Source organism: Rhineura floridana, chromosome 3 (assembly GCF_030035675.1).
Source record: "Rhineura floridana isolate rRhiFlo1 chromosome 3, rRhiFlo1.hap2, whole genome shotgun sequence".
Classification (NCBI taxonomy): Eukaryota; Metazoa; Chordata; class Lepidosauria; order Squamata; family Rhineuridae; genus Rhineura; species Rhineura floridana.
The window spans coordinates 88,833,174-88,905,262 of NC_084482.1; the positions used below are offsets into that span (position 1 = coordinate 88,833,174).

The 72,089-nt window shown below is 44.0% G+C and overlaps 1 long non-coding RNA gene across 1 annotated transcript; it reads right to left on the reverse strand.

Annotated features, from left to right (window-relative positions):
• Positions 1–19,242: 19,242 nt before the first annotated feature.
• On the reverse strand, positions 19,243–51,905 carry LOC133380156 (uncharacterized). The gene is made up of 3 exons (XR_009761374.1): positions 51,728–51,905; positions 31,684–31,930; positions 19,243–22,133 (listed from the first exon to the last, which is right to left on the reverse strand). It is a non-coding gene; the product is annotated as an uncharacterized LOC133380156 (long non-coding RNA).
• Positions 51,906–72,089: the final 20,184 nt, after the last annotated feature.

Consider the following 72,089-nt stretch of genomic DNA (forward strand, 5'->3'; position numbering starts at 1 on the left):
ATCCTGTCGAACTGGCAAAGGGGGACTTGAATGAATGTTCCCCTTGCTGATCATGCGAGTGGCATGTTTGGGGAATGTGCAGTGTCACAGCCGCAGGGTAGAAGGAAGGACCCCGAATGGCACACTGGGAATTTGCTTTCTCATACAGGCCCTCCCTTTCCATCCTGTTTGCACGTGGGGCCTTCTGCAGCCTCAGCATGTCAGTGTACGCCAAGAGCGTCTCTGTCAAGGAACAAAGAACAGATAAAGAACGTGAAAGAGCAAGGCAGGCCCAGTGGGGTGAGAGAGGGACTCGCAGCGCCAGAGGCACTGCAGAGACGCTTTCAGATAGAAGGAATGGCTGAGAAGCCGGGCAGCGTTTCCCTCTGAACCAACCAGAGAGGGCACCTCAATGAAAGCATATTGATCCACGATAATGACAGAACTAAGGAAGCAGATCAAAAACTATAAGGATGTTAAAGGAAACGGAAAAATAGCAAATTGAAAGCCCCTGCACACAGTATTGACATAGCCCGTGAACACATCATATATAGCCTGAGGGTATATTCGAGGACCATCAAAAACTGACAAAAGGGTAAATATGCGGCACTGATCTCAAGCAGCTAGTTTAGGAGGTGGGCAAGGAAGGGCAATGAATGTAAACCATTCTATAATACAACAGATACAGCGCTTTGCTTCCCACCATTGTGTATCAAATTTGAGCCTAGAATTGGAGCATTTCCTCTCGTTGTAGCTGATATATGGTGGAAATGTTGAACAGTACAGTGTTTGGAGAATGAACAGGTATGTCAAACTCAAAGGATTACAGAAATTTGGATGATTACAGAGAGGGGGGTGCTTAGATTATACGGAAACTCTGCCAGTTGAAGTCAATGTTTTCCACAACGTCTGTCCCAGCCGGCATCCCCCAATGGAAGGAAGTTGTTCACATGCTATGCGTGGACTGCTCTCCCATAAAAGCCAAGGGTAGTTGTCTACATCTAGGAGGGTATATAAGCCCCCTTTTCCAGGGCTAGAGCCAATTTCTAGCTACTGAGGATTAGGATGAGCTATGTGTAGGTGCCAGATTATAATACGGCATTTCCCGTGCCGCCTCTATACCAGCTGATGCAAACATCAGATGCATCAACAAGGGGAGAGACTATTTCATGCCTGATTAATCCTTTGTAGGTCACATTAAAGAATAGATTTTCCAATGGCTCTACAATACTTACTGGAATGCTAGTCACTTTTACAGTAAACATATACACATGACATGGTTCCAAAGCTCCGTCCACCTTACTGAGTTCCTCGAGACCACAGCTACGCAAAGGCACTTTATTTGGTGATCCCGTGGCATGCAGCTCCCTCCAGCTCTGGCCCTGCCACTGACATGTGTTCTGGTATATGGGGAAACCTCCCTGCAAGGAGGTAAATGGACTAAAGCTTCCGCACCTCAGACAGTCTCACAAATGTGAAGGCAGGGCTGGAGAAGAGCAGTGTGCCATGGCGGCAGAGCCAAACATGCAGCCCCAAAGCCCCACTCTGTGTGAGTGATGTGCAGAGAGAGCTATTGTGTATACGTGTGAACAAACATGAGGTCTAGAGGAGGGATGGGCAGACTTCAGGCCTGTAGCATCAACTTTTAATTATAAGGATTTGATTAATAACAACAACAATTTCTGTATCACCCTTCACCATCAGTTTCCAGGGCGGTTTACAAATACTCCCCCCACCGAACCTTGAAGTTGGCCAACTGGAGGAAATTGCAAAATGGTAGCTTTGGCAGGTGGAGCCAGATGCAAAATGGTGGCACAGGAAGTGGGGCTAATGACCTGCTTTACCTCAAGTTGAACCATATTATGAGATTTCCGGGAGGGGTGCTATGCTAGTCTGTTGTTGGAAAACCAGCAAAGAGTCTTGCGACACCTTAAAGATTAACACATTCATTTTGTCATAAGCTTTCGTAACCCATGAAAGCTTGTGCAATAATAATAGATCCCAATCTACCTTCTGCTCACCCCTGGCTAGGGATGGAGAAATCTGTCAGTTCTTGTTTCTCTGATGTTCTCATTTTTCCAATCTTAAATTCAGGTTGCCCCATTTCTGTATCAGTTTGCAATTTTCTTTTTAAAAAAAATTAAAGTCCACACACAAATTTGTCAGAATTTTAGTGCACATTTCTCCTAATACACATACTTTGTATGCAATTTTGCCTAACAGACACATTTTTGCAAGCAATCTTCCTTGATGGGGTGCATTTTGTATGCTATTTTCACCGATACCTGCATTTTTATGCCCACTTCCCCTTAATATATGCATTTGAGATTAGAAAATTGCACTGCAAAATTCTTAGAAGTGCAGCTTTCAAAGGACAACTGTTTTTCGGTTTGCGTATTGTTTCAGGAAGTGTGTATTTCTCCCCTAACCCTACACACACCCTAAAGGAGAATGATACTGCATGCAGTTTCTCATCTCCCACTTGGCTGGGCTTGTGGTTATTAATATTGCTGAGGGCCATGTGACTGTGTAAGCACAGGAGGGGGGTCCACCACTTCGGCAGTCCCTGTGATTTGAACGGGAGCCCAGGATGCAAGTGATAGCAGAAATTCCCCACCCCCCGCTGGGCTGGCCTTGTGGTTACAAATATTTTTGAGTGCCATGAGACTGCGTAAGCACAAGCAGCGCTCCACTACTTCTACAGTCCCTAAGATTTGATTGCACAGCTTGAGAAACCAAATATGCCTCCTCAAAGGAAACATAAACACCGGGCATCATAAGTGGAGCTTGGCTGGAAGTGTTTGAAAGTAAAGGAAGCGTCTCGAGTTGAAATATACCACCTGCTGACACGAAAGGGCATGATTAGCCTTGGCTGTGCAATCGTTCCTCAGTGTGCTGCCGATTGTTTCGGAGGTGATTAAACCCCATTCAGTGGAGGCTGGCCTATAAGGGCAAGGGGGGCACTGCCCCACCGACCTCAGTCTGCCCTCAGCAAGCCACCACCTGCCTTCTTACTTCCAACCAGTCCAGGAGGTGGCACCTCCTGTCAGTCTCCTCCTTCTGAGTCTCAGTGTTGCCCTTGCAGAACTCAGCAGGGAGGAGGATGGGGGAAACCCAGAATGAGTTAGCTCTGCCTGGCGTTGGGGCTGGCTCCATCTACTCTTGACCGGCCTCTCTGCCTTCCACCCCACTTGTCCCAATGGGCACCAGCCGCCACTGACCCCATTCTACTTGTTAGCTAGCTATGGACTGTTCCCTGACTGCAACACAGCAATAACATGTTGCTGGTCATTCTGGGAAGATTCCAGGCCGAGAAGCAGCCTTGTTATTTCTTTGGTGCCTCAGCATTGGCAAGAGAGGAGCAAGATCCTCCAGCTGAGAGGTAGAAAGAGGTGGGAAATGAGCTCTGGGGGCTATGAGGAAAGGCTATGCTGGTTGGGAGTGGAAGTCCAAAAGCATCCAGAAGGCCCTTATGGGTTCCCCACACCTGCTTTAGAGGGACAGGCCTGATCTCTGTGTTGACAGATGGCAACCCTACACATTGGCCCTTTCTCAGTGAGACTTTAGAGCCTGTGGTCCTGCTCCATAAGCCGGGTCATCAGAGCTCCCAGCACGGCTCCGTTGATACTTCTCTTGAACCAGCCATGGTGACACCAGGATGGGGAGGAAAATTGGTCGGGGCCAGATTGGGCAAAGTGCCTTTCTGTGGGGGTAGAGGAAACACTTTCAGCAATGTACCAGATTTCAGAAAGAGAAATTTTGGTACAATTCCCATTAACACTCCTCTTTTAAGCATTTTTTTTTGAAGCCTTATGATGGAGTTAAACTTTAACTCAGCATGTTTAAGATTTCTTTTAATTTCTAATTTATGATAGTTATGTGCGGAGTGACTTTCCTTCCAGTAACCATAAAGTTTCAGAAATGGGGGAGGGGGCTGAGGGATGCCCACCCATCTCTCTCTGTACCCACGCCTGCATCAGGCTGCATTCAGTCATGGGGTTTATTACATTCATTATACTGATTATAATGGTAGCAATTCTGTCCCGATTTCTAACATACCTTTCACACTGCAGTACTTCTTGCCTTTTGGAACGGTGGCTTTTTGACCCATGTACCGTAGAGTTGCGCTAATGTTGGACTACAACCTGGGAGACCAGGGTTCGAATCCCCACATAGCCATGAAGCTCACTGGGTGACCTTGGGCCAGTCACTGCCTCTCAGCCTCATAAAAACCCTATTGATAGGGTTGCTATAAGTCGGAATCGACTTGAAGGCAGTACACCACAGCATCGCGCTAACTTTTGTCACACCAGTAGGCATGGTGTAACATAATAATGAACGTTGTTGGATATGTCACTACTCCCCCATGCTTTCTGCACATGCACATTTCTGTTCTCCCAGGATTCTCCCATGAAACAGTGGGAAAGAACTGTATGCCGGTGTAGTGCCCCAAATTTTGTCACTTTACTCCTGCAATTTTCTGGGCAAATGGATTTTTTTTCTGGAAACAATTAACACGGAAATTAGCGCTAAACTTCCACTAGATTCCCACTAGATTTGTAGAAATGGCTTTTACCTTGTGTGAATGATCAAATAAAAAGCGGAAACTATCAGGTTAGACAACATCAGGGAAAAGGAATAAGCTGCCATCTGAATGCAGCCTCCGTCAGTGTCCAGTTTTTGCCCAGATCAGCAAAAGAGATGGTTCTTTACAGCAGGGGTGGGGAACCTCAGGCCAGGGGGCCAAAGGCAGCCCTTCAGGCCTCTCTATTTGGCCCTTGGGACTCTCCTGGCTCTACCCCCCCATCTGCAGCCATGTCCTTTACCAGCCCTGCTTTCCACCTTCCTTGAGTGGTTTTGTCTGGCTGGAAATGTGTCCTCCAATTCCAGTCATGCTTCTTTCTTGCCTGAATGGAGGACAGAGTGGGTGTGCAGAAAGTAGCCTACTGTACTAACGTAAAGATCAAATTGGTTGCTTTGGCCAGTTTTACCTCAGCGCCCCCCCCCCGGCAGGTGGCCCCCGGAAAGTTGTCCCAAAAGGGAGTGAGGCCCTTTGCCCTTGGGCTGAAAACTTTTGCTCTGCAGGAACTTAAGATGATTAACTTTACAGCAGATAAAGAAAAACTGGAGTCCTTTTACTCCAGCGTATTGAGGAAAGAGGGTGGGCAAAGTGGTGATTAAAATCTGCAGAAACGGGGCATTGCATAACTTCTTGTACATGGAAATGAACATTTGCTGGGGAAGTGAAAGCAACGCTATATGACTCTTGTGTTTGTGACTCCCCCCCCCCAGCTATTTTAAACAGCACTTACGACATGAAACCAAATGTAAATCAAACTTGTAGTAAATACGGGCTCTGCTCCCACAATATTGGGGATAAGAAATTGCAGAGAGGATACATAAAATAACCCATATCTCAAATTCCGCATTTTAAAGACGCTGTGGCCAGGAAACCCACGTTAGCATGACTTGCATGCTTTAGATTGACTGACCAATACATTTGATGTTTCTCTGTGCAACGTTTGGGGGAACTGTGTTTAATGAAGCAGGAGGGGAGTTAGTGGGATAGTCCATTAGAGGGAAATGAGGGGTGCTCCAGATGTCCTTTTCATTGCACATTCATGATGATTTGTGCTCATGATGCTATCAAGGCAGTCACACGCAATCCTGCTTTTAATAGTGTTGGTGCCTGCAAAAGGTTTGGGGTGGACGCACGGCTACATGTCCAGTCAGTGCATCTCCTGTAACTTCCTGCTGAAATTCTGAAACTGTTTATAACACAAATGTATGGGCTTAATTTTGTCCCACTTTTGTTGCACTATAGCCTCTCTGGACAGCAATAATGTGATCGCATTGGGGACGCACTGCAGAACTAAGTGAAGCAGAATGAATCCTCTACTACTGCACTAAGATTGTGTCAAGAGCATGTTGCAGAATACACTGACGACATTAAAACACCCATCTGGAGGGGCCCAGGGACCATGTGACGGGGCTGGGAGAGACCAGGCTTTAATCTCTCTTTTCTAAGGATTACCTGGACTAGAGAACTAGATGGACAGCATTTTGAAAATGAGAGTTCCCATTCTCAGAGGCCCATTATGTGGCTTCTGGTCAATCTTGCTTAAAGTCATTACCATTTCTGTGATGATGTCTAGAGACCCACCCACCTGAACATCTTTTGGATGAAATAGGAGCAACCCTGCAATCACCTTATGAGGGAGAAGGGGAAGCGGATTTGGGTGAGGTCTCGTTAAGCCTGTTTTGTTTTGGAAAGGCCCTGCCCCAACGAATATACATGATCCTGGAAACTCCTGTCAGCGTTACTCATCCTTTTCCACAGTGCCTCTCCCTTTCCCCACCCTCCCACTCACTGGCATAGTTTCTGCTCTACTTGCTCCTCCCTCAGGGACTGTCTATAAAGTATGTCACACAAGGCAGGGAGGGAGGGAGGAAGAATGTCATGTGTTTCCAGATTGGGTGCTTATTGTGGGATTGCTGCTGTTCCTTCTTTTTTTTGGCAGTTCATCAGCATAAAAATGCCACCCTGTATTTCCCCTCCCCTCTTTAATTTTTCCCATTTCACTAATATGTTTTTTAATGTTACCAACAACCCATTTGCGATATCTGAATGACCCCTTTGCGATATTAAATCCATCTAGAACCACCCAAAGGGAGAATTGAGTTTTGGTTAGCCAGAAGTAATGGTTAAGAAGGACTTAGAAGGTGGTATGCACTTTACAAACAGTCCTAGAGCAAAAACAGTCACATCTATGGGGTGAAAAGCTGCATTCTACCTCTGTTTCATTCACCCAGTCAATCAAGTTGGTCTTGCTGGTTACAGTATTATGAATGAGGATGCCCACAACTCATGCACTCTAAGGGGACAACTGCTGTCTAATGACACATTAAGGCATGTGCAGTAGTTAAATATAGCCAACCACGTTGCAACTTCCAACCCCTGTCATATCAAACCATTGGGCTCTGGACAATAAGAGCCAGTGTGATGTAGTGGTGAGAATGAGGACTGAGACCTGGGAAACCAAGGTTCAAATCCCCATTCAGCCATGTGACCTTGAGTGACCTTGGACCACTTACTATCTTTCAGTCTAACCTACCTGACAGCATTGTTGTGAGGTAGGGATGGACAAGAAATGCAATTCAGTTTCCATTTTGAGCCAAATCTATCAAATTTGCACTTTCTGAAACAATACGAGAACCGACACACGGTCATGCTTTGAAATTTGCAATTATCCGAATTTTGTGATGCAGTTCGCTAACCAAGCAGCATTTACAAAAATTCATACATTAGGGGAAAGTGTGCATAAAAATGAATATATGAGTGAAAATAGCATACAAAAATGCATGATACGATGAGCAACTGCTTGCAAAAATGTGTACATTAGTCAAAATTATTATTATTATTATTATTATTATTATTATTATTATTATTTACATTTGTACACCGCCCCATAGCCAAAACATCTGGGGGGTTTACAACAATTAAAAACATTAAAAACAAATATACAAATATACAAATTTAAAAACACTTTAAAAAAACAATTTAAAAACACATGCTAAAATGCCTGAGAGAAGAGGAAAGTCTTGACCTGGCGCCGAAAGCATAACAGTGTTGGCGCCAGGTGCACCTCATCAAATAGATCATTCCATAATTTGGGGACCACCACTGAGCAGGCCCTCTCCCTTGTTGTCAGCCTCTGAGCTTCCCACGGAGGAGGCACCCGGAGGAGGGCCTTTGATGTTGAGCGTAGTGTATGGGTGGGTTCGTGTCGGGAGAGGCGTTCCATCAGGTATTGTGATCCCAAGCTGTGTTGCCTACAAGAATGTGTTTATAAGGATAAATTTGCACTAAAATGCTGGAGAATGTTCATAAAGATTTTTATTTTAAAAATCACAAATTGCTGCAGAAATGTGAAGAACTGAATTTCAGCCTAGAAAAAAGAGAAACAGAGAGAACCAAAACTGACAGATCTTCCCATCCCTATTGTGAGGATAAAATGGGGAGGGGGAGACATGTGCTTGTCGCCTTCAGCTCCTGGGAAGAAAGGTGGGGTACAAATGTAATATATCAGTGAATGAATTCATTTTAAAAAACAAGAGGATACAGCTGTGCTTGTTCTGAGAAGCAATTCCCAGAATGGTTCCTTTTTCAAAATGTTAGTAATTTATGAAACTCCCCACAGTGATGTGGGTGGATGGGGTGTATTGTGCAGTCAGACATACAGAATTGTGTATTTCTCAAAGATCCATATCTTTTAGAACTTGTCATGACTGCTTGAGAACAATGTTCAGCAAAGTCATTGGAAGACAACAAAAATGTTCTCTCTCTTCCAACTCTCACACACATCTTTACTCATGCTCTAGGGAAGGGGTAGCCAACTTGATGCCCTCCAGACATTATTGGATTCCAATTCCCATCAGTCCCAGCCACCAAAGCCAATGGTGAGGGATGATAGGAGTTGTACTCCGCAACATCTGAAAGGAACTGTCTTGAGCTATCTCTGTTTTAGGGCAGTGGTGGGAAACCTATGATTCTCTAGATGTTGCTAGGCTACATGCTCATCTTTCCTGACCATTGGCCACGTTATCTGGGGCTGATGGAGTTGAGCACCATCTGAAGGGCCATGGGCTCATCAGCACTGCTCTAGAGCAAATATTGATGCAAATATGGAGGCTGGAGGCTGCTGTATTCAGCAAGGCCTGGCCTCCCAGAGGTCTTCTGTATCTTCAATAGTAGTGCAGGGGGGAGAATTCCACCTTGTGGTTTTTCCCATTACAGTGTTGCAAGAACACCTGCACTTGGCTGCCTTTCTCTTTTCCTAAAGACACAGGATCAGTCTCAGGCCCTGAACCTGGCAACCCTACCCAACCATCAAGCTGAGCTTTTAAGAACATAAGAAAAAACCTGCTTGATCCTGATTCCTCTCCCCAATAAGAGAGATGTTTGGTCAGAGAGAGAAGATGCATTTTCATGAAAATTTAGGAGACAGAAAATACTGTGAGGCTTTTGGAGTCACAGATAGGAATGTGGGCCTATTTCAGTGGCTCTTCAGTGGATTGTTGGAGCTATGGTATGAAGCAACATCACAAGTAGGCCCAAAGATTGGTACAGGAAGTATAAGGAGTCAAAATAGGGCCACGGGCACTCTGTACTTTGTTAGGTTTTAACCTTTTGGACCAGTTCCTCTTTGTGCACAGTCCTTGGAGGGATCTCATGGGGGATTGTTAAGAGGCTAAGGACTTTGTTGCATCATTAAATGTTTTTTCTTTTCATTTAATAATGTTATTTATTTAATTTTGAGAATTGCATTATTTTATTGATGTATGTATTGCTATATTTGTGTTTTTGTAAGCCCCCTTGAGGGCCTTTTGGCCATAAGGCGGGGTATAAATGTAATAAATCATCATCATCATCATCATCATCACAGCTATAGATGCAGCAAAGACTTATGTGTCACTCGTAACTGAGAAGAGTTTATTGTGCTCATTATGCAGTCTAAAGATTGCTAGGGATTTCTTGAGAAGCCAGGGCATAATCACAGGGCCCTCCCAATAACAAACCAATCCAGATGCCAACATTCAGGATATCATGGAGTACTAGAGGGAAATGAGAACACCTTCCTCTGGTAGAGTTTTTGTTGAGAGCAATAGTCCCCACTGGTGCCAATATACATTGTAAGAACCTGGTTTGGCCTTTCATTTGAGCATCCCTGTGTGTTCATGACTACATCTTCTGGGCAGCATAACCTGCTATTGTTGATCCTTTGACTCAGTTGTAAATCTCAGAAAGGGTGGATGGGTATGTGTGCTGGCACTGCTGGGATACAGCAACTGGAAGGGGGGCATGGAAACTAGACTTTGCTGTTCCTGGCACTGCAAAGCTATTTTTGGTGCATCTTCCATTCGTGTTTTGTGTGCAGAGTCCTAGAGATCACAAACACAAAAGGGATGCATTACTTGAGTGCAGGGTGGCCAGCCTCCCCCCCCCAGCTCTGGTCAGGGGTCCTGTGCCTTTAACACTTTGTAACACAGAGATATTTAGGCGGTGCCATTTCCCCCATTACTTCATCTCCATACCACTGTAAAAAGCTCTGCTGGAAAGGCACCAGTGAAGTCATGCAGTCAGATGCAAATGCAGCCTATATCACCTTCCACAGCATTAAAGCAACTTACCTGGAAGTGTGTTAAGTCTGTTCCATTGAAACCAGTGATAACTGCTATCCTGTGAATTTTTTCGTGTCTAAGTACAAGTACAATGTCAACATCTGCTTGTGTGTGTACAAAAAGGCTGTGCATGGGAGGGTGGGACAATGACTAGGGCCGTTTCCACATGGCTGCTTACTGTGGACTCAGTGGGGCGCAGGTATGCAGGTTTTGTGGAGGGTCCACACAATGTCATCCTCATCAAAGTGCTGCCCCATCCTGTTTTCCCGTTTAATCCAGATTTACCATTTACACACAAAATCTGCTAATTAAAAACAAAACAAAGTGCGGAGACAATAAATCCAAATTAAAAGAAAGAAAAAAATATATGAGACAGTGTTTTGATGAGAGTGGTGTTGTGTGGATGCTGCACAAAACATACATGCTTGAGCAGCACCCAGCCTACAGAAAATGGCAGTGTGAAAGCATCGCTTTGCAATAGCTTCAGATCCAGTTTGAAACAAACCGAGGTGTTTTGCCATCTATTTAAAACAAAGTGGGAGGCGAATGAAGTAGAGATAGCTGGAACTGAAGCACTGGGGAAATGAAACTTACAAAGAATCATTTGCATTTTTGAAGATTGGGGGGGATCTGCTTGTCTATGCTGAATTTCCAACCAACCCTAAAGCCTTTTCCTTATGAGATGAAGAAGTGTGGGGTGAGGTGGGGTGGGGGTGACTGAGAGCAAGCCAGCACTGTAATTGACGACAGGTCTAATGCCTGACACTGCCCCAGCAGTCCTGCAGTTTGGCTCTGTCAATTGGCTCAGTTTCTTTCATGTCCAGTGCCTCTTCCAATGAAATAGTTTGGGAGGAGTTTTTACATTCCCTGTCATTAAATGGGGGCGGGGTGGGGCAGGGCAGGGAAACGCAGGCTGGCATTTTGATGACAACGGTGTTGTATAGACACGGCAAAACGCTTGCACGCATTGCATGAGGAGCACTTATCCCGCAATAAGCCCCCGTCTGGAAGCACCCACAGTCTGTCAGGGAATGATATGATAGAGAGAGGGGCTAACAGAAGCTGCTTTGACAGGGAGGGCACCACAAATGGGATGAGTGGAGGATCCCTGCGGCACAGTCTGAAAGATGTTGCTGCAAGATGGGATGTGTAGCGTGGCTTTGCTTCTTGATGTTAGATTGTAAGGGGGTACATCTGGGAAGTGTGTGAGAGGAAAGCAGGAATGCACTGGCTCACCTGTCCCCTCTGTGGCATCCCTGTCACTCATCTCTGCCACCGTTCAGGTATTGGAGAAGACAGGGTGCAGCGGATAGTCTTCTGTATTTGTGTAGCCTGTCTGTGCAATTCAGAACCCTGCACCATCAGTGTTCTAAATCCCATGGGGAGCCCACATGGGAACAGCAGACTCTCTGCTGCAGATCTTCACTCTTCACCACGTAGAGGACATGTGAGCGGGATGCCACAGAGGGGACAGAGCTAGCAAGCAGGTCCCTGCTCTCTCCTCATTGCATGAGCCCCCCTTTAATGCCTGAATAAGACTACTGTATCATATAAATGTCAGATAAAAGGAAGCAGTTGCTTTTTTCGTACACAAGATTTTATTTTCCATTTTGAAGGCAGTCTGAGATAAATCTTCATGTACAGAGAGCATACCGCAAACAGTATTCAGCAGCGCAGGCAAGATACCACATCAACTTAAAGTATACTACAAATACTCAGCTGATAACAACACTAACTCATTTTGGTGAAAACAGCCACGTTTTGTGGCCCTGTAAAGACGAACTTTGCTTTATTTTATTTATGGCACCATCTAGGTCAATCAGGGTTAGCCAACATGGAGCCCTCCAGATGTTATTGGACTCTAACTCCCATCCCCGGCCCAATCATCAGGGATTATGAGTGTTGTAGTCCTACAACGTCTGCAGGGCACCACGACGGCTAATCTCAATGTACATGGTGCTTTACAAACAACAGGTATGACGGGTCCCTATGATAAGGGGCTTGCAAAATTTCAATGCATCCATAATTCAATAAATGAATACATATTTAGCTATCCCTTTGTAACTCTGGTGGAGCACTGAAATGGCAAAGGAGGATTTAAATGTGCCCCTTGTTCTGTTTATGAACACTCCTATATTATATATACAAAAGTTTCTGCATAGTCTGCATAATCTAAATCCTCATAAAGTTTGGCAGCAATTCATGGAGAAGAAGGATATATAATTCCATGAAAAACAGTCCATATTAAATCCCAGCTCTGGTATAACCTGAGGCTCTAGAGGCTTTGGTTTGTGCCCAGATGCTGCTTTGGGTGACAGGGTTCCTATCCCATCCTAGCCCGTTCACCTTTAAGATCCAGCACTGGGATTCATGTTCAAGGGACATGTCTGGGCTAATGTGGTTCCTAAAGGAGGGAGAATATTCCTCTGATCTTCTCTGCACAGCTCCATGAACTGTGGTTATACAGACCACATTTCCATGAAAACACAGGAGTTTGGGGCTGGAGTCGGGGAAATGCTGGAGACTACCTGGAGGCTTGGGAGGGAGCCAGGCAAGACGGTGGTGGGGTGGGGCCAACCAGTATCCTCTTTCAGGCTTGCCTAAGTTTGTTCTTTTCACCTGCAGTGTATTGTGTTCATTCATCAGCCCTGCAGACACACACCTCACCTGGGTGTGTCTGACTTGCACTGTACAAAGTTGAGTCAGCAGCTGGTCGCTAATGGAAATTTGATCTCCATTAATTCCCTTGATGCTGATTTTCTCAGGGCTCCAGGCAAACACAGGCTTATGGCTCTGCAGCCTAAACAAAATGAATCTCTGTGCGGGTGGGGAATAGAATGGAAGTACAATGTGAAGTTCATGTTCAACCTCACAGTAACCTGTATAACAAGAGTGATTTAGTCCCAACTAACACATGAGAGTGACCCAAAGATGGGTCAGATCCAATCACATGTGAACCAAGTACCTAGGAAACGGCCTTCGCACCATTGATCCGTCTAGCTCAGGGTTGTCTACTGGCCCTCTAGATTCCTCCCAGCCCTACCCGGAGATGCCAGGGATTGAAGCTTGGACCTTTTGCATGCAGAGCAGGTACTCTGTCACTGCGGTATGGCCCTCACTGTGAATCTGATCCAATCACATTTCAAGCAGAGTAGAGGGCTGATGCAATGAGAAGTGCCAGAGGGGCTCATGGATGGGGGGGGTGTGCCCACCATTCTTACCTCTGCAGACCATCTCCTCAAGCCCTTTCCATGATGCTGGGGGAAGGGGCTTTGAGGGGAAAGATGGCGGGTGTGGGGCAGGTTCCACATCCTCTGTCCATAGTTAAACTAGGGAATTCATTCCCACAAGAGGCACTGATGGCCACAAAGATGGATGGCTTTCAAACGAGATTTGACAAATTCATGGAGGATAAAACTTTCAGTGGCAACTAGCCATGATGGTTATATGCCTCCATAGTAGGAGGCAGTGTGCTTCCGAAAACCAGTTGCTGGGAACCATAGGAGGAGAGAGTGGTCTTGCGCTCAGATCCTGCTTTCAGGCTTCCCACGGGCATCTGGTTGGCCACTGTGAGAACAGGATGCTGGACTAGATGGGCCACTGGCCTGATTCACAGCAAGCTCTCCTTGTGTTCTTATGTAGAGTAACCAGAAGACTTCTTGGGGCACCAAAGCTGCTGCCTAAAGGCAGACATACACACTATGTTCAGCAGGGGGCTGCTGCCCAAAGTAGCACCTCTGTGCCAAGTCCTCTGCCACTCCTTTGTAACGTGTACTGAAACGTACTCTGTGTCACTTTGAATTCAATGTGGCTTCCTTCTAGGCAAGTCAGCAAAGGTTCACAGCTGAAATATTGCAGCTCTGTTGTACAGGTATTGCATCAGAATACATGTAAGCCTAATGTGAATCAAAAGTAGCAGCATGTATATGTAAAAGAAAGTGTAACATGTGGAGTGAGAATCTGTTGGAGTGTGTGTATGTGTATGACAGAATTTCAGGCCCTTGCAGCTGCTGCTGGGGTGTGGAAATACCACTAGAAGGGTTGCAATGAGGCTCATTGTTTTCTTGAAGTGGGAGGCGATCGTCACCTATGCAAAAAACAGAGTGACAGCCAGACCGCCAAAAAGTAGGAAAACATCACAAAAAAGAGAACACAAATCTGCATAAAATTTGGAAATGCTAATTTACATGTATAGATGCAAATTTAGAAATAATATATATATATTTAGGTACAAAATATATCTCACCAGAGCAGGGAAGGCTGTGAGCAGGTGGCCTACGTGCCTGCTTAGGTCTGCTGCCAGGTGCTAACTGTGGATGAACAGTTCCTCTCTGTTCTTGCGGTTTACATTTAAACTAGATGTGGACCAGACAGTCCTTCAAACAGAGGACTCCTTCAGACAAAGGACTGACAGCCTCTTAAACAGAGGGTAATCCTCTGTAAAGGAAGACACATGGGCATCCTAATGTCAACTGAGGCCAGGAATTGCTAAGTGTACATGATCCCATCTTCCTGCTAAGGTGTGAGCACACACAACCTTTTTAAATCCTAGCAGAACGACACCTCCACCACTGCGCCTTTGAGTTTCTGAAGGGCAGAGAAGCACCTGGCTAGGGATGAGAAATGAAGTCCAAAATATTTGGAGGGCACCAGGTTTGGGAAGGCTGTTGAAGAGTGATAGGTAAATGAGGCAGACACATGTACAGCTGTGAAGGGCTGTGTCCCAAGGCTTGCTTGCCCTTTGCAAATGGATATAACCTGGTGCGTGTGTTTCTGCTCAGGTGACCTTGGGAACTGGTTCAACTGGTATCTAAGTCAATGTCTCAGTGTTTCCTGGGAATGAGTCACAAGAAGCCAGTCCTTAAAGCCCCACCCCTGGTGGTTTCCTATGATCAAGTGAAAGGTCCAGACAGCAGCAGTAAGCTTAATACCTTGAACAGGATCAAACTGAACATCACAAATAAAGTTGCCAGGCTCAGGGCCTGAGAATGATTCTGTATCTTTAAGAGAAGAGAAAATTCAGCCAAGTGCAGGTTTTCTTGCAACACTGTAATGGGAAAAACCACAAGGTGGAATTCTCCCTCCCCCCTGCACAACTTTTAAAGATACAGAAGACCTCTTGGCTGCTGGCAACCCTAGTCACAAAGCATTGAGCAAGCTTTTGGGCTTCACAGAATTTTTGTGCTGCCTTTGAAAGTTAATGCTACTCCAGTTCCCATGAGGTAATAAACCTGCATTCTGGGCTGTACCACATAGCAACACAAGAAGTCGCCTTATACTGGGTCAGGCAATTGATCCATGTAGCTCACTACTGCCTAAACTGACTGTCAGAGGCTCTTCAAGGTTTCAGACAGGGATTCTTTCTCTCAGCCCTATCTGGAGATGTCAGGCATTGAACCTGATGCCTTCTGCGTGCAAAGCAGATGCTCTACTGCTGAACTACAGTCTTATATCACTTCAGACTCTTGTCAGGGCTCATACAAAAGAACGTTCATCCCTACAAAAAATATAAATCCCTCCACAGAGAAACTTACAAGGGCATATTCTTGTAACCATGCACTTGAATACAACGGTGCATAAGCACACAGCCTGCCTAATGCGATGGAAGCAGGAGGTAGGGGCACACAGAACCTACCAACAACTGAAGAAACAGGATTTCCAAACAGTATGTTTGAATGCAGTTACGTAGAGGGGTGGAGTGGTTTTGCTTTCTGTCAGAAATTCTTTTACAAATTACATATAATAGGTGCCTACGACACTTCCTTTCACAAGTGCAATCCACTCCAGACTTGCAAAACTGTATTATCTGGGAGATGTCATACAAAAGTCTCTCAGTATTTTTGACTCCTCAGATAATGCAGTATTGTTCTTCCTAACACAAACTGGCCAAAACGTGTGGTCTGTGAACTGCACGTGGGAAAGAAAGACACAATTATTTGCTGATTTAAAACATACACACACTTTGTATGGAAAGGCCTCCAGAGATTTCCTGCCGTTTTTCTAGAGTGTAAATTGCTCTAATCCCGAATCTGCTCACAATTTTGTTCAGGGCAAGCCAGCAGCGCCACCTGGTGTTCATAAAATGCCACTGCAGGCTACTGAACACTCCTCTCGTCATCACTGGTGTGTAATTAGGCAGTGGGCATGTAACATGAGTAGTCAAGCTGCAGTTCCCTGGATTAATTATACTGTGTATTATTTCCATTATGAATACTTCTCTGTTTCATTCTCCTTTACATTTCTCCTCTTTGCCTCAGTCACTGCACTTCTATTTGGATGCTTACCCCATTCTCCCTTGCCATGATTTTCCAGAACAGTGCACTCTGTTCCCTCCACTGTTCTCTCTCCCTCTCCCCCACCCACTCTCTTCTGATTTTAATTCCTATCCTCTTTTCCTCACATTTGTTTTTTTTTCTTTTTGATCTGCATTTCTGATTGCCAGTTTTTTCCAGATAAAGCCATGGCTACAAAAGAACACTCAGGAACATTAGAATGCACTCCCAGTTGTTCCTCTGCAAGCAGGTCTTGCATTCAGCAGGGCTTGCATTTATTTCATTTTATTTAAGTTGTTTATACACTGCTTAATCATTTGCATTTCTAAGTGGTATACATGCTGTAATCAGCTCCTGATCCAAGCTCCTGATTGGAGTCAACTGTTGCTGCAAGCAGAGCTTATATTCTTTTTCCGTCCCCCCTGCATGAACTCATGCCAGGAATGAACAGGATATTCCTTTGCAGCTGCAGCTCGATTCAAGCCACACGTGCAAAGGAAGAAAGCAAAGGACTGGATGCACTATCTAAGTTTGCACTCCTGATGCTTTCCTTTGAAGTTAAGTCACCTGATGTCATGGGGATAACAAGTGAACAACAAGCCCCACCCACCTGTCACAGTGGCCCACAAAGGGTGGGGTAGCTAAGGTGACAGTCCGCCAGATCCTGTTTCCCACCCTGGTCTAGATGCTTAGATGATGATTTCCCCATTTTTGCACTATTCACACATAATGCTAGAGGTGTGTGCACCATGAGAAAATGCCTTCCATGAGGCTATGCACATGCATGTGTGTGTGTAATAGGATTCCTTTGCCATTCCTTTCACTTCCCTCCATTATCACCTCTCTCACTCCCCTCCCCTGCTGCCTTTACATAAAAACAGCACTTCAATATTAATATGACCATAACTAGCCAATATGCTGAAGTGGTTTCAGTATTGGGTTTAGATGTGGGAAACCCAGATCCAGAACCTCACACACCTCAAAAGCTTAACTGAGTGACCTTGGGCAAGTCACTCTTTCTCAGCTTAATCAACCTGTTAGGGTTAATGTGAGGTAAAATGCTGCTTGGAATTTCTCAGAGAAAAGGCTAGAAGCAGCAAATAATGCCCAGTTAATGTACTGGTTCATAGGATAAAGCTTCCCAATCTTACCAGCTGCTTGTCCCTTTCCTTTCATCATTTTCATTCGCCCAGTGTCATTTTCTAGTTCTACAGAGCCTCTATGAGCCTCTTCTCCAGTGCTAGAATACACATTGCTTTTCTAGCAAGCTCTGCAAACCTAGGCAGTCCTCCCATAGCGAAGTAATCCCTGCTCCCTCCTATTAATGTATTTTAAGATCTGTTTTTATGATGTTTTAAAGTGTTTTAGTGCTTTGTTTGCCGCCCTGGGCTCCTGCTGGGAGGAAGGGCGGGATATAAATAAATAAATAAATAAATAAATAAATAAATAAATAAATAAATAAATATGGGGATAGGGTATGGCATGGCATCATTTTATAGCAATGGGTGGTGCCTGAATTGCAAAGCGTCATGCAATCCCCTCTAAAGCCACTAAGTGCCACTGGTTTCTATTTAAAACAATCTTAACTCTTCTGCAGAAATACTGTTTTAAAATTCTCATTTAAAAAATAATATCGCTTGTAACTGTGGAAAAGGTTGAATGTGCTCTGATCGTCAAGTAATATTGTGCTGCTCTATAGACTAGTAATTCTCCTGAGTTTGTTATTCAGATCTGGAAAGGCCTGCACTTTATTTGGATCATGTGATTGTGCATCCTTCAGCAACTAGTGAGGTAGATGGAACAATCTGACCTTTAGATATTCAAGATGTAACTTCTTCTCCACCGCTAGATTTGTCCTCAGGTACAGGCAGGGATTTAGTTCCTGCTCCTTCTGATTACTGTCCCGCCCAATATTTTTATTAAGGAACTCTGGAGTACTTTACTGGGCCTTTATATTAGAAGAGAAGTCATTTGCAGCCCCTGGGTCTTCTCATCTATTTGCCAAAGGGGTTGTCAATTGCATACTTTGAGTCTGTATATTTCACTCTTCACAAAACATGCCATGTCCAAGGGGCACATGGGAGGGGGTCAAGATTGCATCCATAGCCCCTGCCTTGTGTGTGTTCAACAGAACTTGTGAACAGACACTCTGTGCTTCCAAATGGTACGCATGTAGGCTTGTCCATGCAATCAGGGACCCTACATCGCCTTTGTCCCTCCATCTCCCCCAAAACACAGTGCTTTATTGATTGAACATGCAGCTCTCTGATGTGCTGTGTATTGATTTAAGAGCCCAACCCTAGGCAGCTAAGTGTGTGTTAGCCTATTGACTTCAGTCAGCTTAGGTTTACTTAACTCTGCATCAGCTATACAAGCATTTCAATTTTGGTGAAGTGAATGAGGATTAACCACTGTCCAACCAAGATGCACAACTGCCCAGAGAATGAAGGGAAGTAGCTCCTGCTCTAGTTGAAGAATGCATGCTCTTCCTCCTAACTCAAGGTAGGTGCACATATGGCTAATGATGGCAACTCTGCCATTGGGAAGAAGGGGTTGCCTGGTCAGCAGAGAGAACAAGAGTGAGAGCGAGAGAGAGCAATATTGTCTGTCTTGTCTTTTGCAGTGGCCCACAAAATGCCTGTTTCATAACAGACTAAATCTCCTGTGTCATGTGAGTGTTGCTGCATTAGTCTCCATTGACTTCAGTCAGCTCAGTTTGCTATTTGTGGCCTGTTAATTTTGCCACTTTTCTGAAGCAAGGTTGCCTGACTCCCCATAAAACAAATAAAAAGCTCACAAAGGCCACAGAAGCTCAGTGCTTTATTGATACAGAGATGGGTGAACCTGTCAGTTTCAATTTCTGTCAATTCCTCATTTTTTCAATCTTAAATTCAGTTCTCCACATTTCCACAAGTTTTTGATTTTTTGTTTAAAAGCCCTCATGAAAATCCACCAGCACTTTAGTGCAAATTTCCCCTAACAGTCACACGTTTGTATGCAATTTCCCCTAATATACACATTTTGCATAGCAATTTCCCCTATAAAGCATTATGTATGTTATTTTCACTAATATGCATTTTAATGCACACTTTATCCTAGTATATGTGTTTTTGTATACAATACTTAGCTGGACAACTGCAGTTCAGAAAAGTGTGTTGTTCAAAGGATGGCTGTATTTTGGTTTGTAATTAGGTGGATTCACCTTTAAATGAGAACTGAATTGAATTCCTCACCCCACCCCTATGGACACAGCCGTGCCCAGGTAGCACAGAAGGGGTTAAAACCATGCCTTGTTTGCCATTGTTAGCCCATGACATACGCCAGACAAGAGCGGGAACTAGAGCACTACAGCTCAGGGCAGAGCAGTATAACTCATCCAGAAGAACATTTTAATTCATAAAATGCTTTGCAATCTATGAGGGCAGCAGCAGTTCTTCACTTGCCTGGGTTTGGAAGGCAACCTTTGGGTATGTGGAAGTTCATGATGGGCTGCCTCTTACACCCATCACATCCAAGGAGCAATTATATTCTTTCTTGACATCCCAGCCAGCACAGACTTGATTGAACTAGAAGTCCAAATGCCCTTTCCCAGATGGTGCAACACAGAAGGCTCTGGGAATCAGTGGGGCAATAATACAGGTTTCCAAACCTTTCAGGCTTGCTAGTCTGCAATACAATGGCCATGATCCCCCCTATCTGTGTAGCCCCAAACTAAGCAAAGGCTGGACAGTGCCTGGTGAACAAACTCTTTCTCTCTTTGCTATGCAGTTAATTGTCTTCAAGAGAGTCAGTGTGGTGTAGTGGTTAAGGTGTTGGACTACGACCTGAGAGACCAGGGTTCGAATTCCCAGATAGCCATGAAGCTCACTGGGTGACCTTGGGCCAGTCACTGCCTCTCAGCCTCATGAAAACCCTGTTCATAGGGACGCCATAAGTCAGAATCGACTTGAAGGCAGTACACACAATTGTCTTCACTTAGGAAGCCCAGTGTGATTTCGAAAACCCTGCCACGAGGTCATGTGCAGAGATGATTCTGGTCCCCTGGGCTTTTGGGGGCTGAATGACTGGAGCAAATTCCTTGAGGCATTTTCCTTTTCCCAAGTGCTCTCTATTTTTTTCTATGCCCTTCTCCAGAGTGATAAAAAGGGAACAAGTTGTCTCCAGTTGCTGAGCCATGACCCCAAGAACAGTATTTCCAGGAATCCCCCTCTTATCATCTAAGGGATTCCTGGGAAAACTGGACCCCGAGGACACAGTGAGAGTTGGGCTGAAGGCAAGGATACCTGCCAAGTGGCTCCTTCAAATCTTCCTGCACATCAGGCTTTTCTTACGTGACCCTGCTAAAATAGACCTCAAATGGAAGAGCTGTTTGCTTGGGCACACTGCTTGGTATGGCCACTTGGTGGTGCCACTGAAGAAGAGATTTGGTAGCCATGCAAGAATCCTCTTTTCTCTATGACAAGCCCTCGGGCTGGAGCTGTGTTTTGTTTTCCCAAGCATGAACAATCCAAGAAAAAAGGCATGCACCTCCTGTAAAGAGAGGTAGGCATTTGTTTCAATCAGCATGTTTTCTTTGTGCAGATATGTGCATATACACTATGCACTGGCACACACATGCTCCCGAAGGAGATATTTCTCTGGCCCTACCTTAGAACTGGCAAGTGTGTTACTTCCTACATTCAACTGTTGGAACGCATGGTTTGCCACACTTTGGATGTACAAAATAGCATGTACGATTTCTTCTTTCAGAGACAAGAAGGCATTTTTCATTAGGAGTCATTGCTTGAGCCATTGCTTGGTGACATGGCCTACTCTTTCAATAAATTAACTGCAGGTAGGGATGGGAGAATTTGGGTTACTCTGTTTTTCATTTTTCCAGTCATAAATTCAGTTCTCCACATTTTCACACCGATATGTGATTTTTTTTAAAGAAAGATCTCATGAAAATTCATCAGCATATTAGTGTGAATTTTTCCTGATATACAAATATTTGTATGTAATTTTGCCTAATATACATATGTTTACAAAGTGATTTTTATTCATTGTAAATAATAATCATTTTATATTATAAATAATAGCCATTTTTGTGTACTGTATTACTTTCACTAATATATGCATTCATATGCAGATTTCCACCTTGAATATGCAATTTTGTACACATTACTTGGCTGGAGAGGTGCATTGCAAAATTTGGTGTAGTGTGAATTTCAAAGGATGGTTAGGTTTCAGTTTGCAAATTGTTTTTAGAAAGTGAGAATGATATACGTCCACCTTTAAATATGAACTGAATTGCATTTCTCCCCCATCCTTAACTGCAGGCCACCACTCTCCAAGTGGGCAGTGACAAAGAAATCTCTCTCTACTTCTAATACTTCCTGTAGGCTGTTGTTTTCTCCACTATGTTCTTCATGCTTCGTCTCTGGTGCTATTTCATTCCTTGCTGCCACAATCCAGAGAAATTCCTTTGCTCCCTGGGTCTATTTAGTAGACATACTTGCCTGGACTCTCCTGCTCCATGCAGCCCAGCAAAGGAGAAGTGACGGCCGGCACCTTCTGCTGCATCGTTCCTCCCTTCCCGAGCTACAGTGCTTCATCTCAGACTCACAACTGACCAGAGATGCAGCACTGCACCTTGGGCTGGGAGACATTGAAGGGATTCTTGTTTTCATCCAGCCATCAGGTAGTCTCCTCCCACAAAAGCTGTAGCGGGGGGGGGGAAGTTGCAGAGAAGAAAAACACAGCATTTGGGTAGTTTTCAGTGTTTCTACCACCAAGGAACCTTTTCCAGCTCAAGTGCCCTTCTGAGGAACCCTGAACATCTGTTATAGAATCCTTAAGCCCTGCACAATATTCTGGGGACCTGTTCTAGGGTGCACACTCAGTTCATGCATGGCACTGGCCTGGTCACACTCTCTTTTTGAAGCAAAGCTGGCGTAGAGGGATTTTATGGGCCTTGTGTTAGATTAAGCAAGGCTGCAGAGGAATGACAAAACCTGGACATCCTTTTAAGCAGGGGTGGAGAACCTGTGGCCTTCCAGATGTTGTAGGACTCCAACTCCTATCAGCTTCAGCCAGCATGGCCAATAGGCAGAGAAATGAAGGGAGTCATCATAGTCCAGCAACATCTGGAAGCCCACAGGTGCCCCCCCCAAGCTGCAGGACTTCTTATAGGGATGCAGATGACAAGCATAGAGCTATGTGGAAAATGCTTAGTAGATCAAGGCCATATTTATTTAGATGCCCAGACACAATTCACATTTTAGAGAGCTGGTGTGGTTAAGTGAAATTAGATCAAGGAGCCCCAGGTTCACATCTTCAGTCATCCACAAAAATCCTACAAGCCCATTTGCTTTCTCTCAGCCTAACCTACCTCTGAGGGTTGTTTGGAGAATTAAAAGAAGTGACGATAATTGCCACTCTAAGTTCCTTGAGGGAAAGACATCATATAAAAAAGGTAATAAATAAAATGTCTGCATGAAACTGAACCTACTAGGGTGGGGAATGCTAGGGGTCCTTTCCTAAATCTAGTGTTGTATAGCTATCCTATCCTGGAAGTGTCACCCAAGACAATAACAACATTTGGCCAAGAGCTGTTGCTATTCAGAATAAAAACAGATTGCCACTGGCATTGTGAGTATTTCAGACTTTGAAACTGAGCTTAGTGAAGATGCTGCCAAGGCAATTACATTGATTTTCATACAACCAGCTTTGTATGCGTGTATGCATTTGCTTTCCATTGATAGTGGACAATCCACTTGTCTTTCCTTAGAACGGAGCTTTTGTTGCAGGATTCTACCTTTTTTGGAGTTATTGAAATGCTCTATTTTTTACTGAGGATAGTGCAATACATTTTCTACATAAAACATTCACAGCTGGTGTAGAAGATTATGGTTGCACCAGTTAGGTATAGTTTGAGAATTAATAAATTGGCTATATAATTTGTGTTGTCTCAGGCAGACATTTCAGCCACCTTGGGTTCCTTAGAACAGTTATGCTAAGCTTTGCCCAACAATGGAATAATAGGAAATCAGGTGTCAGATAACCAGCTGGACAGTTGTCTTCTTAGAGCTGAACTCTAATTCACCTTAGTATTGCATCTAAATAAACAAAGATGTATTTAGGTATTACCCTACTTAAACTTTCACAGTTGCACCAATGATGTATTAGTCAAGTTGTATTTAGAAGCAATGCTTGACCTAGGTCGCAGCCACACCATACATTTAAAGCACATGGCTTTCCCCAAAGAATCTTGAGATCTGTCGTTTGTTAAGGGTGCTGGGAACTGTAGCTTTGTTGAGGATTAAATTACAGTTCCTAGGAGTTTTGGGGGGAAGCCATGAGCTTTAAATATTTGGTGTGGATGTAACCCTACATCCATACAAGGATAAGTCCAGATACTGGTAAAATTCAGGATGCAGTTAGGAGCTGATGTCACCAAGCTAATGTTAAGAACTTTCTACCTTTCAGATAAGTTTATGGAGGGTCCTGCCCTATTTTGGGCAGCTGTAAGAGGGCCCAAAAACTGAGACTAAATTTGGCTTATTTTGAAATAGATTCTGTGTAAAATAATACATCTGCCTATTAAAACCAGCAATTCCACTCTGTCATACCTTTGGACAAAGTCAAAAACTTTCTTAATTTTTCATTTAAATTGGGAGCCTCTGTCTTACTCACCAAATTTAACTTCTAAACTTCTGTTTGCTAACTCCTGAGATACCTATGGTAATCACTCGATTGTTACATTAAGTTTTTGTCACTTTTAAATCATTGAACATTTATTCATTCTGAATTCATTATAGTTTCATTATACTTATTTTCTCTTTTTCTTGTAAGATTAATCCGTCTCTAATCAGCCTTTGGTTAGAAAGAGATAATTCCATCTTTCATTCTTATTTTTATCAGGATTTTTAGGATAGCTATGAGAGCCAGTGTGGTGTAGTGGTTAGAGTGTTGGACTATGACCTGGGAGACCAGGGTTTGAATCCCCACACAGCCATGAAGCTCACTGGGTGACCTTGGGCCAGTCACTGCCTCTCAGCCTCAGAGGAAGGCAATGGTAAAACCACCTCTGAATACTGTTTACCATGAAAACCCTATTCATAGGGTCACCATAAGTCGGGATCGACTTGAAGGCAGTCCATTTCCATTTTAGTATAGCTATGCTTGACTTTGCCCAAGACTGGAGTAACAGGATATCAAATGTGAGATAACCTTAGTAAAATTCTTACATTCTAAAAGTTATTAAGCTGCTCATTCTGATTTCTTACAGAATATTTGCTGGAATGCTTGAGGATGAGGAACACATCTGAAATTAGGTTGCTACTTGCTATTAAAGATCCAAACACCTGCTCAACTGTGGCCCTAATCCAGCAAAAACCAAGGGGGATGGGGTTGTACATGCTTACCAGGGATTAAAGATTAGAATTCATGATAGATTGACAGGGATGGGCGAATCTATCCATTTCAGCTTTTTATTTTTCTAATGTTAAATTCAGTTCTCCACATTTCTACCCCAGTTTGTGAATTTATTTTTTAAAACATCCTCATGATAATTGATCAGCATTTTACAGCACAACCCAAACCCAAGATCTGCCAGGATGAGTGAGTTTGGAATAGGCAGATCTTATTTTTTTATTTACCTATTAAATTTATATCCCACCCTTCTTCCCAGTAGGAACCCAGATCTTGGGTTGTCCCAGCTGAACCAGGGCTCAGCAGGGGCTTTGCCAGTGTAACTCCCTCATCCTGGCTCAGCCAGGGTTAAATCTGTGTAAGTCCCTCAACCCAGCTGAGCTGCAACTATGCTGGCTCAGCCAGGGCTTAACCAGCAGAACTTGATCTGGCAGTACTTACACCAGTGTAAGTTCTGGGAGTGCGTCAGGACCAGGGCAAGGAGAGACATCTATTCCAAACCTCTTTCAGCTCAGTCACATGACCTGACAACCCGCTAGAACTTACGCCCACAAAAAAAATGGTGTAAGTCAAGCTCTCTTTTAAAGGCTTGTTTTTCCTCTGCTGGGCTCAGGCCAGCTCAACCGGCAGAAGAACCACTCCTGAGCAGAGTTTGGAATAGGGGCAACTTAAGTTGGTGTAAATTCTGCCGGCTTCCTATACTTAGGATTGTTCTGTAAGTGCAAATTTTTTATTAAGCAATAATATAATGTAGTTTTGTATATTATTTTCTCTAATATGTGCATTTTATGCACACTTTGGCCCAGTATATGCATTTTTGGACACATTACATGTCTGGAAAACTGCACTGCAAAATTCGGAGTAGTGCAAATTTCAAAACAATGGCTGTGTTTTTCCCCATATATTGTTTTGGAAAGTGCAAATTAGATAGGTTCTCCTTTCAATGCGAGCTGAATCAAATATTTCCCACATCCCTGCAGATTGATACCTCACCTCCAGTCATTACTTGAGGTGCAATTTTGTAAAAAAAATGTTTCAGCTAACCTTTCTTTTAAAAGTTTGAGTCTCAGTCATGCTCACCCTGACCCCATAGTACAAAATCTGTGCAAGAAAAGAGGAGGAAATTCTTTGTCTGCTTTTCGTTGTGGATTGACCTGAACTGGCACTCCCAAACTTCATTGTGGATCAGAACACAACTCCCAGTCTAACTATGCACTTCACTGGATTTTGCAATGGAGAGCTGGCATGCAAAAGAGGTGCACAGAAATATGCATATTGTATAGAAAAACATACTGAAAAGAATGGAAACATTTGTATTTTATGCAAAAAGTGCATACAAGATGTGTACAATTTAAATGTGAACTTTTTGTGTGTTCTTTCACATGGGACAGAATGGCCCTATGACTGAGCACCAGTGAAACTGAAACAGGTTGAAATTAGACCGTTCAGTCTGTCCCTACTGGAGATATTCAGTTTGGGGTTTTCTAATTTGGGGAAGCAGTGGTGGCTGGTGCCCATTGGGACTGGTGGGACAGAAGGCAGGGAGCCCAACAGTAGGTGGAGCTAGACCCAATCATAGGCAGAGTTAACTAATTCTAGCTTGGTCCTTATTGTCCTTCCTGCTGAGTTCTACAAGGGCAGGAATGCTACGACTAAGGAGATGGAAGCTGAGTCAGTACTAACCACTGAATTGGTTGCAAGTAAGAAAGCAGACAAGTGAGGGGCTGGCTGAGAGCAGATTGAGGTTGGTGGGGCAGTGCCCCACTTGCCCTAATGAGCCAGCCACCATTGATGGAAGAGGTGAAGCTTGAGTGCTACCTCAACTGCCCCTCTTCTATGGATGTACAGACCTTTCACAGGTCCTTTTTAACAAAGGAAGGATAAACAGTGGCAAGACTGTTTTCCTGAAATCCACCCATTATGCAACCCACTATTGCCTGCATATGGGATAGCATGCTGCTGTTGTTAAAATGCTGCTTGCGCCATTAATGAAGAATAGCTAAATGCAGCCTATGCTTTAACGGTTACACAAATGTGAGACAACTGGTAGGTTTGAAAGGCCCTTATGCTGCAGTGATCAAGATGGCTGAAGTGTCAGCAGGAAGCAGAACACTTCAGCAGAAGGACCTGGTGATCTCCCATGGCTGAGTCAGCCATTGTAATACTTTCCTCAGCATTCCCATTGCTAAATGGAACCAAACCACATGCAATCCCATAGCAGCTGGTGGGGCGGTGGGGCTTACCTGTCTGCCCGACGCAGAGGCTGCTGTCGGTAACCAAAAGGGAGAGGGAGGTGGCGGGGAGGTCAGCACAGTGTAGGCACAGCACTGGAAGTGTCAGGTTGGCTCTGCCGTTGCTCCCACACCAACCTCCCTGGCCCCTCCCCCTCTTGATTACCAACAGCCACTTCTGCGCTGGGAAGCAACGCTGCCTCACACCCACTACGCCAGCCGCTACTGATGCAATTGGAGAAAGACTGAAGTAGATTTATTATTATTTGATTTCTATCCCGCCCTTCCTCCCAGCAGGAGCCCATGGATACTGAAAGAACGTTTAGGCGGAACCAGATAAGCAGTAGTCTGCCTTGTTGTAAAGCAGGGATGGGGACCTTGTGGCCCTCCAGATGTTGTTGGACTACAGCTCCCATCATCCCTGACTATTGGTCATGTTGCTCGGAGATGGAGTCCAACAGCATCTGGAGGGCCACAGATTGCCCATCTCTGTCGTAAGGGGAGAAATGGGTTCCCAGCTGTGTCACAACTCCGTGCAGTGCAGAGATCACAGCTGAGGGAAGTCCTCTCCTTTGGGCAAAGGACAACATATTGAGTTAGGTCTCTATACCTTCTAGGGATGGGCAGATTTATTCAAATTTTGCTATGCAGTTGCCATTGTTTACAAAAATGCGTCTGTTAGGGGGAAGTGTGCATAAAAATAAAAACGAATATATGAGAGACAATAACATGCAAAAATACATTATATGACAAGAAATTGCTTGCAAAAATATGTACAGTAGGCAAAACTGCCTACAAAAATGTGTTTGTTAGGAGAAATTTGCACTAAAATGCTGGAGAATTCTCATGAGAATTTTTTTAAAAAAATGCAAGTTGCTGCAGAAATGTGGAGAACTGAATTTAAGATTGGAAAAATGAGAAACGGAGAGAACCGAAACTGACGGATCTTTCCATCCCTTAAACCTTCCAACACAAATGACAATTTCGAGAGCACTTGCTGAGGGAAAAGGTGAGCAAGAGACCAAACAGTGACATTCCCAGGCAAAAGCAAACATCCTGTGTGATCTTGACTAGGCACCAAGTATGGTAAACAGAGCATCTGTCATAACCGCATCCTTATGCTGCAGTCCAGCAGCCTCCGTCATCAGACAGCCAGGAACAAGCACTTCACAACAACCTGACAAGAAGCAGATGGCAGCTCCAGGGGCTGGAGCTCCATCCGGCTCCTTGCCAGCCTCTCCTTCCCCTCAGCTCTATGCACAGTCCTCAGAATCCGTAGTACAACAACTCCCTCCCCACCACCCTCCTCCCCTGCCAGGTAGACACAGTGCAGGGAGAGGTGTGCACTGTGTGAGGGAGATGGGAAGGTTGGGCCATTAACTCCAGCAGAGAGAGCAGGGCCATTGTGACTCTAAGAGGAGCAAGGCACTCATTTCCTCATGTTTCCAATCATATCATTGGTTAAGCAAAATGGACAAAAATAATCCTGGTTTATAGTCAGTAGGAGAACTACTCCAGAACACGACAGAACTGGTTTCTGCCGCATTTGCCAGGTGCTGGAAGGCAGTGCTATATAACATGGAAGCAAGATGCCTTGCATGAGGGGTCCTACTAAGACCAACCAGGTTTCTAGATGCCTGAACTTCACACCAGAAAACACATTCCTGTACATGCTACTGGATCTACCTTCTCTGAAATTAATAGTGACCAAATTTTCAAAAGCTGTGCATTTTGCAAATGTGCATATCTGCATTTTTGCTCGGTTTCTGAAAAAGGATCCAAGCCTTTTCTGAAGCTCTGCTTCCATGGCTAGAGGAAAGGTAGGAGAGACTGACTTACCAAGCCTTGAGATCATTTGAAAAACTCACCAAAAGCCCAGATCTGTAAGATCTGTGTTTCACAAACCCTGCCAAACATAACATTATCTCCAGACTGAGAATAGATTTGGGTTGGGAACCAAAAGCTATAGCCAAGTTTGGGAATGAGCTGCAATGAGTCAAAGGGACAGGCAGAACTAAAGGACAAGACGTCATTGCCCAAATAGTTTCCAAAAGAGATAAATCTCTGCAAACATAAAAAAAATTAAAAGCAAGAACTCCACAGTCATTTGTGGAAGGTAGCTTCTAGAGTTTCTTTCCTTCTCCCTAACCTTTGACCCAGGCTTGGATCCTAAGTCATGCTGATTATAAATCAAAACTAGGTTCAGCACTCTTAAGATCATTGATTAGAATGAGTTTGAGCATGCTCCGTTCTGTGTTGAACTGTGGCCACGTTGCTTATTTGCACTAAACGTTGCTTATTTGCACTAAACTGTCTCAATGGCCATTCCGGCTTCCCAGAGAGCTCTAGGAACTAAAGAGAACTCCTACAGAACTATGGGCAGATCATCAGCAAGCTACAGTTCTTAGGATTGCTTAGGGCAGGGGTGGGGAACCTTTTTCAGCCTGAGGACCACATTTCCTTCTTGGCAACCTTCTGAGGGCCACATGCCAGTGGTGGGCAGGACCAGAAGCAAAAGTGAATGGAGCAACTAATTAAGCTTTTAGCTTTGCACAGTTGGCTGATTTCTGTGCACACTCACACAAACTTGGGCTCATCTACATGGTGGTTTAGTGTGTTTGGTGCTGTTCACATCTCCTTTTAATTCACATGGTTCACATGACGTTACTGGCAAACAGAAGCTATCCCCCCTATAAATCCATACTAACCCAATCTGCTGGTAATACAAAAAGTTTCAAACAATACAGCTCCACTCCGCCACCCCCCCCATGTACTTGAAGACGGTGTGCTTCAATGTTTTTTAGTGGGTGGGTGAATCATCACTTTCAGCTACTCCTCTTTCTCCACCCACTAACCCTCCAATGAATTCCATTTTGTTTCCTGAGGTTTATCCAGCAACTTCTGACTGCTCTGTCCTCCCCCCTTCACAACTTGCTGCAGCCCTTCCTTCTTTCCTCCTTTTCTCTCTGAGTAAACTTCCTTCACTCCATATAACTATTGATGGGAATTGCCATTGGATTTTATCATTCTTTCTCATATTCTCTATCTTTGCAGAGAGAATTTTGAAAAAACATCTCTCCACACCTCGTTTCCATTTCCCCCCCCCCCAGAAAATCTAAAGTGGTTTTTTTTAAAAAAAAGTCATCTCAAAAATATCAATATCAATATTTGCTCAAAATATCAATATCTGCATTGATATTTTGAGAAAATATTTTGAGAAGATATCAATACTATTGATATTTTATTTAAAATATCAGTATTATATTGATTTGTTTTTCCAGCGGGGAGGAAATAACTCAGAAAAAGCAAGCAGCACTGGAGAAAGGGGGGCAGATGACCCCACTTCTTTTCAACCACCAAACTTCAAAAAGTGGTAGGGGCAGGAGGGAGTGGAAATACTGCGCAGGTCAAAAATATTGGCACATGCCCAGTAACTGAGCAACTGGAGGGAGTAAAAATGTAAAATTACAGGGCTGGACCACAAGGAAACAGTGACACAAATCCTTCCCAGAGGAACGCCTACTTGTGTGAATGGAAAACAATGGATTTGAAGCTACGATTGGGCACGAAGTGTGGACCTTGCAAATCTATTATGACAGTAAAAGCAGCATATTTACTACAAACAAATGCTCCCATGTGGATAAGTCCCTTCTCTATCCTACGTTCACGCAAGCTGGAGGCATTATCAGAGTTCAAGGAAACATACTAGCCAGACAAAACACCCAAGGAGGGTTCAAAGCAGGACAGGTGAAAAGTGCAGCCTGGAGAAAGGGGGTGTGGCTTGCGAGGAGGTGTGGCCTAGAAGGATCCAAAGAGCCAGAAAGAGAGGCCTGAAGGGCTGCATTTGGCCCCCAGGCATGAGGTTCCCCACTCCTGGTGTTAGGGAAAGCCACTACAGTGTAACCAGTATAGAACTGATATATAGTCATACTGGAGAACCTTCATTTGCACTCTTTCTCCTCAGTGCTCTTGCCTTCCATTTCATCTGAGCTAAGCAAATGTGACTCTGACTTTTCAGGTCCCCGTAACTGTGAGGACTCGAGCTGCTCACTTCGATCTAGATGGGATGCAATCACGTGGGTAGCTGATCTACAGGTGTATCATCTGACTCAACCAGATGGTTAGCTGACCTCATGTGAGTAGAATCTGAGTGTGGATAGGAGTTAGGACTGGGTAAGGGATGCAATTCCTGTGTGAAAACTATCTTGGGCCTGGGAAAAGTTCCAGCCCTGGGTGCTGGCTGGATGTAAGCTTTTAATCAGAAGTTGTGACTGAGTCTTATGTTTAGAGGTCTCTTGCTACATAGCAGCCTATGAATGAGGTGAGGTTTGCACCCCTGGAGATATCCAGGGTAGTCATCACAACCTGGTTCCAATTTTCCTTCAGGGCTTGCACAATCAATTTTACAACATTGTACCACTTTAAAAAAATGCAGCAGGCCACGCCACTCCAGTTATTCATGTAGCTTTTGTGCTGACTGTGGGTAATATAAAAATCACCAACATGTTGTTTCAGTGTGTATATTTGTGTATGTGTTGCCATTTGTATGAGCAGCACATGCATGTCACAGCATAGGTAAAGATAATATATTGGGCTGATATCATTACCTATTGTGTCTCATTAACTTGGACATTCACAATGATATCCTGACCTCACACTCAAATTAAAAGATAAGAAGCAAAAATGGCTGAAACTAGGCTTCGATGGACCAACACCATCCTTCGTCTTGCTATGGACTAGCATACTGAGCTGCTATCTGCATCTCTTTCTTGTTCTGCTCAGGGTTGGCTGTCCATTGTCCTTTGCAAGGCTTCCAGTTCTCATCCATGTGGCTGCTTCCACCAGTAGCCAATCCTGTAAGAAACACAGAAAAGAACGGGTATCAGGAGGTGATCAGAAAAGAGCTTTGTATCTGGAAGCTGTGCCAAAAGGGACAAAGGCCTATCTAGTTCTGTTTGCTTTCCCTCCTTTGAACAGGCTGAGAGAAGGTGAGTGGCTCAAGGTCACCCAGTGAGCTTCATGACTGAGTGGGGGATTTGAACCCTGGTCTCTCGAGATCCTAGACCAACACTGCCACTACTATACCACTCTAGCCATCTATGTAGTTGGGGCCAAGTGGCTCTAACAACCCATGCCTGCCCCCAAAGGGGGAGATCAGGTCTCTGAATCACTACTAGAGCAAGACAGGATGGTACCCACCCACTCCCTGCTGTGGAGTGTGATGTACTAAACTAGCTGTGGCTCCTCTGTAGTTAACTGGTAAGAGCTGCCTATATACGATTAGATCAAGAGCCCATCTACTTTAACACTCACTTTGCCTCCAACAATGATGAACCAGATGCCCCTGGAAAGCTCAGAAGGTGAGCAAGGTATAGAACATTGTCTGTTGCTTACCCCAGTATTTTGGACACAGGCAAATATTACCTCTGAACACGGAGGATACATTTCGTTTCATGGCTGATAGACATGTTCTTCACTTATTGTACAGTTATGAAAATCTTGACTGCTTTGCAATCAATAAGCACAGAACCAACAACATCTGCTTTGACACACTATAAAGCCAAGACTGCACGGTTTTATTAATGTGTGTAGATATTATGTATGCAAAATACATTTCAGTGAGCAATTACTCTTGCTTTGCACCCTCTCCCCACCCATCCCCTAGTAACTGGTTCTTCTTACACATATAGTTAACTAATCTCTTCTGCATCAAGTACATTCTGTATACCTCAGAAAATCACACCCTATTGCACACACTTAGGGTGATTCAAGGTCAAGTAAAGCTATTGAGTGGGGGTGGAGAACCCAAAGGACTATGCAAAGAGGTATGACATTGCCCAAACTGAAATGCATGTTTGGTCAATAATGTGGACCTGAGGGCAGCAGTGGTGGCTGTTTTACCAGAATGGCTTCTTCTAATGCACAGACCCCCTCAAAGAAAGAATTGGCTTTCAAAGAAAATGCTTTAATAGCAAAGAATAATTGATCTATGTAATGTTACTCCTTTGATGCTCTTGCTAAATGATGCCAGCTCTCCCATAACACAACAGTCCCATAGCTTCTACTCAACACGAACCAAACTCTGCCTTTTAGATGTATAGTTTGTTGGACTGGACAAGGACAGCATGCATTTACTTCAGTTCTGAGTAAATGTGCACAGGTTTGGAAGTGTTAGGCCACATTCATACCATACATTTATTCCACTATTATTCCACTTTAAACACTCATAGCTTCTCCAAAAGAATCCTGGGAAATGTAGTTTGTGAAGGGTGCTGAGAGGTGTGAGGAGGCTCCTATTCTCCTTAGAGAGCTACAATTTCCTAGGTGGTTTAACAGTCAATCCCTCTTCCCAGGGAACTCTGGGAATTGTAGCTCTATGAGGGGAACATGGACTCCTAACAGCTCTCAGCATCTTTCACAAACTACAGTTCCCTGTATACTTTGGGGGAAGCCATGACTGTTGCAAGTGGAATAGTGGTGGAATAAATGTACAGTGTGAATGCAGCCTTAAGCAAGGCACTACCACTTAGGGATGGGAAGCATTTCGCCAAAATCAAACTTGGCACTGGATTTCCTGATAGTTCACACATCCACTCTCTTTGTGGGTCAATCCTGAATGCTTCAAGTTTCTATGGCTTTTCCCAACACCGGATTACCTTTTTTTAAAAAAACCTGCTTAGAATATAATTATATTGTTATAATTGTATTCCCTTAACTTTAGTCAATTAGGTATCTTTGCTTTGCTAAAGTGAAACTGGGAACTTGCATGTTTGCTTTGCTAATGAGGAGGCGGCGGCGAAGGGGGGGATTAGAAATAACGATAACTTAAACTGCATATTTGCTTTGGTAATGTGGACTGAGAGCCTGTGTATTTGCTTGGCTAATGAGGAGGAGGAAGAGAAGGAGGTGGTGGCAGCAAAGGGGAGGATTAAAAATAGTGATAACTGAGAGCCTGCATGGTTCCTGTGCTAAAGTGAAACTGACCAGGTGATCTCTTGCTCTCTCCCACAGGAGGGAAAATCAAAACAATAGATGATAGCGGGATGCAAACAAACATGGATTAGAACTGCTTGCCAGTTCAACGGAACACTTCCAAACCAGCAACAACAAGCGGATACAATCCCGACTACCCCTCCACATTCTTGATTCAGCATTTTCATGCACAGGTGGAAGTATGTGAAGAGTTCCAGGGGACCTCTTCAGCAGGCAGAAGAAGCCAGCCATGCAGATCACATAATGCTTGCTACAGTCTTCTATGAAACAGAGCACATTAAAGCAGGCTGTGCTGGTAGGGTGTCCAAGTGTCCTACTTTGCAGAGGGCAGCCCTCTGTTTAAACAGGTGTCAGAAGACAGTCTATCTGAAGACCAGTTTAAAGATAAAGAAGAAGAAGAAGGGAGAGCAGCTGGGGCCTTGAAGCACCAGGGCAGTGGACTGAGTAGACACATGAGTTACCTGCTCACAGTCTTCACTGTGGAGAGATATATAGTTTTCCATTTAAATTGTATGATTTTAACCACTGATTTCAAAACTGCACTGCTTTGTTGGTTTGCTAACATTTCCAAGCAATGCTGGGTATGAGACTTACATTATCCTCAAAAGGCTTTGTAACTGCCACCTTAGAAACAGCATAATTTCATTCAGAGCAGCTGACAAAGATGGAAGCCGAAACAAGATATCTGTTTTGTTAATCACACACACATGTACACATAATGCAAATTTTATGCACATTTGTGCCCTCTTTTGTCCACTTTTTGGTGATGCATAAGTAGCCACGCTATGTGCTTGTGGTAGGGTGATTTGCTACGCCTAACATTTTCCACAGCTGGAATACAGTATCAACTGAATGGGATTACTTGTAAAGCTGCATCCTTCACTGTGGGGGGTGGGGGGAGAGGACACCTTTTCCCTAGGCCTGGGAATCCACGGGGGCCTGGTCTGGTCTACAAATTATTATGAGGACAATATTTGGGCTAAGTGACAGATAACATGTAAAGATGTGAATATATTTCCATGTATCTATATGGAGTGTCTAGATCATGTAAGATGTTCTTGTGAGATTTGTTAGAGCCGATCAGAAACAACATTAGAATATAACAAACATTTGAACAAATGGTTGCTGCTGTAGGTTTTCTTTTCGAACAGAGAGAGAGACCCTTCTGGATGAGACTAAAGGCCTATCTAGTCCAGCATCCTCTTTCACAATGGCCAACCAGATGCCTACGGGAAACCCACAAGCAGGATAGAGCACAACAGCAAGACGCTCTAAAACCTACAGTTTGAGAAATAAAGAAGTGTGTACCTTAGTATGTGACCCCCTTTCTCAATAACTACAAGTCCCAGAGAGCCTTAGTTCCTATTGGCATTTCCTTTAATACAGGAAACTCAGAGATATGTAGTTCTATATAGGGTAGAGGTGTCAGTCCAAAGGCCGCATTCCCTCATGAGCGATCTTCTGGGAGCTGCATGCTAATAGTTGGGGGGGGCACAGTCAAAAGTGGGTAGAGTAACAGTTGTAACTCTTTATCTTTGTACAGTAAAGGTTGCTTACACCAGCATCTCATTCACATCTCTCCATCCAGGCAAGCAAGAGGCATCATCACAGTTCAAGAGCACATTACAACCAGGCAAAAGCTCTCAAGGAGAGTACACAGCAGGACCACTGAGGGGCATAGGCTGGGGATAGTGGCCTGGGAAGAAGCATAGCCTGGTATGAGTCCCAAGGGCTACATTAAGAGACACAGAGGGCTACATTCAGCCCCCGGATCTGAGGGCCCCATCTAGGGCCTATATAGAGGGAGGAGGAGCCAACAGGGAGGAAACTGGCAACAGGAGGGAGGGACAAGCATCATAAAGGTCAGGGTCATTTGATTCTAGAGGGAGTGAGAGCTGCCCCTGCTGATATGATTTACAAAAGCCCCAGAATTTATTCTAGGTAGGCAGGAAGAAGAAGCGCCATAATATTCAGGGACACCAAGCTCCCAGGAACAGAGGGAGCCACTGCTGCTGACAGTAGTTAGAGGCTGCAGAACATATATGAGTTAGGCCTCTGGTCTCCAGAATGCATAGAAAACTGACACTAGATTGCAAAGATGAGCAGCAGTATCTAAATGCCATTTGTCATGTATGTTTAATTAATATACAGGCCCTGGTGCTACATCTGGCTATAAATACAAATCAGGCCACCAAAATATAAGGAGCGAACCTAAAGGGCACCAGTCAGTCCCCCACCTTTTCAAAGCAGATGTGTGGGGTGGGAGGAGGCGGCAATCTGTGTTACAAGATTGTACCCGATGCAGAGAAATAATTCTCAGGCTCTGATCCTATCCTGTCCTGTGCCACCCTCAAACCCAGCCATGAATGTGACCCACGAGTCTCCCTGAAAAATAAGAGCTCAACATTATCTCACTCCGCTGCCCCAGGCCTAAATCAAGTTCTCCGCTGCTGCTGCTGCCCCTTGGAAGGCTGAAGCCGTGGATTGTCCTGGAACTCTCTTGCAATAGAGCATGGCTGAGTGTCCTACAGTGCTTGGGAGGGAAGCGTCCTCTGGGAAATAATTCCAGTTCCTAATGCTGGATGGGAAAGTTATTTGAGATCCCTCTAGACAAGTCAGTATGTATAACCTTTCAGCTATCCTAGGTTGCTGCGGCAAGACTGAGAGCACACAGGCTGGAAATGACTCTGCCCCCTTTTTCCCTCTGGTGGTGCCTGCACAAAGGAGCCTTTGCTCTGGGCAAAAGCATATCTATCTATCTATCTATCTATCTATCTATCTATCTATCTATCTATCTATCTATCTATCTATCTATCTATCTATCTATCTATCTATCTATCTATCTATCTATCTATCTATCTATCTAGTGAATTTGCTGAGTTTCTGCTGCAGCAACATGCCCAGTGAGAGCATTCTGAATGTAGGTGTCCGTGAGAAAGGTTCAGAAATGGGTCTATGTTTGGAGCAAGCCAAACCATGATCACTGGTTCAGATGTAACACTTAACCATGGAGTGTGGTTTGTTTCTCCCCAGCGCTGGCAGGGAGGAGTGAAGCAGATATTATCAGCTTGTGCATGGGAAGCCCTGGTTTATGGCTTACCATGCCATGTGAACATGGCCTTTGTGGGTGTACAATTGATGTCAAAGGCAGCTGTATGCACTGTTCTGTCTGGGGATTGTGCATTGTTTCATGTTTAACAATTCTCAATGACCCTCTTTCAGACCTCGGTTCTGTAGGGAACGTAGGCTTCTGCCTTATACTGAGTCAGACCCATGAGTCCATCTACTTCAGTACTGTCTACACTGACTTGCAGTAGATCTCCAGGGTTTCAGGCAGAGTCTCTTCCAGCCCTGCCTGGAGCAGCTGGAGCTTGAACCTGAGTCCTACTGCCTGCAAGGCAGATGCTCTACCACTAAGCTACCGCCCTTCCCCAAAGGCTTGTGGGTGGCTTCACATATTACAGTTTGTACTTAGGCACAGACCCATGAGCACAAAATGATAAGGCGCGCATCCCTCTAAGTGTGACAGGCATGAGAATGTGAAATTATTATTAAAAATTGAAATATACAGAAGCCAGAACCAGGAAAGGATGGGGCGCCTCACATCCAAATATTTTAAAGGGCCACATGCTTGTTTTTACATGCAGGCACCATTCACTTGACAGGGCCCACATGTATTTTGTACTAGCGTGCCCACACTCAAGTACAAAACATACCACGTGAAGCCACCCTAGGAAGCTGGGGGTTTGGGAGTAGAGAGATGTAGAGGGTGAGAGAGCACTGTTTATTAGTGCTCCGCCTTTACTCCAAGAGTTTGCTTTTCAAATCGAATGCTTCTGAGAATACAAAGCGAGATCCCAATCTGGTCCCACAGTCACAGGCTGATTAACCCTGAGTTCAAGCTCAGACCCTCACTTTGCCTATAAATAGCTGTGCCTTTTCCTTTCCCATCCTCCCTGCAGGAGCGGAGAAATGCCTGCCCTTTTATGGTCAAAATGGCAGATTCCTAGAGCTGAGCACTCCAGATCTCCCATGTTGGGGCTCAGCCAAGGGGCCCAGGGGGGCTTTCAAGCTGCTGCTGCTGCTTGTCCTTAGTGCTCTTGGCTCTGATAAATCATAATGCCAAGAACAAAGTGCAGGTTTTCAGGGCTGTAGAGAAGGGGGTGATGGAGTTAAGGCATTTTGGAAGATGTGGTTAGGAAACATTTGCTGCTGTCTGTGTTCCTTCTCTTACATGTTCTCTCTCCCCTTATTGCTATTGCTGGTGTGTGCACAACTCCAGGGACTGGACATTCTGTTCTGGCTCCATGACTGAAAACTGGAATCTCCTACTAAAGGATCAAAGGCGCCCCATCCCCTGAGTTTTTTGAAATATATGGCTAAATCAATGCCAAAGTACAGGCTTTGTGCATGATGTTCATGGGATACATGCATATGTATAAATACAGGATATGAAGGCTGCAATACAATGCATGATGAATGCTTGAGGTTTGCAACTGTACAGCTAACTTCATTGTTATTTAAAATGCATATAGTTCTATAGTGAACTATTTTTTTAAAAAAATGCTCTTTATTTTTAGATTTTTTTAATATATAGCAATGCTACAGTACAGCATCCCATAATGAACAAAAGGGACATTTACATGTGTGATTTTTAAAAGAGACTTAACACATTTGCCAATCTTTGCACACATTGTGGGTGCTTTAAAGCTTCAACAAACCCTTGAGAAAAATCCAGATTTTCAGTTTGCATGCATGGTTTTAAACCACAAATGTAAATTCTAATTGTTAAAATTTTATGTGTCTGTGATCAGTTTTGGAGGATGGAGTTCAGTGTTTAGCATTTATATGAAGGGTGAGGAAGAGATTAAATTTTGGCTTCAACCTGCCCCCTTTAATGGAGTGCTAAAACTCATCAATTTTCTAATTGTAAAATGTTAAAAATATCATTATATGCAGAATTCCAATACTATACCAGTATCAATGTACATGATGGTTACATATACAAAAATTGGTGTGTAATTATAGCATATACAGAATGGCTTTTCTGGCTGTATATATGCATATTTCTGAGAATTGCATGAGTGCAAGAGGAATAGCATGAGTAAGAATTGCTACTTAACATTTGGATGGCATCAACAGTGGGCAAGGCCTGCATGGAACACAAAACAGCCATAGTCTTTCCCAGAGGGATTAATTAATTTTAGGATGACAAATCAGGTATCGTATCCTCCCCATGAATCTGCTAAAATGATGGCTCATATAACTGGAAGGACCTGAAGATCATCTCATCCAACCACCGCTTTTCTGAACATTTGTGAACACCTCCCTTCAGGTTAACACATGTCTGGTGTTTCCTCAGCAATGAGCAGGAGTGAACAAGCTTCACCATGCCAGATGTGCATGCAAGACCAGACCGTAGCGGAACAAGAAATGGAATCCGTTTTGCTATCTGAGTTGAGCGTGTTGAAAATAGTGCTCTTTCCTCTGCCCCTTTATATCTCCTTCCAGGCTCAGGACTTCTTCCAATCTGTTCTTAGCCTGTCCACCATTGTAATGTGTGAAAGGGAGTCACCTGTCCACAAATGTGCAGTGGTGCCTGGGAACTGCAGATACCTACTCTCCAGTGCCTATGATTCCCCATGCTTATGGACACACCTCTCCCCTTCACACTTTTGGCATCCATTAGATAACCCAGACTGAATATGCTAAAACACAGCTGACTCCAAGTGTGATGTGGCCCTGAGTTGTCCAGAGGCTTGGGCCCAGACATTGTTAATTTCATTCCAGATCAAGGTTGGAATGGTTGTGCTTGGGATCGTAACAGTGCTGAGTGACAGATGTTGTTCTTCCACTTGCTTTCAGAAGCTCTGTGCAGACTAAGAGTCCTTCCAGGCAGGGACTTAATATTACAGACAGGTCATTCAGATATTGCAAATGAGAAATAGGCCACAGTTTTTAAAAAATTGTTTCATTTCCAGGGAAAGGCTAAATGTGTGTACTAAGAAAAACGTGCATGAGGAGCACTGATCCCAAAATAAGCACCTATCTGGAAGCTCTTAAAATGTCAATGGAAATGAGCATGAAGGTTGGGCTAGTTATCAGGATCATGCCTGCTGGCTATGGCTCAAACTCTGTGTTCATCCAACCTAGAGAGTTTACACACATGGGCGCTGCATGTCGGGGCATGGGCCCGAATTCATAAGTTCATTGTCCATGGTTGTCTTTGTAGAGCTAGAGCAAACTCAAAGGGTCTGTTCAAGGTAGTACAGCTCAGCTGTGTCAGGGCAACTGGGCAACTTAAGAAGGCAGCAAAGAGCTCTTGGTGCAAAGGACATGCTATGCCATGGCAAAGTCAGGAATATGTCACCATGCATTTGAGACAGCAACACACTCAAAACTCTTGCCCCATAGGGTGAAACTGAACAGTCACACACAAATGTGTGTAACAAAACCCTGACAGCCACTTTTGGAAAAATCAGGAGATGTTTTGGAGTGAAGAAGTGACAGGCAGAGGAGGTGCTTAACCCTTGCCTTATCTACCCTTTCTCTGTCGCAGCTCCTGCCCCACCAGCTGCTTATCCCCACATAGAATTCCAGACAGATGTTTGTGAGGGCATAACTACATCTGGGACCTAAGAGGGTGGGGAATGCAGCTGGCTGACTGGCAGTGACAGTGGTTGCTGCATCAGAAAAACGGCTGATGAGGCTATGATCAAGGACACACCATGTCTCTCTTGCTGCTTCTGTGCTCAAAATGACCTGAAGGTGCACTTCCCAACAAGAAGCTTCAGTCAGTTTTAAGTGCACACTTTTGTGTGTAACATGTGATTGCCCCTTAGAAAAGCCTGCTTGTGCTTTTCTAAAACTGACCTTGCATTTGATCCAGGGTTCAACCTCAATCTAGGTAAATGCTAGTTACATTCTGCAACGAAGATGGGGGCAGGACAAGAGGGGCTTAGCTCCTGGTTCTGGACAGGTCAAGGCCAAGGCAGTCCCACCTCTTGAGAGATATGCAATGGATGTTTGTTCCTGAGAGCAATATAGATTCCCAACAGATAGTGCAGCTTTGGACAAAATGTGCGCTCAGTGTGAGAGAGCTCCTCCCTGCATCATCTTCCCAGACCTTTGTCTCTCAACAACCCTATTTGACAAAGCCTCCCCTCCCCTTCTCCCCCTTTCCCAACTGGCTTTTACCACATTTTCCAGCTTCCAAGTTCACCACTCACTCTTCCCCTCCACACTTCCAGAAATACTCCAGAATGGGCTGCTCTTGTCTCTTTTCTTAACTGTGTCAATCCTCTTCTTGGCAAAAGATGCTGATAAAAGTCTGTTTTCTAGGAACTGCTGCTTTAAACAAAAATAGAGTCAGTTTTGGATTTAAAGCTGGGATGGGGAAGCTGGTGCCCTCCAGATGTTGGCCAGCTCCTGCCGGCATGGCCAACAGTCAGGGATGATGGAAGTTGGAGTCCAACAACATCTGGAGGGTTTCACAGGTCCCCCCTCCCAGTTTTAAAGCAATGAGCAGCCTGCCACATAATTTCTTATGTGCAGAGCCCATGCATCAGCCTGCAGGGTATTGAGGTAATAAAATATGTGATGCAGTTTAGAAAGAAGGTAAAGCTGTACAGTGCCATTTCCAAGGCCATCATTAAGCCATAGGGGCAGGCTAAATTTCAGGGGCAGCAACCACAACAAAGTAAAGGTGTGTCTCAGATGGCACCGTAGATGTAGGCCCATGCAAGTACTTTACTGAATAATTGCACATAATGTGCATGGGTCTACCGCAACATCTTCATCATTCCCCACATCATCACCACCAATCCACATGGAATGGAGGATGAGTGGATCAATGCATGCTCCACATAGATGAGCATTTTAACATGCAGCCAATTTGGGACCATAGTCCAAATTTGCCAGCCTAATACGTTGCTCTGCCTGAGGCAGAACAGCAAATGGCACCCTCTTCCCCTAGTGAAAACACTTCATTCCCAAGAAGACCAGCCATGTTATTTTGGGACCTGCGCCAGATAATACTATAATTGTTCACCACCACCCCTTTGCTGGCAGTAACAATATAAAAATGTCAAATAAACGATATCCTGCTCTTTCGCATGGCCACCTCACTATGCCTAATGGTAGAGCCCGCCCATAGGTCCCATAGGGTGCACCCAGTGTTTGCTGGAGGCAATTCCCATATAACTCAGTAACCAAAGTGAACACACACACACACACACCCAACCAATAGCAAACAGAGTTACAGTTCTGCAGCATGTGAACTGGTAGATCTGGGAATGACACCCCTCGCTCTGTTTACACATTACATTCCTAGAAGAGAGGAAATGGTCTGCAGGGTTCATTCCCAAGAGAGGCACAGTCACGTCAATAGGCCCATTAGAGGAGATGGTTCTCTTTTTACCAGCGTCATCCATCTGTCGTAAAGGGTTTGAGGAAAAGAAAGGGGAATGCAAAAGGGAAGCCCTTAATGTGACATTTGAAATGGGTGATAAAGGCCATGACTGTTAAGTTTCCTGCATATGGAAAGTTGATGTGTGCCAAGGTTTGATGTAAAGTGAGACCACCAGTACTTTCTGCTATATGGGAGGGCAGTTCTTCATTAAATACTGTGGCTTCTTTTTACATGGCTGACAACTGTGTAGGAATGAACACATGAAATGTGGGTCAGGATTGCCCCCACTGTCTCTGGTCGGAACCTCCACAGGTTGGTAATCTCTGGGAACAGGCCCAATACACATACAGCTTGCATGTACGTAGGCTTGCTCTGCCTTGTGACTCTCACATATCTGCAGCAGCAACATAGTTCATCTGTATTGTACAAATTGAATCGACGCACTAAGAGAAGCTCTCCAAATAGATCCTGCTGATGAAGATTTGAACCAAGTTGAAATGCGTCTGGCATATTTGACATATTGCGTAACTTCTGTTGTGTATTTTATCTTTGTCATTTTCATATTTCTGTAATTGTACATCTCTGCATTTTATTGTCCTTTACCAAGATGATGATGACTGCTTTTTGTTTTTAGTTGTTGCTTTTTAGAAATGTTATAATTTTGTTGGTTTGAATTCTTGTAGATTGTGTTGTTTTGATTTGTATTTATGCTTTTCTATTTGTATGTGAGCCGCTTTGGGGGCCTTTTTGGCCGAAATAAACGCTAACATACACACATTCGGGAATCCTGCAAAAAAAGAGAGAGCCCCCGATGGCAAGGAGAGAGCCTACACACGTCCATCCTGTTCAGATCAAGGCTCAATGCATACCTCCCTTATTTTAAACCTAAGTTTGATGGAATATAACCATAACAGATGGCTCTTTATTCAGAATAGCTGCGGAACAGACTGGTCCTCCAAGTTTTCTATCAAGTTTCTTATTTTGAAGATTTACAACACAATCATATGCATGCTTACTCAGAAGTAAGCCCCACTTCATTGGGGTTTACTCCCTTGCAAGTATATTTAGGATTGCAGTCTTAATCTGGCAGTCCTACTTGATTACACACATACAAATAATAGAGGACTTTGTTAGTATATTTGTTTCCTCACAAAATGCAGATGGCAAGTACGTACAAGAATATAAAAGCATTTACAGGAACACACATAGCTACTCAGACTTAGAGTGTGAGCTCATCGTTCAACCTTGGTGATGTCATAACTCGTCATTGTTGGTTTACTAGGTGAGATGGCTTAGTACAAAGAACACACTGATACACACACATGAAATTGTCTTATACTGAGTCAGACCATTGGTCCATCAAGCTCAGTATTGTTTACACTGACTGGCAGCAGCTCTCAAGGTTTTCAGACAGGGAAACCTTCCCATCCCTATCTAGAGATGCTGAGGATTGAGCCTGGGACCTTCTGCATGCAAAGCATGTGCTTTACTACTGAGCTATGACCCTTCCTGTATAAACCCTCCAACATTTCAAAAGTGAAAATTGGGACACTCTTGCATACTTATAATGCTCCTCTTCTCATACCAAAGATTACTATCTGAGCCGTCCTCACTCACTCCCATTACATATGGCTTTCCCTCTACCTGCTGTGGAGGTAAATTGACTTCAATAGTTTCCTTGATAAAATATTTAACAGCATGTTCAATCTCAGAATGGATCTGGTTATACTTATTGCAGAATAGCTGCAATAAGGACACATTCAGCAGTATTTATGATCTGGATAGGCAGCCGTGGCAAGGGAATGGAAGACTGGAGCAGTGCGCTGGTATGCACATGTAAATTACAAGATACATCTCCCCCCTCCCCATTCAGAGATTTCATATCTAGAGAACCCGAGTACGGGGTTGAAATCCTAGGAACTGTGTGCACACTGACAAGATAAGGGCATTCCTCAACATATCTCCAAAAGACCACATAGGGGTAGTCTTCTACAGGGACAAGGGTAAGGAACTGGAGCAGCTGGAGATTATGTCAATTATGTGTCTAATATTATAATTCTCCTTTAGCAGATAACGCACAACAAAAATGGGAAGCCCAAAAAGGAACTGGAAGATAGAAGTAATGGGGTGGTAAAAAAGATACTTATTGATCCAGTGCATTTTGGACCTTGCGGGGGTCCGGAACAGAGGGGGGAGAGAGAAAGGAGGACAAGTAGAGGGAAGAAATGTATAACTCTTATAATCAGAGCATTTCCTTTAATGGGCAGTAGGCAAAGCAAGACAGAGCTTTACGGGCTACTGGCTTTCCCATTCTTCACTCTTAAATTTGGGAAGAGGGAGATAAGAGCCTCTGCATAACGACTATAAATAGACAAAGTCATGGAACTGAGCATCTCCGTGTGCGGTTGCAGGAGCAAACTGTCAATGATGGTGCATGTGATATGGTGCCTGTACAGTGCAGTTCAGTGGAGGTGGAGTTCTGTTATAAAAGACATTGTTTTTATGGGAGTTCAATAGGTGAATTACTTAAAATACAGTATAGAGTATTTCCCCATTGTCTATAAGAAGCCTTTAACCACCCAAGACTGTCTTCTGCTAATATCCCTCCCTGGAATGCAGAACAGGGAATTCTCCAGGCCACACTTTCAACTCTGCCTGTTCCTCCAGCAGGATCATGACTTGTTCTCAAAGCCACATGAGCATTTAGCCAAAACCCAAGGGGAGTAGGGGTTGACAACATCCCTGGCAAGATTTCATATGGGCAAAAATGGCAAAGCAACCTGGGCTGGGGTCTGCCTGCCTCTCCTCCCCAGCACCCCACTTCCCACATCTCACTGTCAAAAGAGTTCCATTTGCTGCTACAGAGTTCTGCAGCCACTGCCTCTCTCATCCTTAACTATACCAAGTTAACAACCTTCTTGTGATGCGCTCTTGATAACTTTGCTTGCATCCTGTGAAAATAACAGCATGAATCCAAGGAGGTTCCCTCTGATTCCCTCCTCCCTAAGTATGGAAGACTTGTGTGGAAAATATGGGCATCTGGTTGGCCACTGAGTGCTGAACTGGATGGGTCCTTGGCCTGATCCAGCAGGGCTCATCTTATGTTCTTAGGAAGTCCTGAGTTTTTCCCTTAGAAATTGTCCTTTCCTCCAGTCTTACTTCAGTACAGTTTTGAAAATTAAACCTGCCAGTGTGAGAATGGACATTTTGCAGGCCTGCTGCTCCTAGCTAGTATGCTCCTAAAAGGCTCTACCTTCCTCCTCCTTTCCTGTCCCTCTCCTTCCTTCCACCACTGGCATCACCAACACTGGGTTTGTGTATTTAACCTGTGGATCATCAGAATTCTCAACCATTTTATCTTGGCAGACTAATTTCAGTCAAAGCAACACCCTGCATTTCCTCCCAGCATCGTTACTGCTAAGTTACTGAACCGTCAGACCTTATCAGGTCATTAATAAAAATTATGTTATATACTGCAATGGCCCTTAAAATGTCACTCTAGTCATGTTCTAAAACAGCACACCAATTTGTGTCTGCAATGTACACACACACACACACAATATTTGTTATGTCTCAATCTCAACTGTCTGCATCTGTGCTGATATTGTTTTTAGGTTTTTTTAAAGAAAGATGTTTTAAAGATGCTTTTAAATATGTTTTTAGCATTTTTGTTTGCCGCCCTGGGCTCCTTCAGGGAGGAGGGGTAGGATATAAATAACGAATGATGATAACAGTAACAACAACTACTACAGCTTTGTTCAGGAGTATTTGTTTAGGCTGAAATGGCTTCACATATTTGGGAACAACATGCTCTTGTTGGTCCCTTTACAAATATGGATGCTTCACAATGGCACCAGAAAATGGGAGCGCAGATACAGCATAGTGTGTGTGAACATGATCTAGAAGCCTCGAATTTGAAATCCACATTGACGCATGAGGTTCAAATCACTGCGTTGAGCCATCCCATTTGTATGAATTTGAGATCTTTGTTAAAATAGAATGAAAAGCAGAAGAGAGGCACATATAATTTTATGAAGCAGTTTAGGCAAATGGGAAAACAAAAACATGTTGAGTTGTAGTGAATTCACCTTTACTCAGAGTACACTCATTAAATTAATGGTTATGACCAACTTGGGTTCATTAATTCCAATGGGTCTACTTTGAATAAAAGTTAGTTGAATACAACTCTTTAAGCCTAATGTATAAAAAATGATTAGATAGATTATGGAATGACTGTGGAGAACCATCTGCCAGTCCAATATTTCTGGCCCACAATGATGGTCACCACTTACTTTGGACAGTGCCAGGATCTAAAAAGCACACAAACAGTTCTATATAGCCACAAGGACCTTTGGCCAATAGACAGGTGTCTGCATGTAGTAAAACAAGTTGCACTGTCTGCCAGAAATGCATATGCACATGCTCAGCCTGTGACACACGGTATGCCCCACACTCATGAATTCTGCCTAACACTATATTCACACCTTCTGCCTTTGCTCTGTTCTGACACACACACTTAGGTTAAGTTGTGAAAGAGCCACTAGGAGTAGCTCTTTTCACACATCAGTCACATATTCTTCCCACATTGGTCACATTCACATCCACACCATACATTCAAAGCACTCTTATACCACGAACGGTCATGGCTTCCCCCAAAGAATCTTGGGAACTATAATTTGCTAAGGGTTTTCTGACATCTCCCAGCACCCTTAACAAGACACAATTCCCAGGATTCTTCTATGCTGTTTTAAAGCCAGTCCTTATGAGGAGAAATAAAAGAAAAGGAAAAGGGGAGGGCAGAGGACATTTTATTTTTTCTTGGACAGAATACATTTTCCAAGGTTTTCACATTTGAAACTGCAAACGTATTTTGCAAGCTATAGAGAAAGGAAGGAAGGAAGGAAGGAAGGAAGGAAGTTACCTCCACAAAACATTTTCACAAGTGGGGAAGTCACTTCCGGGAAGGGTGACTTAGCCTGTGCCTGCTTTTGAGACGGGCTCCTGCCTCAAAAGAAGCTTATTCAGATATATCAGTCAGTTTTTTCTTTTTTTTTTTGACTGATTAAACTTCTCCCGGGTAGGGAGAAACGAAGAGATTAACCTCAAAGCCTATTTTTGTTGGGACGACCAGATCTCATTAATTTATGGGACGAGGTCCAGCCGACGAAGGTGGGACGGATTTTTAACAGCAAGCTCTATCTGATAAAGCGAACGTTCACCTTATCTTCTAAGAGAGAACGCACTAACAGGCAAGCACCCTTCTTTCTATATTTTTCTTTTACTTGACTTAAATTGTTGCTGTTTAAAAGAGATTTGCCAGATTGATCAGTTTTTGACATCTCACTGGGGAGCCGTAACTTCTCTCTGCTACGCACTAATTAATAGCTTATCTCTGTTTTTGTTGCAAAAAGCTGTCCTGGATTTGCATTCTAAAGATATACACAGAAGAGGGATTTCTATTCCAGATTTTTATTTTGAAAAATATTATACTGTTTTGAGACTACTCTCTTTTTGGTCTATTTTATTTTGACGAATCTGTTTCTTGACGATTGCCATTAATTGTTTCGATCCTGGGAACTGCATTTTGTTTACTTAACTATTGGAGAGATAAGGCTGTCTGCTCTGTTTATACTGTGATGTCACCAAGTTTGGAGTATTAACCCAATTGTTGCTGAAATAAGAAGTGGTTTTCCTATATTTTTCTTTTAAAATGGCAATTAAGAAAGTGGCTGAAAATCTGGAAATAACTATGTTTCAGAAAATAATGGATGAGATTGAGATAATGAAAATTGAATTGAGTAAAATGAAGCAGGAGATTAAAGATATAAGGGTCCCTGTGAGAGAGGTGACCCTGGAAGGGGTCCCTGTGAGAGAGGAGACCCCGGAGATTGGAACAGGGGTCCCTGTGAGAGAGGTGACCCTGGAGACTGGAATAGGGGTCCCTGTGAGAGAGGAGATCCCGGAGATTGGAACCAACGTGGAACAGGAACAAGATTTGGAGTCTATGGACTTTAGAAATAAAATCTATTGTTTGGAACTCAATGTTATCTCTGAAGAAATGAATGAAGATTCTAGAGATAAAGTTATCAATGGCATGGATAATCTTCTGGACTGGAATGATGTGATGGAGCCCAATATAGAGAAAATCTATGGAATTAACTGCAGCCATGTGACAATGGAAAAACTTTTAAGAGATGACCCAGTGTATTTTGAAAAAAAGAACAGAGATATGATTTTACAGCAGTATTTCAGCAACCTATTCAGAATGGATGGCAAGAAAATATTTGGGATAGAGGTAATCCCCATCAGACTCTTACTATATGACTATGGCTTTGACAGCAAGATTATTATGGAATACTGATAATGGAAGATTGGATATTGAAATTACTGGACTTAACAAGACTACTGAAGATGGAAGATGGAAAATGGAACTAATAGTGATAATAGAACAATGGCTACTGAAATTATTGAACCTAACAGATTCTGATGTGATGGATTAATTGAAATGTTTATTTTGACTATGGTTATGACAATAAGATTATCATAATTAGTAATGAGATGGATTAATCGATATGCTTATCTGGAAAAAAAAATTGATAGATATATTTCTTAAAGAATTGAAACCTCTCTTTGACTTTTTGTGGAAAGAATAAAGTAATGTTTATGAGATTTGATGATTAAGTAAGATAACTACTGGAGGAAAGTGATTTTATAATATGACTTAAGAGACAGGATTGTTATATATTATAGACTTATAACTGATTTGATCTTTGACAAATGGGAAGTCAATATTTTACTCTTTATTTTTTTATTTTTGTTTTTTTTTTCTTTTTTTCTTTTTGTTTAACTATTTTTGATTTTGTTTTTTGTCTTTGAATGTTTTATGATTTTGTCTTGTATGTTTTATGAAAATCTGAATAAAAATTATTGAAAAAAAAAAAAAAAAAAAAAACAAGTGGGGAAGTCAATACTTCTCTGTCCAGGAGCAATTCAGAGATGCAGCCTGTCTAGACACAGCTTCCCCTAATTTCCTACTGATAATTGCTTTGGGAAATCTGTATGTGTGTATGCACGTGCACACACGCACACACACACACACACACATGCGCGTACACACACACACACACACACACACACACACACACACACACACTGGAAAGGAACTTCTTACCTTCCAGATGCCATAATGTTGAAATGTTCCAAGTGGCAGGACAATCAGCCGCTGTCCTGCCCACCAGCCATTCTTAAATGTTAGGAGAATGGCCAGTTGTCAGGCTGACCTGTTGGGAGAGTAGGCTTGTGCATTTGGGGAACTGCCTGAGCTGCAGGGCAAACCATCTGGGAACAACGGCTTTGTCTATGAACCAAACTGCTTTCTTTTCCCCAGAAGTTCCACAACATGTTCTACCAGGGCTAGCTAACCTGGTTCTCTCCTGATGTTGTGAGCTGCAAGTCCCATCATCCCTGACCATTGACCATGTTGGCTGGGACTGATGTGAGTTTTAACCCCAAACATCTGGTGAGCACCCCCTCATTGGCTACCCATGTGTAACCCCTTGCCTCCCTGCAACCCCCCCGAGACTTTGCTTCCTACACCTTTGGCTACTGGAAACGTGGCTGCCAGGTTTCTCTACTGGACACCCCGACTGGAATTCTAGTTTGGCATTGCTGCACATTATCACAAGGGCTCTGAAAAAGCCATGTATCCCCCCCCCCCAAGCCCAGATTGCTAAATGCTCGCCAAGCCTGTTGCTGCTCTAACTTCAGCAGCACATGATCTGTCCCAGGTCCACTTTATATTGGTGAGGGAGTCCTGGGAGGACAGAACAATCCATTTGCCATTTTCCACTGCAGGGTGGGAAGTGGGGAGGGCAGTCTGGACTGGAAAGTCTTCTGGTTTTTATTTTTCCAAATTGGAACAAACTCTGTGGAACAAACAAATGCCAGCAGTTCTCGGAGACATCTGCGTCTTAGAGCCCAGCAGCCAGCCTTTTTAGTGCTGTCTGGCAGCCCCTGGGAGATGCAACTCTTTGCCTTGTTATACTCTCTGAAGAGCATGGAGCAGGATGCAGCAGCACTTATTTGTCAGTATAGCTTGCTTGGAGTTAGTACTGGGGGAGAGTGGGAATTCTCAAGAGGAACAGGACTGCCAATGGCCTAAACTTTCCTCAGTAGGTTCTAATTAGATTTCCACTAAATGCTGCTTTATTGAAGATTGCCGCTTTCTTTCCCTTGTGCTCCGCAACACCAATTCTCAAAATCCATCATTCTGCAGTACTTATAATAACCATTGCTGATTTAGAAAAAGACACCAGAATGCAGAGATAAAGGGGGCTGCAAGGCAAACAGCAGCAGTCTGATATGTCACGATTCTGAAAAGGAGATTGTATTTGTAAAAATCTAGATGCTAGATCCTCTGCTTCCCATTTTCAGCCACTGTATACCACATCAACTTTCAAACTTTTGAGGGGTGTATTATGAGGGGAGACAAGTTACGATGCTTCTTACAAATGGAACATAGGAAGCTGTCTTACACTGAGGCACACCATTGGTGTATCTAGCTCAGTATTGTTTACACTGACTGGCAGCAGCTGTCCCAGGTTTTAGGCAGGAGTCTCTCAGCCCTACCTGGAGATGCCAGGGATTGAAACTTGGACTTCTGCATGCAAAGCAGATGCTCCACCATTGAGCTACGTCCCTTCCCCATTTTTGTGGGTGGTGTTCTCTACCTTTCCTACCTGTCCATTTCCTTCCTTCCTTTTTCAGGATGAGAGCCAGTTCTTAAAATGTAAATGTACTGCCTTCAAGTCAATTCTGACTTATGGCAACCCTATGAACAGGGTTTTCATGAGGCTGAGAGGCAGTGACTGGCCCAAGCTCGCCCAGTGAGCTTCATGGCTATGTGAGGATTTGAACCCTGGTCTCCCAGGTCATAGTCCAACACCTTAACCACTACACCACACTGGCTCTCTCGAGCCAGTTCTTATGCACAAATAATTAGACAGCAAAGCAGAACTAGAAGCAAAGTCACTTTATATGTAGTACACCTATTAACATATAATCTAAGAATAAGGAGAGCATTATAACCATTGACTGTCTACATTGCTTTATGTGGATATTATATAAAATAAACAGTAAACACAGAGACACATGCACATGTAGTTGTAGTAGAACAAATTAAACATAAATGCGCAAACGCTCACTTGTACCCACACATCCATATACACAACCAGTTGTTAGAAACATACCTGCTTTCAGCAGGGGCTGGAAATCTTTGCCCCCACCTGTCATGCACATGGCCCTTTGTGTGGATGGAGAAGGTGGGTATCTTCTCCTCCCTTCAAAGTATAGAGGGCCACTGGAAGACCAGGGTTGCCACTCCTTTTTTAAGCCACCGGCACAAGGGGGTCCTGGGTGAAAACTTTTTCCTCACTGCTCAGAATCTGGAAAACCTTTTACTTTTACCTTATATGAGCTGAAAGATGATGCTGGATGGCTGACGGCCTCATCTGTCAGTGGTCCTGAGGGCAGCCATTGGCTGGGGCCTGGTCACATGGGCCTGTTGCCTTGACCTGCGACAGTTCAAGCGAATGTTGGTTTTACCCCCTAAGGAAGGCGTGCTTGACAATTTTCATATTTCTTCTAAATTTGGAGATTTCAGACAATGCTCAGAATGCCAGAGGACCATGTGGAAGTCATTAAGACTGTGAGGGAGAGCAAGTGAGAGAGAGAAGGGGGTGGCAGGGAAAGCTTGGGAGGTGGGGCAAGGGAGAGAGAGAGGCCTGAGGCTGTTGCCAGCTACATGCCTGGGAACGTAAATGAACTCACTCAGAGAAAGTTGTTTGTAATAATTTACTTCCTCTCCAGTTTCTCCTGCCCCATTTGGGAAAGCAGAGAAGCCATGAGAACCACATGCTTGGGAGGAATAAATCCTACTTTGTCAATGACAATGTGGAATGCCCTCTGCCTGCAAACTGGGGGTGGGGGGAGGGCAGGGTGAGAGAGAGAGAGACTAACTAAGGGCAAAATCAGTTAATGCACATTATTTACTTATAAACCCCCTCTCCGCTTTAATCACCCTTTTATACCAGCAACATGGATCCATTTCTCCCCCTTCTTGCTATCTTAATGATCACATTTTATGCTAACGAGTGTGCTTATGTAGCCAGGCGATGGCATTCTGATGAGTCAATCTAGTAGTATAGCATATAGTTGTAGTATATTGCTCATGGCTAAATGCAGCCCAGGCTGTACTGAGGATTGCATGGGGGAGTGGCCGGTGGAGGAAGTAGGGAAGAGATCTAGAGATGTTCCCTGGCCTGGCTTAATTGACCTTGTGATCTTCATTACTTTGAAAAGCTTCATCTGACGAGGCTGAAAAGGGCATCTGGGCAGACGAATACCCAGAGCTTACACAGCTTTAATTCCCACCACCCTTAACAAACTACAGTTCCCAGGATTCTTTGGAGGGAGCCGTGTGCTTTAAATGTATGTTGTGTGGATGCTGATAATAGCAGTGGGTCACCCATTATGGAAAAAAGTTCCCCTTTGAGATTATCTGGAGGATAATGGGTGCCCTCTCTCCCCACCATTAAATTTAGACTCCTCATGCCAGGAGACTAGCAACATGTACTGGACGGAGGTAATCTTCTTGCTTTTATGGTTCTCCCTCTCTCCTTATCTGCACAGCTACCGAGCTGCCTAAACCTTGATAGAATAAGACAAAGTGAGACAGTTCCCTCTGGAAGCATCTTTGGGTGTCATTCAAGGTGGCAAATATTTGCATAACAAAATAAGCACACACACAGAAAGGGTAAATGCCTCCAAGATGAAAATACTCTCAAGGAATTGCTGTACAAAGCTTGTACACAAACCTCATTCTAAGAGCCATCTTGGAAATACTTCCTGGGAACTACCTTACTTGGGCAAAGGCCATAGCTCAGTGACAGAGCATCAGCCTTGGATGCAGAAGGTTCCAGGTTCAATCCCTCGTATCTCCAGGTAGGGCTGGGAAAGACTCCTCTGAAACCCTGGAGTGGCACTGCCAATCAGTGCATGCAATAATGAGCTAAATGGACTAACTGTGTGACTCAGTGGAAGGCAGCTTCCTGCGTACCTTCAGAGATGGTGGGGATTAATCAGGGATGTAATCAGGGATAATGGGATGGGGTTGGCAACTTAGGCTGTAAACACACTAGTCGCCAGATCCAAGCCTTTCCCAGAGCCACACCTGAAGGGGGAACGGGTTGATTTGATTTTGATTTTAATATTTCTACTCCACCTTCTGGCCAAAAGGCCCTCAAGGCGGCTTACAAAAGAGCACCCGTATAAAAACACACCAGTAAAACAATAATATATCAATAAAACATCAACAATACATACGTAAAACAATAAACAATAAAACCAATACAACTGGTAATACATTTCAAAGTTAACACAAACTACTTCCCCCCCCCTCACTGATCTGCTGATCAGTTGTGAAATCTCTTTGAAGCTGAACTTAAAAAAAATGCACTCAAGCTGCTCCCACCAGATCTTACAGGGGTGGGGTTCGACTAGTGTTGCGTGCCCCCTTTTTCAGAAGAGAGCGGTGGAGATGCACTGGAACGGGGAGAACAGTGAGTGTGTTCCTTTCTACTCTTAGCCTTCTCTCCTTGGGAGGTTAATAGGTAAAGGTCAATCCTGAGTCTGACAGGCCCTGCTAACAAAGACGTTTTAGTCGGTAAGTACAGCAGATACCGTTTCTGGTAGCCTCCCTCTGTTGCATTTGAAGAGAGAAGCACAAAACCTGATCATGTACGGATAGGAAACATGAGCCCATGTATGGTAGGGACTGCACTCAGAATGATTTAATTACCAGCCAGCTGAAAACCCATGAAAGGCATTAAGGTCAGAGGAACCCTACATCTGCAGTTCCTTGTATTTTTGTGCACCTTGTTCTTCTGCTAACAGAAATGTCTGGATAAATCCCCCATATGGGAGCCAGCTACTTCTGATGCGTATACCCCCACTTCCTCAAAGTAATAGTATTGCACTCACAGTGCCTCACGGCTGTCACAGGAAGGCATGGCTTTTCTCTGAGGAAGAAGGCAAGGAACAGAAGAAAGTATTGCTGTAGTGCAGGGCACCCCCGTTTTATAACTTGGCCAGGTTATGGGTTGATTCAGATTGCCTTTGCACTGCAGTGTTGGACTTATCGTTGTCTTCCCAGTGCAGGTAGCGAGGACCACACATGTCAAGGAGTTAATCATCTGTTTTCAGTAGCACATCTCCAGGTAGCTGATGCATTTTCCTGGTGCAATATCTGGAGATGCGTTGCTATAAATGGGTGTTGTTTTTTACTGCCCCACCTATACCTCTTGTATGACATTGGCTTGCCAGACAGGCAACACTTTGAAGACCAATATAAGCCCCAATGGAGGCAACCTGAGGGGTCTAGAACAAAATGTCTGATTTCTTGTGCTGATGTTTTTTGCACAGCCAATCCAAACGCAGGCTTTCACATTCAAGGGAGCCTTAGCAATTCTGTAGCTAGAACAAGGGGTTTTCCCCCTCAGCTACAATTTATTGGTAGCCAGGAAAAATAAACCTAATTTCGAAACCTAATCCTGATAGTAGAAGCACACATGGTATATAATAGCCTAGCATGATGCGTGCAATGCAATTAATCCGCTGAGATCCTTGAGAATCTCTGTTCCAGCAAATAACAGCTTCCCATGAGTTTGTAGCTTTGATACTAGAACAGTCTGCAGCTCCTTTGAAGGCATGAGGCTATTTCACACAATGGAATCTCAGGAATTAGGGATGGATTATTATGGCCAGTGTTACATTTTTCTTGGAAATATGAGCCTTTAAAAACAGCAGATATCCTTTAGAGAAATCCCACTACCTCAAGGAAGAAGGCAGCTTCTTCCAAAAGACTGGCTTGTTTGATCTCTTCCCTGTACTTTAAGGAGCCCTTGAGGTACTTCCCTGGGCATTATGGAGTCCAGTAATAGTCCTTAAAAGCTCCTTCAGATGATCTATCTATCGAGTGCTCGTCCTGATTTGCTTGCACAAACCTTACTTGAAGGTTACATTATATCCAATATTTATAGAGCATTTGTTCTGATTTAGTTGTGTGGTAGTTATATGACAGTGAGCATTCATCATGCATTTATCCTAATATGCTTGCAGGATGTTTCTACGTCTTCCCATTAGTCATTTATTCTTCCTACACTTTTCAATGCATTTGACCATCCCTTTTCTAACTTTTTTAAAGTTGATTTGTTGTGCTAGGGCAGGTGTGGGGAACCTCTGGCCCTCCAGATGTTGCTGAACTACAGCTCTCATCATCCTTGGCCGTTGGCCATGCTTGCTGGGGCTGATGGAAGTAGCAGTTCAGCAACTTCTGGAGGGCCAAAGGTTCCCCGCACCTGTGCCAGGGCAGCAGAGCTCTTTAATCTACTTTAATTGCTTCAACCTACATTTCCTGGTATGTGCTTGAATGCCTCCCTCAAATATTGATAGTGTGTGGAGGCATCCCAAGACACACTGGGCAATAATGGAGTTCAGCAAGAGTCCTCAGGCATTATGTAGTCTAGCAATAAGGATGGATTCTGATTCTATCTTGTCCCACTGTCCACTTTTTTAGAATACCAAGGGACTTCACAGAGCTTAAGCTCTACTCTGCCATTCCACTTTTCCTAAGTCAAGCTAACTCTTGAAAATGACTGTAAAATCATCTTCATTCCCCCAAATGGTCAAGAATTGAGGAACTTTCCCCTCCTTGTTCTAAAGTCTGCATTGGCATCAATTGCTGCAATGCAGTTTTGTTGAAAATACCAAGCAGCCCTTTATGGGAACTAGTCTGGTGCTTCATGAGACACACCCGTCTATCGTTCCACCTGGAAAAAGTATATCTACAACTGCCAGAGAAATTGCTGGCTCCCAGCCACATTTCCCTTCTGCCTTTTCTCTTGTGTATGTGTTAGTAATATGCATACACTGATACAAAACTGTGGTCAGGCAAGGTTTTGCTGGGGGCCAGACTTCTTCCTTCGAGTTTGGTTCAGGCACCTGTCTCAATGCAAGATTTTATTAGCACTGCCAAATGGATGAAGGGTATAGAAATCAGCAGAGGAAAAGCAACAAAGTGAAGTGTGTGATGAGAGAGAGTCAGCACCAAACATGGTACAGCATACATCAGGATCAAATCTATGATGATGCTTTGCTAGTGAGCTATGGCCAATTTCAGGCAGAGCCTAAAATCTTAGCCCAGCACAGCTCTTTTCTGTTCTTTCCATATGCTCCCTGCACAGGAGGTTTCTGTGCTCTTTTCTGCCTGCCCTATTTCACCTGCTCAAGTCACCCAGCCAGACCATCTCTTATGCTGATGGGTTGACGCTTGCAGAAACACAAATATAGTCTGCCATTAAATACCCTCTATAATTAGTAACCCAATTTCCAAAATGAAATGAAAAATGTAATGCTCTCTCTTGTTTGCTCACTAGATGCTACAATCTTGTTCCATGACCTGATAGGGCCATGCCCTCTGTTTCCAAGAAGACTTAATAAGGTAATGTTTAGGAGGTTATTATCTTTACAGCCCTTGTCTTATTGCAACTGTGTAAAATAAAACAAAACATTCAGAGTGAAGAAGAATTTCAACGAAGAGTTCATTTTTTAAATATTGTTTCTCCACAGTGCAGTAGAACAAGACTCCATTGTAATCCATCTGGGTTTGATGGATCAACCATGATTGCCTCTCCTTCTACCTCCATGACCATAAATCTTCCTGGCTTGATTGTGGATGCTTATGAACAGCTCTCAGTTTGAACTTCAGGCATGTTTTATCACTCCAAATTCCTGGGTCTCATAAGAGGCTGTTTGGTAGTTTCAACCAAAAGGGTATTGCAGCAGTTGATGTGGATGCAGACTTGGGAACTGGGTAGGAGAAGACCATCAATTTTTGTCTATTTGGGGCAATGGAGATGATTTCACAGTCGTTTTTAAGAGTTAGCTTGACTTAGGAAAGATGGGGTGGCAGAGTAGGGCTTGGGATCTATGAAGCCCTCTGGCATTCTTGGTCCCCATTATTCACCATGGCTGACAAGGACTTGTGTGACCTGTTCAGTCCATAAGGTGTACACCTGAGTCCTAGACTCGCCATTGAGGGGGAACTTCTAAAGGGAAATGCATCTGTCTTTCTTGGTGATGATTCCGGTGCTCTCCGAGAAACACAAGAAGTTGCCATCTGCATAAGACAGAGGTGGCCCATGTTTGCTTTTTACTGATCTGGTTTAAGTAGATTGCTGTCAGGTCCCAGCCAGGGGAGTCTTCATCAGATGAGTCCTCATCAGAGGAGCCCTCATCGGAGAAAGATGAAGGGGCTCTAGTCATGGGCACAGCCCTGACTCAGGCTCCATCTGAGGGTGAGGAATCAGGATCCTATGATAAGGCTCAGGATGGGCCGTCTGCACTGGGGGCAAGTTCGGCCTCTGACATTGAAGAGGTCCCAAGCCCAAGGGAAAGGAGTTTCCTGAAATGGCATCTGGAGACCTGGCCCATCCATAGGAATACTCGATTGAAGGCCTGGACTTCTCAGGAGTAGAGGACTGTCTGCAGGTGATTGATAGAAGTCAACCGAGGTTTGGGGTGTGGTTCCAGCATAAAAACCCCAGTGCTACGCTGGAAGAGCTACTGGAACAATGTCCACACACCAGCTCTGTACCTGGTTTGGCTGCTGATTGCCTGTTGACTCCATACCTGGCCCCAGACTATTCTGGACCTTCCTCTTGCCTTGCCCTTGGCCTGAGTTACCTGTGGACTGCTTTGTTCCTGACCTTGGACTGCTCCGACTTTGTTTCTTGTCTGACCCCTTTGTTGTTGTGAACTCTGTTGGGTCTCTGACTTTGGACTGTCCCTGGTGTTATCCTCAGCTGCATTAATGCTGGGAAATCTCTTGCCTCTTGAGAACAGGCCAATTGCCTTCTGCCATCCTCCTGAGCCCTGTCATTGTGAAGTATGGCCTTTAATGATGAACTTTCAGAATGGTTGTGTGTTTTGAGGATGGGTGGCAGTGGCTGCTGGGGGAGGAGAAGTTCCAAGCTCTCACTGCTCAGGTGGAGTTCTCTTGCTCTGTGCTCCTCTACACAGAGGAGTCAGCTCAGAAGCTGTAGTGCAGAAAGCCTGCAAGTTGCTCCTGTCCTGTTCAATGCCAGAGCCACATGTATCTGCTTCTGACCTCCTCCACTAGCGGTATTCATTGTCTGAATGTGCTTCACTGCATTAGGTAGCAGGCTCAGAGCTAATCAGAAGGGGTGAGGGTGCCACTCTGCCTGGTCTCCTACGTTATGCATCCTTGCCATGCAATCCCTGTCCTTTCATCTACTACCTTGACAACATGTCTAATTATTCCAAACTGAAAATTTTGCGACATTGTTTTCATAACTTGTACATATATGATTTCACCTTTGAGTTAAAAGTTATTTTTGCACCCTTTTCAAAATTGTACTGGGGCAGGTGCCCTTGTCCTCATCCTTCCTGAGTTATGTTACTGGGTAGCTTTGGAGCTTGGCTACATGTTAGAGAGTTGCTACGCATCTTTGCCTGGTAGTAAATAGACTTTTTCTATAGCCTGCATCATCATCATCATCATCATCATAGCAGCACCTTTTAGGCCAGTTGTGGAAAAACTGTGTCCTTCCAGATGTTGCTAGACTCCCCCCTCCCATAAGCCCCCTCCCAGGTAGCATGGCCAATGGTCAGGAATAGGAGTGATAGTCCAACATCTGGAGAGTCACAAGTTCCCCATGCTTGCTCTAGGTAGAATGGACAACTAGCACTTACATAAGAGACAGTATTTCCATTCACTTACGTTTCTATTCACTAATAGGCAAAAAACCTTGCAGTTTAAGAATGTACCTATAGCCCACAGATATTTCTATCAAACTTTAAAAAGCAGGGAAATTGGGCAGCTATAGTGAATGCACCAGGGGAGCAGGAGACCTGACCTCCTCTCTGAGATATTGTACTGCCCTACAAAGTTGTCAAAATGCAAGCATAATTTTGGTTGGTCTTTCACAGTCTAGTCCCCTTGCTGTGTAGCTTGGAAGAATTTGGTAACAGGGTGCTGAGAGTTGCTAGGAGGCCCCCTGTTCCCCTCACAGACCTTCAATCAGAGTAGCTGACTGTTAAACCAGTCTGGCCACTGGAGCTCTCTCAGCAGAACAGGAGTCTCCTCTCAGCACCCTTCACAAACTACACTTCCCAGGATTCTTTGAGGGAAGCCATGACTGTCTCACATGAAATCAAAGTCTGGTGTGGCCCAGGTATATGCCTACTACTTAAAAGAGAGACTCTCATCTTGGTTGGAGGAGGATAATATCCTTGGGAGGGAGCAGGCAGCTTTCCGGAAAGGTAGGTCTGGGATAGAGCACTGTGTGATTTTAAATCACTTAGCTGAAAAATACAAGAACCGCTGGGGTAACGGCCTGTTTGTTACCTTTGTCGACTTGAAATCGGCTTTTGATTCCATCCCTAGGGAGATACTATGGGCGAAACTCGCAAAATCTACGATTGACAAGAGACTCCTCTTCTTAATTAGCCGTCTGCACCACCAAACATCCTTTCGTGTTAGATGTAGTCGTGAAGGACATCTCACAAACCCCATTACTACAACAAAAGGAGTCAGACAAGGCTGCATACTAGCCCCACTTCTATTTAATTTTTTCATGAATGATCTGTCCCTTTATTGTCAATCCCCTGACTTCCACCCCCCTACGTTAGCGAACCTGCATTGCCCTCTGTTATTGTATGCAGATGACGCTGTTCTCCTTTCTGTTTCTAAAGTAGGACTCAAATGCCTAACAAAAGCTTTTATGAGTTTCTGTCATGATAACAAACTATCTATAAACTTTTCCAAAACTAAGATCTTAGCTTTTGCCAAGCATTCTCCTGCTCACGTATGGACAATCAATACCCATAAAATAGAACAGGTCTCTCATTTCAAATACCTTGGTATACTATTTCATTCTTCTCTGTCCTGGACTCCCCATATCCGAGGGGCTATTTCTACTGCTCGCAACTCAGCCAGTGGTATTCGAAGGTTCTTCTTCACTAAAGGAGGACAATACATTCTGGCAGCCCTAAAGGTTTTTAGATCCAAAACTATTTCTCAACTTCTCTACGGGGTACCTTTATGGATTGGCGCCTTCAACTCTTCTGTGGAGGCAGTTCTCTCTTTGTTTCTCAGACAAATTTTTGGTGTTCCCAGGTGCGTTCCTGTGGCGGTCCTTAGGTTAGAATCCGGCCTAGTCTCACTTGAGTCTCAAGTGTGGATGGCCGCCCTAAATTTCTGGCTTAAAATGTCTTATGAAAAATCCACTGGCTATCTCCCTTTACTCTGGGAAGACTCTTTTACCTCAAAATGGGCCCAAACGTTCACAAACTACCTTGCAAGTATTGGCCTCTCAACTGAACATCTGATGTCCCACGCTCCAGAGACAGTTAAACTTTCTATCCGGACTCGTATCAGTGATATGGACTTCCAACGCTCCATTACCGCAGCCACCTCGACCTGTTCTCCTATTCACTTTGGTCTGAGTTTTGCGCCTATGCTCAGTGCCCCTTATCTGGAAACTCTCACGATCCCCAAATATCGTCTAGCCTTTACAAAGGCTAGATTTAACTGTCTTACCTCTGCCTTACTTGAAGGGAGATTTAAACGTATCCCGTATGCAAACCGATTATGCCTTTGCAGTGTCAGCACCATAGAAACTCTCATGTCATCTTTGAGTGCGCCCTATATGATGATATTCGCTCCAAATTCATAACTCCCATCATAAAGAAATACCCCTACAAACCGCATGACTGTTTACTTTTCCATCTTTTGTCAGCGGCTAATAAGGATACTATCTTGCCAGTCGCTAAATACATTTTCGCGGCCCAATCAATACGGAGGGCATCTATCCCTTCAGAAGCTTCCGCTACCTTATTGTAACTGTTTCCCTTGTTATTCTATTGTTTTATTGTTTTAACATGACTGCATCTTTGTAACCTTTTGTTATAAATGTACATAGTTTTATTTATAAATGTTTTTGGTCTATGACTGTATCAATAAAGATTGATTGATTGATTGATTGCCAAGGCCAGCAGCTGTGAGGCTTTTAGAACACTGACAGTTGGTTCTTACTGAGCATGCCCCACGTTATCATAGAGCGCCAGCCAAAATTTCTTAAATTAATTAACAATCAGCCAGGCATTTTTTTAACTTTTAAACTGCAGAAGATGAAGGTCAGAGTATGGGGCAAGGTCAGTATTAGGATTACAGGTACTCTGTGAACATGGCTGATTTTTAATGAATTTCAAGATTATGAGATCTCTACAGAAAAATGTCCAAAAGGGTTCTGGGTTTTTCCCCTCTCTTTTTAGACTTTGAACTCTCTATTCTCTCTGACTGTTTTGTGTATCACCATGAAAATTGAGAGGGTTGTTAAGCAAGCATTTCTGAGTTCAGGACTATACGTTTTATAAGGTTTTGTTTTGAAATGAGCTTATGGGAAGCATTAGAATGGCAAGGGGGGTATTTTCAATTTAACATTGTGGAATGTGAAAAATCCACGCTGGCTATAGTATACAGCCACTCTTGTGGCTGGATAATACACAGGCTTAATTTGGAAATATAGCAAATGACCCTTTATGAAGACTGAACCTCTTATATTGGACAGGTCAGTGAATGTGAGGCCAGTTATTCTTCTGGTACCTACCTTGCTATGCAAAGTACATCTGTCTCCAGAGCCGCTGGTTCAGAATTTTTCATCAGTGTGCCATATACAAGGACAGTTACATGAAATGTTGTTTCTCCTCCAACATGTTTTTGTGTGTAGACACAGACAGTAGTAGGTCTATCCTCAATGTTCTGAGGCAAGCTTCTGAGAGGAGAGACTCAAGCATGGGATATGTCTATGTTGGTACATTCGTATGGATCCTGTGAACTCAGAGAAAAACCACAGGCCCTGATAAGAAAAGCCTTGCTCTTGTAATTCCAAGTCATTGTTCAAACGCTTAACAGTGACTTAACCAACCATGTAATGTCAGTGAGGGTAGATTGTTTAGAGATAAGCTGGAGTTTCTGGGCCCATATATTGCCTGAAGCAGCTGAAATAAGAATCTGGTTTCCCTTTTAAAATAATCATAATCATAATCGTATGTACTGTCAAGATGAAATGTGTGAAAGGAGGCTGGCATGATTAATGAACACACCAAGGTGAGAGCACCCTTGCAGGGTCAAATTCAGAGCATATCCACAGCTGAGTTTTTAACTGATTCAAGTTTGTGCACACACAGTACTGGGGGAGTTAAGTTGGCTAAAAACTTTAAACTTATTTGACAGTCTTTTTATCGCAGCACACACATGATGGTGGATGAGGACAGCCCTGGTCAATTTCCTATTAGAAGTTCACAACACAAGGGATGCTCGTATTTCCAACTTTTGTTTGGCCTCACTGTTGGAGAGGATATCGAGGCTCACCCTAAGAAGGAGACTAATCAGTTTATTCTTCTTTTACAGGCATTGACTGTTTTTGAGCCAATATGCCTTATGAGTCAGTGAACACCTCTTTATATCCTGCTCATATGCATAGCCACAGCATTGCACAGAATAGGTTGCTTGCACTGATAATTAAACCACTGAAGTCAAAAGGACTGCTCTGGAGAAAGATTCCTTGTGGGTTTTGCCTAAGATCACCTAATAGGGCAGTTGTCAAACATTGCCCTATACTTCTTTGAAATGGCTGGGCAGTTTGGTACAAAGCATGTCTAGGTCTATTAGCTACAACCCGTTCCCCAAGAGGCAGTGTGATTTGTTTGGCAGAAGATGACTAAGAGGGGAGCTTAACAATCCATCTCAGAAATCCCTGAGTGACAACTTAATGGTCTGAAGTGAGTGCCAGGTATAGGCACAGAAGTAAATGTTAGGGTTTGGGGAGCCATAAAATCTTTCTGCAGTCAGAGTCTTGGCTGGCCTTGCTCAGGGTGTGGCCAAACTCTACCAGGCCGACACAGAACCAATTAGGGAAGGATCTGAAAGCTTTGTTTAGACTGGTTTGAAAGCCAGCTTGTTGGCAGTAAAACTAGAAACGCCCATGAGGCCTACAACAAATATATGCAACTTGTGAGTTGACCCATCAAGCCAAAGGCGCTACATGAGCCCTGTATGGTGGGCAACCAGTTCCTTGATAACCTTCCTGTTCTACGGTTTCTTTTGAACTGATTTCAAAATGGAAGGCCAGATTGCATGGCTGGTGGGATGCATTGGGCATGGTGGACACATTGACTTATTGGCAGCAAAAGCAAAGGAGCCCCTGCAGTAGCTCTCTGCTTCTAGATGGAGCAAGGAAAATGAATGGAAATGGACTGCCTTCAAGTCGATCCTGACTTATGGCTACCCTATGAATAGGGTTTTCATGGTAAGTGGTGTTCAGAGGGGGTTTACCATTGCCTCCCTCTGAGGCTAGTCCTCCCCAGCTGGCTAGGGCCTGCTCAGCTTGCCACAGCTGCACAAGCCAGCCCCTTCTTTGTCCGCAACTGCCAGCTGGGGGGCAACTGGTCTTCTTGGGACTATGCAGCTTGCCCACGACTGCACAGGTGGCAGGGCACATAACCCCTGAGCCACTCACTGTGGGGTGATTTTTAGCTGGCCCTTGACACCCAGGAGACCCGAGTGGGGATTTGAACTCACAGACTCTGGACTCCCAGCCAGGGTCTCCTCCCCATTGTGCTATACCAGCAGTTGGATGGAGCAAGGAACATGTGGCCAAAGCATTGTCAAAAGGGAAGGGGAAATCAAGCCTTTTAAGAGGCTGTAGAAGATATTGATTGTCTTCAGTTCATTGTAACTAGACACAATGCAGGAGACCCATAATCAGGATCTCCATGCTTTAATATTGTTGCGCACACCCTAATCTCTGAGCACTGCAAGACTTCCAGGAGCTCTTGTGCTTACCCTGGGTTCGGTTTCCTTGGAATGAAGGTCAGTGGAGATGGTGGTGTCTTTAGGATATATGGTTCTATTTACACTCATATACAACTTGAGTGTAAGATGGAAGGTCTCACAGCATTAACACTCTTGCTTCCCTATCAGGTTTCTGGGGAGGCTCCCCATAGCTCTTGCTTTGGTTTCATTGAGAGAGCAGATCAGCCTCTCTGTCTCTTCCCGGCTTCAGACCAGGCAGGGTACCTCCTGGTTTTAGCCAGGTGAGGAGAAAAGACCTCCCCCCCCCGAAAGAGCATCACCGGCCAGTTGTTTCCAAAGCTCAGCAACAGAGCTGCTATGTATACAGAAGGCTCCACCAGGTTCAATGCCTGGCATCTCCAGTTGAAAATATCAAATGCCAGGTGATGTGAATGATCCCTGCCTGAGACCCTGGAGAGCTGCTGCTGGACACAGAGTAGACCGGGGATACCCAATGTGGGGCCCTCCAGATGTTGCTGGACTACAACACCAAGCATCCTTAGCCATTGACTATGTTAGCTGAGACTGACTGGAGTTGTACTCCAACAACATGCCGAGGGCATCACAATGGCTACCCACTGGAGCAGACTATATTGGCTTAGATGGTTTAACCAGGTATAAGGCAGCATCCTATGAGCTTAAACATGGGTTGTATACACTGTGCCCCCGTTACTGGGGCTCACTTATGCATGTCTTATGCCTCCTCCAAGCAAATAGCATTTGTATCCCAGTTTTCCTTGGCAGCTGCAAGTAACATGGGGTGTGGTTGGGACAGGAGAGCGGTGGGAAGTGGAGGAAGCAGGACGGAAGTTTCTGTGTGCAGTCATTCACACTGGCCAACTTCCCAACAGGTGCTTGAGATCAAGGAACTAGAAACAAAGACGCACAAAAAGGAAGAACAAAATGGCCGTTAACAAGAAACTTGTGCATCTGGAACTTGTAAGAGGGATGTTGTAAACTATGCAGCAGTGATAAATGTGTTCAGTGCACAGCAGCATGATAGGCAAGATGCGTGGACACACCATTACTTCCCCCATCCACCCCATGGCTAACACACTGTTTATTGACAAGGAAGATCATTTTTCTTCCAAGAGTGTCATACACAGATCTTTGTATTATTAATACATTGCCAGGTATGAGCAGGAATGGGACTTGTCAAGAAGACTGGGGACAGCTGGGGGTGCTCAGCAGAGGAGAGAGCTTTTGATCACCTCGTAAAGATCCTTCCTGTATACCTCTTAGCGCTGTCTGCTGTCTTTTGGTTCAGTGGTTAGCGTGACAGACTTATTTATTGATTTGTATCAGTCACTATGCACTACTCACGACGCTACTTACAGCCATTTAAAATCATCATGTCTCAAAAATACATTATACTGTAAAAATGCAACCATAAAAATACATCAAAAACACAACAAAGGTAGAGACCACAGATAAAACAGGGCACAGCAATAACTTGTTGGCAAAAGCTGCCAGGATAAAAATGCCCTTACAGACTAGGGAAAGACAGCCGGAGAGGCGAGCATCTGTACTTCACGGGGCAAGGTGAATAGTGGTGAAGAAGACATTGAGACGTTGTGAGCAAATTGTGGCAATTCTATAAAAGGTATAAGAACATAGGAGTCCTGCTGGGTCAGGCTAAAAGTCCATCTAGTCCAGCAATCTGTTCTCACGGTGGCCAACCAAACGCACCTGGGGAAGCCGGCAAGCAGGACCTGAGTGCAGCAGTGCTTTCCCCACTAGTGATCCCCAGCAACCTGTATTCAAAGGCATCCTCCCTCTGACAGTGGAGGCAGAAGATAGCCATCATGGCTAGTAGCTAGCCATTGACAGACTTTATTCTCCGTGAATTTTTCCTAATCCTCTTTTAAAGCCATCCAAGTTGGTGGCCATCATTGCCTCTTGTGGGAGCAAATCCCACACTTTAACTATTTATTTATTTATAAATATATTTGTATACCGCTATTTAATTTTTTAAAAAACAAACAAACAGCAGTTTACAACAAGTTTAAAAAGCCGTTAACAGTAAAAACCATTAAAACGATGTGCCACATGAAGAAGTACTTCCTCTCGTGTGTCCTGAATCTTCCCACCTTCAGCTTCATTGCATGTCCACAAGTTCCAGTGTTATGAGAGAGGGAGAGAAATGTTTCTCTACCCACTCTCCAAGACATCATGTTCACTTCTTGGATGAGTGCTGTGTCAGATGATAACATAGCCCAACTTCCATAACAAACACTATCTGACTAGGGTCACAGAGCCAGTGACTGGGAAAAAGGAGGCTGGTGGAACTCAGAAGTCTTGCTGACCATGTACCAAGGCACTAGCTGTTGGGTTACTTGCACGGGGAAAGGACAAAAATGCATGTTCAACATTGCAGTGAAAGAATGCTTACAATTCTGCCTGCATTCATAGTTTTATTCATTAAAGAGACATAGAAATTCTAAATCCTGTTGGAAATCACACGGGAGAAGCCCGCCAGGGAATGGGAACTGGACTCCCTTCCTGTCCTATTGACACTCCTGATGGATGTCCAAGAGAGGGCACTGACCTCTGCTGGGTGCCAGCAAGAAATTCTTCCCTGCCCTCTCTCCAGATGGGACTTGTCTCAATGTTTATGCAACCCAAGGAGTCAGTAGAATTAGTAGCTCTTCATTTTGTCCTTTTTTGAGAACGGGGAGTTTAATTCCCACCAAGCAATGTTCTCTTCCAACAAGCTTAAAATAAGCCCTTTAGGCTGCAGTGGCCTGTGAGTTGCTAGCATTGTGCAAATATGGACTTGTGCAGAGAGCTATGACACAATAAGAAGGCTATTTATTGTTGGGAGGCGAGGGGGGGAGGAGAAAAAGAGAGAGATGTCCAGGAAGTGAGGGGAGGGGCAGCAGAAAAGCTTGAGATCTTCATGCCCCCATATGGCCATTCTCTAAACAGCAGCAACGTTGTTCCAGTGGACACTGTAGCGTGATGAAATATAATTGGATTTAGTGTATGGGAACTTGTACGCTGAATACAGGACAAGGCGTGTGCTGCACCAGCTCTGCAGCCTCATGAAATACATCTGAGGCACCCACATGTATGCACGCTAGGGATGGTGGAGAATATCCGCTAAATTGGACTTAGTAATGGATTTTGACTGAATCTGACACTCCGCTGTCTTTTCAGACTGGTACTGATTTCTTGCGGCAGGCCACGGCTGTAATCGGCACAGGTTTTTCCCCAGTCCCCCCGATTTTATGTAATTATCTTCATAATTACAATCACTTCCATTAACTTCCATGAATTTATATAAGCATTTATGTTAAACATTATGTAATTGTTTTTCACCCTCAAAAAACCACAGCAGCAGCAGATTGAAATGGCAAGTGCAAAAGTAAGCAGGAACAAAAAAAGGCAAATTGGGATTGAATGACGGGATTGAACGATCGCAATACAAGTGGATCGGAACTAGGCAGTGAACCCCATCCCTAATGCACGCTCACACAGAGAGCAATAGTCTTCTGTTTTGGACGACAACATCTCATGCAAATGCATTACTATATCTGACAATAGTTGTTCATGCAGCCTTCCACAACTTGTTGCCCTCCAGATGTTGCTAAGACTCCAACTCCCATCAGCCCCAACCAGCATGGCCAATGGTTGAGGATGATAGGAACTAGAGTCAAAAAAATTCTGGAGGGTACTAGGTTTGGGAAGGATGCTTTAATGGATGGATATTGAGGAGCACCTGGCTGCACAAGTCAGAGCAGGAAGATTGGCAGTATTCCCATTATGGGGACTGAAGGGAAAGGTAGGGAAGCTCTTAATGTAATCTACAGCTTAATAACACCCTCCTCAATTTTAGGCAGATCATGTCCCCATCATCTTCTAAAACCAGTGGGTAAGGGGCATGTCCCAAAAGGTAAGGGGCCAGCACTAGGCTCATTGTGGCCCTCCTGCAATTTGAGCTCTTCTTGTTTTCTTCTTGTCCATACAGACCAGTGTTGTGTCAAAAGGCATCTCCAGAGTACTACTATTTTGCAGGCATTATTCAAGCACATTCTGGATGTGTACGTTTGTGCAGTTAAAGTGGATTAAAGTGTTCGGATGCAACAACTCCATGTTTTTTAAAAACTGACTTTTTGCTGTTAGGAAATGCACTAAAAATGTGGGATAAATGATTTATTAATGCAGGGATCACCAGCCTTTTTGAACCAGTGGACACATTTTGAATTTTGAGAAAGTGCTATGGGTGCCAGTCACAAAATGACTGCCCTGTGGGTGTGGCATAACACAAAATGAGAGAAAAGTCATTGCTGCTCCCTGCCCCTCAGACGTACCATGGGAAGTCAGCTATGTCCTGCTGGTCTTGATTGTGGACACCCCACAATATTACTTTCTCCTCGCCCCAACCCTCCACACAGCTTTTGCTGTCTAATAACAAGGAACATTTCTCACTACCACACACATACACCACCGATGTGCAGACCACAGACAAACATGCATCTCTCTCTCTCTCTCTCTCTCTCTCTCATATGCACACAGACTTCACATATACACAGTCACATAGACATCCCTCTGTCTCTGCCAAAGTGCATCTCTCCCTCTCTGTCACAGACCACACATTCATACCTCCGTCCCTCTCTCACTCATTCACACACACACGCTACATACATCTTTCTCTCTCACATACCAAGCCACACATCTCTCCCTCCCCCTCCCCCTCCTCATATACTTCCCTCTCTCTATCACACATACTGCCCCTCTCTCTGCCTCTCTCTGTCTCTGTCTCTCTCTCTCACACACACACTGCCTGCTGCCAGCTCCACGTGGCCAGCAGGAAACAGACAAGCCAACAGGATGGGCCACTAGGTGAACAGGGAAGCCATCCCTGCCACTTCGCCTCTCCTCTCCCCTCCCCCTCCCCAAATCCTTCCAAACCAACCAGAATGCAAGAGGCAGGCCCTTCCAGCTCTAGCAACTGCTCTGCACTGTTTTGCCATTTCAAATTATTATTATTATTATTATTATTATTATTATTATTATTATTAAAATCACAGGTGCCCGGGGACGCCAGAGAAGTCCTTTGCAGGTGCCAGGTTGGCACTCCCCAGGTTAATTGGAAGGCGTATAACCACCCTGCACGCATATTAGGATGAATGCAGGTTAAATGATCATTGTTATAACACTGCTTCACAAACATACGAGAACCAATGCTCAATAGACTGGCCATAATCTAACCTGCATTTAAGCTATGTGTAAGTAGATCAGTATGACTGCTCAATAAACAGCTAATCTAGAGGAGTTTTGAGTGTTGTTTACAAAATCAGTTTTAGAAAGAGAGACAAGCGGCATTGGCAAGAGAATAGATTATGTCGCATCACCTCAGCACACAATAATCAAAATTGTTCTTTATTCCAACTACTAATTACAGTGTTATTTTAATTACTGTATGCACTTATTATTTTAGGACATTTATTTACTGCCCTTCATAATAAATATCCCCAGGTGGTGCAGTAATCCATCATGAATGCTCCTTTCATGTTACTTTTAGAAGGCACAAGTGGCATAGCCATGTGTTGATCATGTGTTAAGACAGGGGAGTGCCTGTTTATGTGAAAGGGTATGTGTAGGACAAAGATACAGAAACATGCCCACAAATCACTTGCCCGCTCTAGGAAAAAGGTGGATATTTCCCTTCCCATGTTATATTTGCATTCACCTTTCACACAGGACCATGACCCCCTGCATCTATCCTAAAAGTGTCCCAGAAGCAATATGAGTGGAGTCTGTAAAATCCAAGGCTCACAAATTCACTTCTGCAATAACTTCTGTGAATGTGAGTTCTCATGCACTCGTTCAGGTGCTTACACTCTAGGTTTGGGGTTTGGTTTTTCTTTGTGGGGCTCACCACAGTATATTTTTCAATCTTTTATCCATCCCAAGGAGAAAAGCTTCTGGAAGGTGAGTGGGTGGGTGGGAAATTTTTGCTTACCTAATGCAATTATTTGGAAAGTCACTGATGAAGAGGAGAACTTGTCGTTTTTATCCTGGTATCCTTCAAAATTCACCACAGCGCATAGTAACTGTTCCCTCCTCACATGATTAAGGCAGAATAGCCTTGTTTCCTGTTCTGGTTAAATTCAAAATTTGAGTAGACTGAGTATTTGCCTTGTGGAGAAGAACTGCCGTAGACTTTGGCCTGTGGTAGATTTCAGATTGTGCTGCATGTGTGGGGTAAAAGCATGTTTCTTTGGAGTGAGTGCTAGAAGATGCATGGGCCCTCAAAAATGCTCTGTCTCTCCACAAATGTATTTAAAACTTTGTCTTTCAAAGTGTTCCATTGATTTAGCTGGCTATTGGCATACTCATTATCAAGCTCCTAATCCTCTTCATTGAATCAAACAGATTTACAAATGTTGTCATGTGAAGTGATTAAGGTTCCTATATGTGCACTTGATGAAATGCTGGGAAAAATATTTTCCCCCCAGCCATGGAAATAAGCCTCTTCTTTTTTACTCTGAGGCAATTGTCTTAAAATTATGACAACTACTCTGCACTATAACCTCCATACAGCAACTTCAACATTGTCCTTTCCAGCCTCATACACATTCAAGGATCTGATTGCCGTGATTGATTGATTAAGCACACTCGGTGGTTGCCATGTGCTGTTGTGTGCACTCTGTGGTTAGAGTTTGCTTAAACTTTCTATCCATAGATGGAATTGCCAAGACAGCTGGAACATGTTTAGAGCAAAAAGGGGCTGGTGGTGGGCCAACTGATACAGCAAAGTGGGTGGGCTTTCTCCCCCTGTGAAAATTACTGAAATAATACGGCGAAAGTTGAGTGCCCAAATTCCGTAGGAGTGTAAATATCATTTGTAAGGAATATTGCTGCATGATCCCCACTTGTCCCAAGTGATGAGAAGTTTCAGGGACAGCCTTACCTGGGTTTGGCTTCCTTTGTTTGAGCATGCTTTGGAAACGGATGGTGTTCTGGTAATATTTGTTTTGTTTATAATCATTCAAGCAGAGCAAACAGCAGGCTTTCCTTCAAGGCAGCAATTCACAACATCAGATGTACAGAAACTGTAGCTCTCTCTCTCTCTCTCTCTCTCTCTCTCTCTCACACACACACACACACACACACACACACACACTCACACACTCACTCACACACTCACTCACTCACTCACTCACTCACTCACTCCACTGCTCCTTCCCTTAGCTTGAGGTAGGACCCCATAATCTTCAAGCCGTTATGACAGTCCTTTTTAAAACATTCAAGACAGAGATTTCCAGGTATCAGAAGACTACCTCCTACCTTCATCAAGCAGGGATGTAGTCATCTGGGGTCTTGGGTGGTCTTAGACTCCTTACTGTTTTAAGAGCAGGGTCCCTATGTCTCCAGCATCCTACAAGCGAATCAGAAAGGGGAGTATGTTAGCCACTGAGAATAGTTTTCTAACATGCTTCCTTGTCCTTTCCTGCAGATTGGAGCCAATCAGAGTGAAAGGTGAGTCAGCCAGTGAGAAGACTCTTCTCAGTAGCTAACACTTCCCCCATTTCATGCTTACTGGGTCCTAGGGACATCTGTTGTTGTGGGAGAAGGCATGAATAAGGATCTCATTCTCAACCCAGCAG